The following is a 72,089-nucleotide window of genomic DNA, read 5'->3' as shown; positions in this document are numbered from 1 at the left end:
GAAAAATATTTTCGGGTGTTTCATAACTTATGTTTGCACGGATGTATCAAATACTAAATATATCTCATAATTTATGCTTTGACTTCTGAATTAGAAGACTGTGAGAACTAACTCTATTGTACACAGTATTATCAATCTCACAAATAATCGAAAGTGAGATGAAATTAAATATTTTGATTGAATGATTAAAAAAAAAAGACTTAAAATTAAATGCAAAAGCTTAGAAAATAAAAAATAGATAAAAATAAACATTCAAAGTTGTAATTTGATTTGTGTTGTTTTCGTTGTTGGGTGTTTTCTCGTTGCTGCTCGTTTGATTTTTATAATTCTTCTTGCAGATAATTAGAAGATTCACGTTCTACGATTGAACTACCTTGCAACTGCTGATAACCTTCTTATCTTATCTTAACCAATTATCAAATAACTCTCAAATATTTATCGCAAATCATTAATCAACTTAATAAACTAAAATTAATTGAATTAATTTAAAGAAAATAATTTAATTAATTCTTAGGTCTAAAAATATTAATTAATTAATTAATTTGATGAAAATAATAAATTATTAATAAAAAATATTTTTATATAAATTATTAATTTAAATATATAAAACTAAATGAATTCAAATAATGATAATTAAGTTTTGGATGAGTGTGTATATATATATATATATAATGAATTTTAATAAAATTTAAATATTAAAATTATTAATTAAATTTAATTTTAAAATAATTATTTTTGCAAATATCTTATTTATTAATCATGACTTATTTAGAAGCTTAATTACTCCTTAGGGTTTATTTTTGTTTATCTTATTGACCACTAAACCCATGAAATTATTAAAAAAAATTATAATTAATTATCACCGACACAAAGAGGAACAAATGGATTGATGTTAATATATATTTGACTAATTAAGAAAAGCAAAAGAAGGAAGAAACAATAGGCATAGGTATATAAATTTGGCAAAGCAAAAAGGACCACATTAATTCAAGGCTTTCAAGGCACCTTCCCACCCAATGGTGGACACCATTGCACATCATGATGATTCAATACATGTAACAATTGGAGGGTCTTTATTCCTTGTGTACATTCTCTATATAATTAATGGAGGGTCTAGCTTTTTCCATGATTTCCTTAGTGGAGGAAATTATTATTATTATTATTATTATTATTATTATTATTATTATTCCCCTGCAAAGTAACTCAAAAGAATGTTTGTGGGTCCCTTTCTTTTTTGGGATATTTTTACTTACATCACATTGTTTGTACATACAAATTATCACCATATATTTATATATAAAATTTATTATCTATAAATAAGACTTATTTATGTATAAATTTTAATTAAATATAATTTATTATAAATTTAAAATATAAATATATAAATTTTATACTGTTAAAATAAGTTTTCATTGTATAAAATATTTTGAGATTTACTTAATATATTAGTTATTTTAATTATATATTTATATGAATTTCATAATAAATATTTAATTTATTAATTATTAATTTCATCTCTATATAAAAAAATATTGTATCTAACTATACCCTTTAAATATTGGAAAAGTTAAGTAATAATTAATTATTAATTTCATCTTTATAAAAAAAAATATTGTATCTAACTAGTATTTTTACATGGATTATAGGTACTTTAGTTCAATAATAAATTTTTAAAAGGTTTTTGTTGTTTGAATTGCTATTTAATTAAAAAAAATTATTTTTGATTTTTAGGAATGTCATTAGAGCATTACTTAAGAAATTATTATTTGAATTTATATGTGTCAATTCACTCATCATTATGACATTTAACATAAATTATTCACAATTTCACTCTTTATTATCATAAAATATTATCTTTATCCATTTTTTTATGTATTTTTTAAAATTTATTTTATCTATAATTATTTATCATTTAGAAAAGATTAAGTGCATTAATTATTTTTTTTCTAATTTTATTATTATCTCTATTAAACACAGGTAAAATAAAGGGTAAATTAATTAAATTAAAAAATATTTTATTATAATTTATATAATTTAATTATTTTTTAAATCATCGTACAAAAATTTTAAATGATAAATAAAAATGAACTAAGACAATATTATCACAATGAATAAAACTATATAACAATATAATTAATTAAAGTAATTTACCTTTTAATTAGTGCTTTATTAAAGTCACTTGTTAAAAATTTAAAAATAATAATTTAAAATTATAGGGATGAACATAGCAAAATAGCGATTTCATGAATTTGAATTTAAGAGTATCATATTCAATTCTCCACTCCTCTAAGTATATAATAAAAAAAATTATCAAATTACTTTTTTTCTATTAATATTTGAAAGCATATTGTCAAAAAAGTATTTAATTTTTCTACATTATATTTACATAATTTTTTTTTATATACAGTCAACTCTGACGAGGGCTTTAATTTAAAATTCAATAATATCCATAATAATTTTAATATCATTGAATTAAAGTTATTTTCTATAAGATTATATTTTTAAATTTATACTAAAAAATAAAAATAAAGATATTAAAAAAAAGAAAAAAAAGGTTTTGCAGATGAGCCTCGTCCCTACCCTAAGCAGAAGGTGGAATAGGTTATGGTGAGGATGGAGGGGCATAGGTCATAATAACAAGTCATTCCATTATTTCTCTGATTATTCTCTAAAAGAGATCCCACTTGCTTCATGAAAGATTGCTTTAGTGGGTGGAAGAATCTCGGGACCAAAATGCTTCTGATGAGACCCAACACTTTGCCTGTCGCCAAGAAAAGATAGAAAGAGAAAAGAAAAAAAAAACTCACTTGGAGCTCAAGAAAGCACACACCAATAGAACCCCATATCTCTTAATCAAACTGTTAATTACACGAACATGAACAATAAAATCTCTCTCTCTCAAACTCTGCCTAACAAGATATGCAACTCTTGTTAAGAGGTCTTCACTTCTTCACCTTGCCTTTCTTGAAACTGGCCAACCCAAAATAAAGCTTCAAAAGATACCCACATTGAACAACACAGACTAAAGGAAGACCAAAATAAAAAGAAATTCAAGTTCAAATTGAAAGCAGGAAAGAAACCCACGTGCCCTATCAGTTAGTTTTTTTGATTAACAAGTAATCATCACTCCAGCCCCAAGTGAAAGAAAAAAGAAAAGAAAAGGTGTGGAAACACCAATTAATTTCTTGTTATGTATCTTGGATCATATGTATGATCCATCCTTCATGCAACTAATACATTCCATTCCAAAACCCAGCTGTATGATCACCTTGTCCTTTATTTTGGTCATATTGATCAGTATTGCCTTGAACTGGCTTCAAATCCTCCATGGGAAACAAGAGCCTTGCACCATTTTCTTGCACCCCTTGGATACTCTCATACCCATGACTGCTTTCAAACCCTTCCAAGAAAAAATTATGGGTTGGCTTGAATTCTTGCAAAGAAAACTCAGTTGAGTAAACTGTATTTGAATCAACTACAGGCATCGAGATGAAAGAATCCAATCCCCTTGTACTCATACCAGTCTTGAGAAGCTCCATGGCTGATACATGATGAGATGGTGTTAATGATGAAGAAGAGCTGGGTTTTAGATTGTGGGTTTTGCTTCCACTAGTATAAGGTACCTCAACAAACTTAGAAATATTACCATGATCTTCAGTTGAAGGGGGATAAGCTAGGTTGAGATCTCTGCCTTGATAGATCTTAGGGTTTTGATGAGAAAGTTGTGGGTTGGTGAGATCAGGAAGCAATTTCTTTGATGAAGATGAAGAAGTTGATGACGATGATGATGATCTCTTGTTCTTTCTTGAACCTCCACCTACAGGAACATTTCTTAGAGAACCACCTTCAGTCCAGTACCTTCTACAAGTTTTGCAGAAGTATCTTGGCTGAGAGAGACTATAATTGTTGTAGTAACAGAATTTTGTGTTGGTTGAATTGCACCTTGGGCAATTCAAAGCTTGATCCTTTTGAGGCCTTACCTTTCTCTCTAAAGTAGTAGGCCTTGAACTTTCCATGGCTCTAGCCAATCCAATCCCCTGAAATTAAAAAATAAATAAAGGGTAAGACAAAAAAAAAAAAGACAGAATTCCATGATCAAAAACAAAGATGGAGAGAAAAGAAAGTGAAAAGAAACAAACAAAGCAAAGGAAACAAAAGCGAACTGCTTTTTATTACACTTTTGAGGATTGCAACAGCAATACAAACAAATTATAATCCCTTTTTCTAAGTCCTTTTATCATCAGATGGTGGAGAGATAAAAGAAAGAAAGAAAAGAGAGAAAAAAGTGCAGTACTTTGAAGAACAAGATTTTTCAAAAGACAGAAGCATAAATTTCAAATATTAGTGGGGAGTAGTCTAGCTGAGCAACATCACCTTGAATAAAGGCAAAAAGAAAAGAAAGCAAACTTTGTAACAGGTAATTGAAAAAAAAAACAAAAAAAAAAAACTATTTAGCCTTGAAAATCTCAACCCAGAAAGGAGAAAAAAAAAAGAAATAAATTAAAAAAAAAAAAGAAAAATTATCTTTACCTGTGGGCACTGAGCAGTATCCATGGATTAAGAGGAAGAAAAAGCTATCTACAGTCTTATGCTCGAGGAAAATGACCTACTTGTTTTTTGCAGCAGGCTGGTCTTAAAGCAAAGATGGAACACTTTGGAGATGGTATTTGTTCTATAGGTGGCTCCATCCATTTGAGTTGGCCTACTCACATTGGAGAGGGAAGGAAAGAGACAGATAAGGGCAGTTTTGGGTTTTTACATGAATTTCATTTTCCTAATGTTACTCTAGCTCCATGTATGCCCCTTTCAATTGGGAAATGCGTTTACAGTGTACATTTGCCTATCTTATTTCATATTTCTTTTTTGTTGAATATAGTCAATCTTATTATTCTTTGTGGGTGTCTTTGTGTGCTTCCACTGTAGACTTCAGTGGCTTCTTTCTTTATTTTTTTATAAGCTATAGTTATTTATATATTTAATTAAAATTATAAATTTAAATAAAATTTATTGTAATTTTAATTATTGTATTATTTATTTATTGATCAAAAGATTGAGAAGAGGAAAAAAAATGACAAGGGTAGATAAATAAATTTAATATGATAGTAAATGTATATTTTAATTTAATTAACAATTTAAATAAAGTTTTTTTTAAATAATTTTACTAAAAAAATGATTAACTTGTTTATATTAAAAATATTAAATTAAATTAATAAACAAATATTAAATATTTTACATTTGATTAATACATAATTAATTGCCACCATCAATAAAATGTGCAATGGTTAGACTCGAGTATTCGACTTGTTTATATAGGTTATGTGCAGCAATATAACTATTTTAATATAATTATTTTAATACCTGTTTATTGTTATAATAGTTATTGATTATTAGTAGTAAATATTTAATAAAAATAATTATTAAATTAATAATTAAATATAAAAATAACGCCTTTTTTTATCATTTTCAAATTATTCTTTCGGCCTCTAAAAGTTATAAAGAATAATATTTTATGAATTTCTCAATTTTTAAAGATTAATATAAAAATTATACTAGTGGATAGTGTAAATAAAAGGGATAATGTTTTGATTAATAATCAAAATACTAAATATTATCTTAATAATTGTTGATCAATTTTTAAGAATGCGTTTTGTGTTTTGACCATAATTAAAATATTATCTTTCTTATTTATATTATTCAGCAGCATAATAAATATATTAGCGTTTAAAAATTAAAAAAGTAATTCATGAAAAATTACTTATTTTAGTTTTTAGAGGTTGAAGGGTATTTTGAGGTCAAAAATATAATACCACTATTTTTATATTTAATAACTAATTTTATTTAATATTTCTATTTAAATTATTATATAAATAGCTAACCATCAATAGTTATTATCTAACCGTTCATAACTAGTAAAATAATAAATAATTATTAAAATAACTAATAATTATTAGAATAGATAATATTGCTGAACAGATCTGTTGAAACGAAACCATAATTCAAAATTAATTATTTTAACACATATATATATTCATCCATTGAACAAGTTGCAGCAATTTCATTTCATACACTCGATTAATTAAATTCAATAAGTAACATGGATAAAATAAGGGAAAATTTAATAATTTTTAATAAAATTATTTTATTAGAATTAAAATTTTAAGTGTGGTATAATCAAATTAATTGGTCATTGTATTATCAAATCACAAGTACTATGTTTTTTTAACAAATGGGTGATTACATTATATATATATATATATATATATATATATATATATATATATATATATATATGAGTAGGTATCTTGGTTTCTCTCGAGAAGAATTATTAATTAACTCAACCTACGTACTAGTCTATAATATATAATAACGGAATTTCCATTTTATGATAAGATTTTTCTCCCTTGAATAAGGTTGAATAATATTAGTTATTTTAATATCTTATTTCAGTAATTATTAATTATTTTATTTGTTATTATATATTTATTATTAGTAATTTATTATTTATATAGTGATTTAAAATATAAGTGTTTAATATAAATAATTATTAAATTAGTTATTAAATATAAAAATAGTAATATAATTTTATTGACTCGAATCAAAATGTTCCCTCAATCTCTAAAAATTAGAAGAATAATTTTTTATGAATCACTCTTTTAACTTTTAACACTAATGTTATTTTAATAGTTATTGCTGAATAGGGCCTTAAACTCGATTTATCATATCTAAAAATATGATTCGCTTATTAAATACATGAATATATATATATATATATATATATATATATATATATATATATATATATATATATATATCATCAAAATATATACCATAAAAGGGATAGTCTTTTTATATACAATACATGGAATTATATATTATTATTATTATTATTATTATTATTATTATTATTATTATTATTATTATTATTTTTATTATTATTATATATATATATTTTTTTTTTTTTTTTTTTTTTTCTTTCTCTTCATAAAATGTAGGGTACTTGTAATACAACATCATCATAGTAAAAATAAAACCCATTGGATTAACTATTAATATATAAAAATAATCAAATCAATAAGAATGAGAATCCATTTATTATTAATTAATTAAAATTTAATTTTATAGAAGAGCTTTTCAAAATTATTTAAAACTTTAAATGTATCATATCGATATAAAATATTACACTTTAAGATCGTCCAAATAAGAGATTTAATTTCAATATATGTCAACTGTGTTGTTAAAATTGCATGGAATGAATGATTTAATTTCAGAGCTCTTCACTCTCTATTACTTAATGGTGAAGGTGATATAGTAACACCTTATTTAATTTAATTAAACTAAAATTGTAGATTTAATTTTAAATGGGTTTTTTTTTGTTAAAAATAAAAAAAATGAATGAATTCTAATTAGAGTTTATTTGAAAATGAATTCTTAAATTTAATATGATACAACTTAAAAAATAAAATTAATTGATTTTTATATAATTTATATTTGGTATATATAATTCTATAGTTGACGTTTATATATTATTATTTCCCAAAATACTTGATAAAAAATTTCTTATTTTCTAAGCATTATAAGTTTCATTTGTTTTGTGAAAAATAATTTATATATGAAAAATATTTTTTTATGATTGTTTTCTAAGAAAATGATTTATATGAAAATATTTTTATTATTTGATTGTAATATTAAACTAATAATATTTATTATATTTTGCATATATAAGTATTTTTACATTTTAATAAAATAATCAAAATCTAAAAAAAAGTGATTTTCTTTAAAAATAAGTTAATTTTTCATTTGATTAGAAAAATATTTTTCATAAAGTAAACATAATCTTAATATAGAATTTAAAATTAAATTATTCTTATTTCTAAAATACACACTTTTAATATATAATAATTTTTATAGAATAAATTCATTTTAATTATGCTTAAATTATGCTAAATATTTATTTCCATTTTAATTTAAAAGAGAGAGAAAAGAAAGAGTATGTGAAAGAAAATAATTTTTAATTATTTAATATCTTTCTTTTAAAATAAATTATTATATGCTGTCGATGTACGTGAGTTTCATACTCTTAAATTAAGAAGTAATTATTTTTTATGAATGATCATTGCATTATTTTTTAATACATTAAATATACTATAATTTATAATAAAAAAAACATGATATGACATGAATATTTTAATTTAAAAAAATAATTATTAATTAATTAATTTTTACCAAATTTATTAGAATTTGAATATGTATATATATCCAAAATTGACCATTGATTATCTGCTTCAAAGTGACTCCAAAGCCTCAAAAGAGTCATCAACAGCCCAAAGACAATTGTTGAAACTTGTTTCTTAAGCAGAAGAAAAAAAATATAATAGAGTAAGAAATTCTCCTTTCAACAAATCACTTTTGCTTTTTGGGTCATCAAACACCAAATCAAGACACAATATGAATTGGGCCCCCCACTTGAAATATCTGACCATACATAAGGCAAATAAAATAAGCAATGATGAAAGGCAAAGGTATGACTGAAATACTAGTTGATAAGGGACAAATTATTATTGTGAAAATCTTTCCCAATTTTTTTGACATGACAGTGATGTTTATGGAACATAGTAACCACCCATTCAAGAGATTTTAGGTTTTTTTTTTTTAATTTAATATACTTAATAAATCGAATAATAATCGATAGGCTATGTAGTGAAAGATAATCATTTCCTTTATTTACTATGATCTTGTTCAATAATAACTGTAACGATCGTGCTCTAACCACTAGAGAAATTATCCGTTTTGACCATAAGTCTCACGGTTTTGTCTCATAGGTGAAATAGAGAACTTTCCAGGAGGTCACCCATCCTATGATTTCTCTCAAGCGAGAGCGCTTAACCCTGGAGTTATTCCAACACTCCACGCCATTCCATCAAAAGGCACCTCTAGTTATTAGTTCCTCCATTTTATATATCATTACTTTTTGAACCCAATACCATCTCCGTGCTTTTGCCAATATTGGATTTGCCTAAGGGGAGGACAAACCTCAGTGAGGACGCTGAGTCTCGAAAGGGGGAGAGAAAGGTCCCTTAGGCAAATCCCATATCGACAAAGCACGGAGATGATCTTGAGTTCAAAAAGTAATGATATATAAAATGGGAGAACTAATTACTAGAGGTGCCTTTTGGTGGAATGGCGTGGAGTGTTGGAAGAACTCCAGGGTTAAGTGTGCTCACTTGAGAGAAATCCTATGATAGGTGACCTCCTGGGCTTATGGCCAAAGCGGACAATTTCTCTAGTGGTTAGAGCCCAATCGTTACAATAACTTTTAAAACAGTATATAGTATTTTAACATAATTAAAATATTATCTATCTAATTTATAGTATTCATAAGTATAGTATTTATATTAGTATTTAAAATTTAAAGAGTAATTTATAAAAAAATTACTTTTACCAATTTTTAGAGATTGAATAAATGTTTTGATTATAATCAATAAAATGATATTATTTTTTTATATTTAATAATTAATTTAAGAATTATTTTTTATTAAACAGTTCTACTTTAAAATCATTATATAAAGTATAAACAACTAACTAGCAACAGTTAATATCTAATAACTAATAGCTGATAGCTACTAGAATGGCTAATATTACTTAATAGAGCCTATAAAAGTGAATTATTTCATAATAGATAGATGGTTAAACCGAGACTTTCCAATTTTCTATATCTTAAAAGTGAAGGAATTGATAGGTTTAGTTTCTATTTTATTTGAGTTGTCATTAAAAAAATATATATATTTAAATATATTAATTAAAAAATTTTTAAAATTAGTTTTAACTTAAAATTAATATATTTCAAAACAATTATACTTTTTTATCAGTAAGTTTAAGTCATAATAATAAACAAATTATTATATAGGATTATAAGATGTTATTGCTATAAAATTTTTAATATTTTAATTAAAAATTTAATTTTTATTTAAAATTAAATTTAATATATTTTATTCATTAAAACTTCAAAAATTATTAAATAAGTTTACCAACAACATTTAAAATGATAAATTTTCAAAAAATATTTTTAACCTTTTAACTACAACTTCAAACAAAGTCATGATGTAAATGAATGATAAACTTGGCTACATTTAATTATTAAAATAAAAATTTTATGATAAATGCATAATGTAAAATATTTAAATTTAAATTATAATAATCCTTTCACCCTTAAATATTAAAGACTTTACTTATTCTCATTGACTAAAATAAAATTTGATAAATGGACTAAAAAATTTAACAAAAGTAAATAGGAAGTAAGTTGAATTTCTCTTATTTTTAATTTTTGGTCCAATTTAGTCATTTTATTTTTTATTTAAGTTCAAATTAGCTCAATTGATATACATGTGTCATATTTTAATATTTTATTTTTATATTAAAATGATATTTTTTTTTATTTTTTATAATTAATTAAATTAAATAGTAAAAATATTATTATTTAATATTATTAATTAAAATGAAAGTATAAAAATTTTATTTTTATATTTTCATTAATTAATTAAAAATAAATTAATTAAATTGAAAAATTATAAAAAATATTTTTATTTTCATATAATTAATTAAAACTAAAAATTACTATTATAATTAATTTTCATTATTTAAAATAAAAAATATTATTTTATATTTTCATTTTCCTAATTAAAATTAAAAAATTATAATAAAATAAAATTAAAAATATAAAATATTATTTTTGTTCCATATTATTAATTAACATTACAAATTTAAATATAAAAATTGATTAATTATAATTATTTAATCAACATTAAAAAATATTAACTAAATAATTAACATTAAAAATATTAAAAAAATTAATTCACACGCCTAGTAATGAGTAAGTTACATATTGAGCTATTTGAATTTAAAATAGAAAAAAATTAAATTAAATTAAAAATTAAAAAAATTAAATTATATATTCTTAAAAAATACAGATAACAAATTTAACTTATTTTTAAAATAAATATAAATATTAAATAAGGTAATTTTTAAATGTAAAAATTAAATAATTAATTTTTTTAAAATATAAAAATTAAATAATAATTTTTTATTTTTAATTATATTTTAAAAATTTTAAGCGACTAAATATTGAGAAATTATATAGTGACGGCCGCCCGAAGTCCACGCCATCTAGAGGTTCGAGCCGGATGGAATGGAAAGGACAGCATGGCCATGGAATGGCGAAACGTGTAAACGACGTAAGCAACCGAATCAGAGAGAGGGGTCCAATCAGAGCGTGTGTGGCCCCACTTCTTTTCCAAAACCAACGAATCGGTCACTGCCGTCTGATGAAAGAGTTGTCTTTTTGATCAACCACGCGTCATGTGCATGGGACTGTTTCTGCTGCTAGCTGCTGCATCATACGTCTTAAGGTCCTCTTTATGTACTTCATTAAGCATTTGAGGTTGAGCTTATATTACATAAATTTATTAATTTAATTTTTTTAAATTTCCATGTAAAATATAAAATGTTTATTTAGTTTAACACTTCAATATTAAATTTCACAGTTTTAAATAATATTTGACAATATTAATTATTTTTATAATTATTTTATTAGTAATTAATTAATAAATATTAATTATTACTGATTAATTATTTATATAATAATTTAAAATATAAGTTTTTAGTAAAAATAATTATTAAATTAACTATTAAATATAAAATTAGTAGTATCATTTTATTAACTCTAATTAAAATATTCCTCAAACTCTAAACGTTAGAATAAATATTATGCTACCGAACATTATAAATAAAAGAGATAATATTTTATTATAATAAAAATATTAAATATTATCTTCAAAATATTACAAAACAAGACCTAAAAATAATTTTAATATTACTAAAATAAAATTCATAAGTTTCATTTTGGTGTATTTTATCTACAATTTACATGAATTTTATAAATAAATAATAATTTTAATTTAATTAATATAATATTTTAAAATTAAGTTAATAAAAATAATTTTTTCTGAAAAAAAAAATTAACTTTACAAATTAACTTGAATATAATTTAAATTAATTAAAATCAAAATTGAAATTAAAATTGATTTGATTAGAAGATTTTTCAGCCCTAATTTTTATAGAAATTATATAATGCCTTTATGGCTAGGCCAATGCAATAATTGAGATTTTTTCAATATTTCAAAGCTAATGTTTTTAAATCTGAGTGGATTGATTCCATGTTCATGTCATTTTCAGGTAAACTACAAAGAATTTGAATAAATAGAAGGTGGTGAGTTAGACCCAAAGCAAAAGCATTTACACTATTCTTTCAACAATTTCTGCACAAATCTTTGCATGAAAGAGACCTTGTTGTAGGCTTTGTCACACAAGAGTTGCCCCACCATCTTTGAAGATTTAAACATGTGGACCCACCTTCCATTTTAGATAAATTATATTATGCAATAATTAACACTTTAAATTTTTTTAAAATTTACAATTTAATCCTTAAACTATATCTATATTATATTGTAATCTTAAATTTTAAAAAATCAATTATTTAATCTTTAAATTTCATAATATATTACACTTTTACCACTAAATTTTAAAAAATAAATTATTTATTTCTTTAATTTTAATATATAAAATAATTTAATACTTATAATTTTAATATTTATAATAATTTTATTTATTAATAAAAATATTAAATTATTTCATTTATTGAAATTATAAGAATTAAAATATAATATAATATAAAATTAAATGACTAAATAAATAAATTTTAAAATTTAAATATTAAAATATAATATAATATAAAATTTAAAAACTAAATAATTAATTTTTTAAAATTTAAATATTAAAATATAATACAGTGTAAATCTGAGACCATATTATAAATTTTCCTAAATTTTTATATGTTAAAAATAAATTAAAACGTTTCTCCATTAATTTTTATTAATTTAATCGTTAGTCCATAATTTAAAAGGTTAAGAAGAATAAGCGAAGTGGGGCTCATGAGTGAGAGAACAGAGGACGTTACTTCAAAACGGTGTAGTATTAGAATTGCAGTTCAGTTTTTCTTTGATTTTTAATGAAAATAACAGAATTGAACCAAATAACCAAAATTATTAAAAACTACAAAACGAACCAAACCGATTGCATTGAAAAATTCCAATTAAACTGATTTGATTCGGTTTGAATTTTCAATTTAAACAGAAAACTAGACATCCCTAATTTCAATTTCGCACTTGTTTAGATCAATTGGTGAGTATATAAAGTGGATGAAGGACAAAACAAGAGCTAGAAAGGCTCAAAACTTAAAACAGAATATCAGGTCTTCTATCCCTTTATCTTCTTGCCTCTCACAAAATTCTTTAAAATCAGAGGAACAATTACATTGAACAATAATGCTTGAATCAAGAACTATATGTAGAATAGACGAAGACAATTGCTCATACATATGTTGTACAAAAATACCTTTTTTATCCGCAGAAGCATCGACCGTCAACTTCAACTTTACTCGTTCAATTTGCAGATGTCAATGAACTTCTGAACTGCATTCTGGTATTGGGTTCCCTGCAATATTTGCATGCACATTAGTATTCATGTAACAACAGTTTGCTTCCCATGCATGTGTTTTCTGCCCAAGCACATCCTTAAGGCGCAACAAGATGGATCTGTGTTTCAAAATTACAGGATCTTTCAAAAAAATACGATGATAAAATAAGCACATTTCATCAGTAGCTAAAAATGAGGTAATAAACAGCCAGTGGTTGAACCAAAGAACCAGGAAATGGCCCCAAACTTAGTTTACTTGCATAGCTTACTCATGTTGTTATTGTAAATCAATGCCAAATGGTAAACTCGTCATCAAACCTCCTTTTAGGGGTAGAAGACAAATATTAGATGCATTACTCAACAAGTTTCCTAGATACTTGAAGGAATGTTTACAAGTTTAAAGTTTGATGCATGAAAGTGATTCAATCATCCACTTATCTTAATAACAGAGTAAAAGGGAAAAAAGGCAAAAGATAACCAGGAAAGCATTACCTCCCAGTACAGTTGGTTGCAATCCATGCACTGCCAGAACTCTAAATTTTTGTTGAACAAGCAGTCAGGAATTTTCTGAAAGCCCTTTGCAGCTTCAACAGCCTCTTCGGTTGTTAGTGGCTTTTGAATAAACCTCCCATTGCACTTACTGCACCTTGACATCAGTTGATCCTCAGTAATTTTTAACTGGAAAGTGTCGATTACCTACAAACGTTTATAACCACATTTCATCACTTGTAATTAGCAAGGCACAATCAGCTTTCAAAGGCATATTGGCAGAAACGTAGACCACCAATATCCCATTATTTATAACATGTTAAAAGAAACAATATAAACAGTGGGAACCCATATACAAAAATCATACAAATGGTCCTAGTCCATGAAAGAAATTATTATGAAATTGACCATTATTTGATCATTCAATCACGAATCACCCAACAAAGAACAAGGGGGAAATAGAATGGGGAAAAAGAAAAGGAAGAATACTGCCTACTGACTTGTCTTAATAATCATTAGCAATCGAAAAAGAAAAGACATCTCAACATTGTGCAGTAGTTTCTCAATAATGATCAATCAAAACATGCAAATTGATCGCTTTTCATGGAGTCTGAACTCTGAAAGTATAAATCTCTGTCCTTGTTTGATTGCATACAAGACTGAAATGAACCAACCACTCAACGCCAGTTCGGCTTCTGCTCATTAAAATACTAGTCATTTACTAAGAAAACTAAGTTTGAATGCAAAATTATATTTGATTTCTTTAATGAAACAAGTTTGAAGAGTTCTATGTATAAGATAGGTGACAACCAGCGTAAAAATTTTGTCACACCTCATGATATGGATTCAAATGATATAAACGTTGGGGCGTCCTCTACTTACGACGCACTACATCGGAGTCCGGGTGCAGTGAGAAATATGCAAAGGTGTAGGGTATTTACCGAAAGCGACGCGCCATGCTGGTGCCCGTGTATGGTGTTAATGAGTAAGGGTTCCCACATCATGGATGGATGTAGGTAAAAAAGCTAGTCCATAGGATAGATAGTGGAACAGAACACAAGATAGACATAGAGAATAATAGAAGATATCATAGAAGGAGATCAATTAAGAAGGAACAGGATAGGAGGAGAATCAGGGTTAATACTTGGAATGTTAAATCACTTACAGGAAACTTAATGGAGCTTATGGATACCTTGGAAAGAAGAAGGGTGAATATTGCTTGCATTAAGGAGACAAAATGGATAAGAGAGAAAAGCAAGGAAGTGGGTAATTCAGGATACAAACTGTGATTTACCGAAAGGAGAGGAACAAGAACGGAGTGGGCATAATCATAGACAGGATATTGAAAGATGTTGTAATAGCTATGAAAAGAGTAGGAAATAGAATTATACTAGTAAAGCTAGTACTAGAAGGAGAAACAATAAATGTAGTTAGTGCTTATACCCTACAAATAGGACTAGATAGTGAGAATAAACAAAAGTTTTGGGAAGCTATGAATGATCTAATGCAAAATATACCGAATAAAGAGAATGTTTTCATCGGTGGAGATTTGAATCGACATGTAAGAAGTGATAGGCAAAGTTATGAGAATGTTCAAGGAGGTTTTGGTAGCCGAAATGAGGAGGGAAAAAGCATCCTGGAGCTATGGCATACGATCTAATACTAGCAAATACCTACTTTATAAAAAGAGAGTCACATTTAGTGACTTTCAAAAGTGGACAACATAGAAGCCAAATTGACTTCCTCTTAATCAGGAAGACAAATAGAGCTCTATGCAAAAATTGCAAGGTCATTCCGGGAGAGGTTTTAACAAGTCAACATCGGTTAGTGGTCTTGGATGTTAAGTTTAGAAACAATTCAAGTAAGGTTAGAAGAAATATTGTAGCTCGAACAAAGTGGTGGGAGTTCAAAGGAGTAAAGCAAGTGAAGTTCAAAAATGAACTTCTCGAGTCCGAAGTATAGAAGCTGGATATGGAGGCCAATGGTATGTGGATACAGATGGCATTAAAGATTAGAGAAGTAGCTAGAAAAGTACTTGGAGAGTTTAGAGGACATGGACCACCCTCAAAAGAGAGATGGTGGTGGAATGAGAAAGTACAAAAGGCAGTGAAGAGAAAGAGGGAATGGTATAAGAAATTACCTAAGTGTGATAATAATGAGGTATATGAACAGTACAAGATAGCAAAGAAAGAGGCAAAAAAGACAGTTAGTCAAGAAGAGCGCAGACCTTTGAAAAGTTATATAAGAAACTTTGAACTAAAGAAGGAGAGAAAGATATTTATAGATTAGTAAGGAGGAGAGATAAAGAAGGAGAGAAAGATATTTATAGATTAGTAAGGAGGAGAGAAAAGAAATGTCAAGATCTCAATCAAGTTAGGTGCATCAAGGATAAAGAAGGAAAAATGTTAGTGAAAGATGAGGACATTAAAGAAAGATGGAGAAATTATTTTGATGATCTCTTTAATAAGAGTCAAAGTGGTAATAGCGTGAATATAGATTACAGAGCAATAAAAAAGAAATTGAATTATACTAGAATAATTAGATCTTCAGAAGTAAAGGAAGCACTTAAGAGAATGAAAGTGGGTAAAGCTTATGAACCCGATGGAATACCAATTAAAGTGTGAAAGTGTTTGGGAGATATGGGAGTGACATGGTTAACTAAATTATTTAATAAGATTCTAAACTAAAAAAAAATGCCCAATGAATGGAGGAGGAATATTTTAGTACCTATTTTTAAAAAAAAAGGGAGGCATACAAAGTTGCTCAAACTATAGGGGAATTAAACTCATGAGCCATACTATGAAGTTGTGGGAGAGAGTTGTGGAACATCGACTACGTCATGACACTTTTATCTCTCTCAATCAATTTGGCTTCATGCCCGCTCGTTTAACTATGAAAGTAATCTTTCTTATTAGAAGTTTGATGGAGAAATATAAAGATGTGAAGAAAGATCTACATATGGTTTTTATCGATTTGGAGAAGGCTTATAATAGTGTTCCAAGAGATGTCTTATAGAGAGCATTAGAACAAAAGACGGTATCTATTAGATACATACAAGTGTTGAAAGATATGTATGAAAGAGCAACTACTATTGTGCGTACAATGAGAGGGGATACAAGAGATTTTCCTATCATAATTGGATTACACCAATGTTCAGCTGTAAGCCCTTACCTTTTTACATTAGTTCTAGATGAATTGACGAAACATACACAGGAGAGTATCCCTTGGTGCATGATGTTTGCGGATGATATAGTTCTGATAAATGAGACGCAAGAAGAAGTCAATAGAAAACTAGAGCTTTAGAGAAGTACTTTAGAGTCAAAGGGCTTTAAGTTAAGTAGAATGAAGACAGAATACATGCATTGCAAGTTCATTGAAGGCCGAATTGGTAATAGAGAAGAAGTTAGTTTGGATGGAGTGGTACTGCCTCAAAGTAATCACTTTAAATATTTCGGCTCAATCCTTCAAGTACAAGGGGGATGTGAGGAGAATGTTAGTCATAGAATTAAAGCCGAATGGTTGAAGTGGAGACATGCCACGAGAGTTTTATGTGATCGCAAGATTCCCGATAAGTTGAAAGAAAAATTTTACCGTACAACCATACGACCGGCCATGTTATATGGTAGTGAGTGTTAGGCACTGAAGGAGTCATATGTGTCTAAGATAAGAGTTGCAGAGATGAGAATGTTAAGGTGGATAAGTGATCATCCTAGACTAGATACAGTCTATAATGAGAGTATTAGAGAAAAAGTAGGAGTGGTGCCAATTGAAGATAAATTGAGAGAAGGGAGATTGAGGTGATTTGGTTATGTGAAGCATAGACATACAGATGCTCAAATTAGACAAGTAGAGCACATTGAGTTAGAGAATAGAAAGAAAAGAAGGGGTAGACCTAAACTGACTTGGAGGAGAGTAGTACAACATGACTTAGAAGCATTACATATTTTTTAGTATTTAACCCAAAATCGTTTAGAGTAGAGAAATAAAAACATAAAATTGCTTGTGAATTGATTTCTATCAATGAAATTGTTACTAATATATCTAAAATAAAAAAACTCTCCTGAATCAAACATAATGTTGAAGTTCTATAAATTTAATTAAATAATAAGGCTACTGCTTTTTGAAATTAATGAAACAAACTTGAACAATTTTTTGAACCCAATGTTGATCCAAGCAAGATTTAGAATTAAATGAACCTAGTTTAAACACCATGGTGCTGAATTTGTCTCATCTCAATTGCAGTCCTAATTGCATGCATATACCTCAAGAAGTTGTTCATTTTTAAGAAGACTCTTCACTCTGTATATTTGGTTCTTTATCAAGTATTGGTGTCTGAATAACTTGGCATCTCGTGTCAGAAGCACTCTCTGCTCTTTGTATGCCTGATCTATTAATTCTCTGAATACAATAAATAACAGAAAATAGATAAAGATTCACTTTTCATGGCTCAAAGATATTAATAGACTGGAATAAATTACATGAAAACCACACATGGTCTATGGAATACCTGGATTCTGGCTTTTTCGAATATGGAATTGCAGCATCTATCCCAACACACCGTAAATGTTTTGCCAAGCCTTCAACCTAGTAATTAATACTTTGTTAGCCTAACATTTCCAGTACAAATAAAATTGCACTAAATTACAAATTAACGTTAAAGTATTAAACTGAAGTGGAAACTCAGAGGAATTATTTTTATTAATCCACAGAAAGATAAAAAGGAATATGTTTATTGTGGGCCAATATGTCCTCTTCTTTCATTGATTTTTAAACCTAAGATCCATCTCAATCACCTTTACACAGCAGCTGAAGGCTCAGGAAGTGAAACAATACTTGGGAATTGCAAAACCTGATCCGCCGTGACAACAGGGAACCCGCTCCCACCCCGAACCCAGTGGGGAATCCCCACCCCTGCAATGGTATTGGGGTGGGCCCCACATCATTTTTTATTTAAAATGCACCATTTATTATTTAATTTTATTATTTTTTTCTTAACTACAGTTTTATAGTATATAAGTTTTAATATATATATATATATATATATATATATATATATATATATATATATATATATATATTAATTATTATAGAACTAAATGAAAAACCAGCCCCCGTCCGAGTCATTTTTTACCCCGCCTCCATACCTAGCAGGGCAGGGACTGGAATGGCAAAACTTGAAACTCAACCCACCTTGCCCCATTGCCATTCCTAAACAATACAAACACAAGAAATTAACATGTAATGCAATTTTTTCATAGTACTAGAAGTTTGCCTGGTTTAAAAGCTTGTAATTTTTATGAAAAGAAAATAGAAAGCACAAATGACAAAGTGATCTCACCATAACATCACATAGGAACTTGGGGCATCCATCACCACCTAAGGACAAATCCCAGGGTGGGAGTCCTTGCCAGTCACCTATGTCATCTAATTGTTTTTCCCTGCAAACTGCAACTGAGGATCGTTTCTTCCCTTTCTTTTTGGAGGATTTTGGCTTTCTGTCAGATTCTTTCAACAAGATTTTTTCACCATATTTTCTTACTATATTCAAGAGAAGTTCATCCATAGGCATAGTACTTCTGGTTGATGCCATGGAAATTATTTTCCCCCCCTTGGCTACTCTGTGAGAATCTTCTGAAGTTACAGTAGCTTGGACTATATTCAAAGCCTCAGAAAAGTTGGTCCTAATGACTGCATCACCAATATCATGCTTTTCAAGAATTTCTTTCAGCCCAAGATTAATATTGGAAGAATGCAATTCTGTTACATTGCCATAAGATTTCCCTACAATTAAAATACATGATAATTTACATCAGCTCAAAAGAATAAACTAAAAAGATCAATCTGTCAAGAATCTCCATGGGTTTTCTAATGACACTTGCTCTTTCAACAGAAACATAACATACAGAACAAATGCAAGGGCAAGTAAATAAACAACATTTCATGGCAACTAACCCACAGTCTTTTCTATTAATATCACATATGATAATATAGCAAATTTAGGAAGGAAAATTGCTTTGACCTCCTGTTTTGTTCATTTACTGTTATTTTTCTGATTAATTAAACTGCAATCATCTTTATGTATAAGTAATATACATGTGTGCATACATTATAGTGTGTGTTCATGTGCAGTGCATATTTCCAGACAACTTAGGTTGTTCCTTTAGCAAGTGATGTTCATTATTTGCTACAAATATGAATGGCCAAAGAAGCATCTGTAGCAACAACTAGGTTAATTTTTAACATTATTCTCATTGATTAATTTAAATTATTACTGGTGAATGTAGCTTAACAATCATGGATCACAACAGTATTACTCAATGTGCATTGTATTATATTCATAATATTAAATCGTGAATTTAATTGAATATAACTAAAATCAGGGTGTGACAGGACACATTTTAGAAACAACATATACACTTCTAAAAAGGTTCAAAACTACGATTAGTCTCTGGTAATATCTTGAACATCATGTAAATTATGAGGACAGGTTACAATAGGTCACAACTTGAGCAGTTTTTCTAAGACACAGGAATCAGATTATTATTAAAAACTCATGATGCAGCCACTAACCCTCATATGAATTTGTCAGATGCATACATAAGACAGAATGTCCTTTGAAGCTGTTCTATTAAGTAGAAAAACATTTTAAGAGGCATGTTTCTAAGTACCAATACATGATAATCATATATTTATTAGAACTTGGTACAATGGTAACGTTGCTGTATCATAACCTTGGGTCATGAATTCAAATCATGAAAAACAGACTCCTTGCAACAGAAAGGGAAGACTAATTTGGAAGGGAAGACTAATTTGGCAGTGTGGTTTGATAGCTGTGCACATAATCCAAGAACATAAAGCACAGCTGATGAAGAAAGCCTTATTTCTTAGCTTTTCAAATAAGTAGAGTTTCATCACCTTGGCTTTTATGCAAAGCAGCCAAACCGGATTGCCAAACTCCCACCAAGATTTAAGGGTAAATTACTAACCAACACCACCCTCAACCCCCTCCTCCTCCTCCTGAGTTCTGGCCGAATACATAGCTTCATCCCGACTGATTAAAAAATAGGAGCTTTAGTCCTTATGCTACCATGAGTAACAAGTGTAAGATTTTGAGGAATTAAAGTGTTCTATAATTAGTGATTAGTTTTTAAAATTTTAAGGACTAACATGTGGCCAAATTAATGTCAGCAACTAAAAGCAACAAACAATCCATATTTATAAGTCGAGAAGCAAAAATGTAATTCCATAATTAAATATTTGGGACCAAAGAGACTAATTTGAAACAGCAAGAATGAAAGTGCATATTAGACTAACCTCAATGAGGTTTTAGTAATTACCCTACATTTAACCCTACAAGAGTCCACAATGCAGGATGCATAACTTACTATGACAGTCTTCTACGTATGCTTTCATATTATCCCATATCATGACTTTGAATTACTTTAGCAAATTGTAACCTTACAAGTACAAATTTTTCAAGCACCACAAACCTTCTTTAACAACATTTGCCTGGAAGACCTTGAATATTTCGAGCAAGCAGTGCGCATCAATTGCAGCATATGTTTTTTGCTCTTCTGTAAGAGGACGACATGACCAATCACTACATTGAAGTTCCTATGGAAGACAGATTACATTAACTTACTGTTATAGAATGTAGTAACTGCAATTATCTCATGGGAAATACAAAATCCAACAAAGTCATCCCTGAAAGGTACTAAGTTAACCTTCCAGAATGGCTTAAGAGGTATGGAGGGAAAATAAAATAAAATAAAATTTTGTTAACTTAGCAAGGTAACATAGCGCTGACCCAAAATGAAACTCATATAAAGAGATTCTGTAAACTCATATACCTTTGTATTACATGTTAATTTTCAGGATATACTGCTATACAGTATACACTATCATCCAGTAATATGTGTGATATTTGAAAGCAACAGTCAAACGTAGTAATTGATTAAAAGCTTTCCACTTAATACTTTCACAATTATGAATCTAAGTGTCCACTTTGGATTACACTTCTAATCACTTTCATCAAATTAAAAACAACTTCAAGCAGTTGTACTAAGTGACAAAGTTTCCAAAAAGAAAACATTATACTTGCTACAGTTTTTCTTTTACCGCTGATAAGTAATGAACTATTATCGACAAGATATAAATTGAGACGCTGAGAATTTCATTTCAAACTTTATAAAAGTGGCAATTTATTAGCTCTGGAAAAGGATAAAATCAGTGCCCTAACAAAGGGATTGTACCACAAAAAGCGAAAGGATTTCTATTCGCAACCAATAAAGAACCATTGACAAATCAACAGCTTTTACCAACTTTAGAGGTTGAAAACTCATATCATTCACGTATTCATGCAGATCATTTCTTGTTTTCTAGAATTTAGAGTACCGGCAAACTAAATCTTATATCTTTTAATCACACACAAAGGGCTATCATTTCATCAAGTGCATTTGCAATATTGTCTTAAGACAACTAAATTGATGAAAATAGGGAATACATCAAGAGATAAATATGCTTGATGAAATAAAAAATACTTAATATTCCTATGACATTACAATGAATATATGCCATAATTACTACAAGCCTGAATTCTCAAGTGCAAATATGTTTGGGTTTGAGCAGAAAAACTTAAGCATTCAAGGCCAAACCTTTGAAAGAGAAATCCCCAATACTTCATTGCATATAGATGCCAAACTCTTGGTTTCTTTCGGTGTCTTCCTTTCCCGTTGCTTGTGTTGCAGAAAATGGTTTATGCGGGTTATATCCAAATAGGGTTCCACCTATTCACCAATTGCTTAGCAATTAGAACACAGCAGACAATCACTATCAAAAAAGGAATACAACACTAAATCTAAGCCACCCCATGAAAATTCAACACTAAAATTGAATATTAAGGCTCCAATAGCGCTATGTTTGGTTCTAGTTGGAAATGCAATAGAAATGAATGTTTAGATCCTAAGAATTCTATTCCAAGTTCATTTTTCAAATAACTAGGTAAAATTTAATGGTAATATCCAAAATTATACCTAAAAATATATTCCATTACAATATAAATTAAAGTTATGAAAAAAGTTGCTTAATACGAAAATATCGTATAAAATAATGGATTCCTATTGGACCAAAAAAAAATTATATTCCAGGAATTGCATCCCATTCCCAATTACAAAAAGAGAAACAAGCATCGCCTTATATTATTGTTTTGAGAGGAAATGGAGATGAAAATTGAAACTACGTTTCCTTCTAAGTTCTAACCTTTTTCTTTCTCACATATAACTAATATTGTGGAATGATAAGAATAGAAAACCAATGAAACTGTGTATTTCGTTTCTCGGAATCCAAACAGTTTATGATAGAAAATTCAGCACTTACCTTGTCGAACCCAGGATCACAACCTTGTGAGCAGAAAGTTGAAGACAAGAAAACTAAATCTTGTTTAAATCTAAAGCCCAACTTCAATATATCTGGAGAAACAAAAACCTCTATCAACAATTCCCATATTGAAGGTAGCGGGATTAAGGACAGATCAAGCAGGAAAACCACTGGCTCTTCCGAGCCGGCGCCGAGTTGAGGCCTGAGTTGACAAGCGAGTTGGAGAAGAGAGACTGTGGGGAAAGTGGATTGGCGGGCTCGAATGGGTTTCCACTCAGCGTCGAGTCCGATGACTGAGGATCTAGTCAAAGCCCGATTGAGGAGAGTGAACTCGGGCGAGTTAGTCGATGTGACTAGGTGAATTATTAGAGACTTTTGATAGAAGGAATCCATAGGAAGAATGAGATTTAACATACTTTTGGGCTTGAGCTAAACCAATATAAGCCGATTTTTATAAAATAAACGAGTCTAATAATTTTATATTAAATATTTATATTAACATTTATATATTTATTTAATAAATATATAAATGTTAATATAAATATTTAATTTAAATGTTACTATATTTTATATAAAAATTATTATTTAATTTTTATATTTTAATTAAATTAATTATTTAATTTTAGTTTGAAAAATATATTTATTCCCTTTAATTTTTTAGTTTATTAAATTATTTTAAAAATTAATTTAAATTTCATTTCATAATTTAAAAAGTACAATTATATAATCATTTAACGTTTCAACTTTAAATTTTTAAACCACACTATTTTTTTTACTGTGCGTTGCGTATTATTATATCATAATCTCATAATTTAATTTTTTACAATAATTATACGCAACAACACCAACAGAGATAGGAAAATGCTCCATCAAAACCTCGATTAAACTAAATCACTCCAAAATTGATCAACATTCACAATTGTAACAACTGGATTTTTTATATATACATAGAAAATATTTAAAAATTAGACTATTAATTTATTACTATTTTGTTCATGGTATTTAAATTAGTATTTTCATGATAATGATAGTTTTACTTTATAAATATTATTTTTTTATGTATTATTATTATTATTATTTTAATTTAATTTTTATAATATTGTCATTATCAAAAATCAATTAAAGTTATTTAAGATTAAATTAAAATAACAACAACAATTAAGGGTGAACACTTTTCGATTTAAACAAAAAAATCGAACCTCCTTAATTCGGTGTTTCAGTTTGATTTTTTTATATAATTCAGTTCAGTTCGGTTTTATATTTTAAAAATTTTGGTCATTTCAGTTCAATTAGGTTTTTGAGAAAAAAAATCGGTTTGAACTGAACTGAACAATATTTTTTATTTTTGAATTAATTTATTTTTATGAAAAGTTTATGAATTATATGTAATTTTATATATATAAATTGCTTAATTTCATTGATTAATGGTTATTATATTCAAACTAAAGTTAAAATCAAACCAAATAACTTGAAAATCAATTCTAAATTTAAAAATAAGCAAAATTCGGAACCGATCGATTTGAATCGAATCAAACTAAAATAGAACGATTTGGTTCGATTCGATTTTTCATTTATTTCGATTCGGTTCGATTCTAAAACATAGTAATTCGATTTTGATAATTTAATTCGGTTCAATTCGGTTTGAACCGAATGCTCACCCTTAACAACAACAACAACAACAACAACAACAACAATAATAATAATAATAATAATTAAATGTCTTTAGATTATTATTATCATTATTATTATTAAAGTTTTTTTAAAATTAAATATAATAAAAGAATTTTGGACCTAATTGTACATATCTAAAAAGTTTAGGGACCAATAAGATTATTAAAAGTTAAAAAAAAAAATTCAAAAACTACACAGAACCCCCCTCCCTCCTTTTCTCTCTCCTTGATTTCACTCTCTCCCTTGCTTTCCCTCTCTCTCGTTTCCCTTCTAGCCGAGCAGTAGCAACGTCGGCAAGGCACCAGCGAATCCCTCCACGCCAGGTCGACCATCAAACGGCGGTGGCACACAGCAGTAGGCGGCACAAAGAGAGAGAGAGAGAGAGAAATTCTTCATCCAAAACTTGATCGTTCCAGCTAGTAGCTAACAACCCCACCAATCCTAATCAACTCTCCTCCACCTAGGGAAGCTTTTTCGACCAGCCTCACCACCAGCAGCTACCAGATTCATGCAAAACGAGGAGAGAGAAAAATATGATTTTCACCACTTTTCGACTATTTTTTTGGCAATCCGACTGTTGGATCAGGAATCCGAAACTACCATTGAACTCTGAGTGACGAAATCTTCGAGATGGGATTAGCCCGCTCCAATTGGATATCGTTTGAAAAAGGCGATCATCAAACAGTTTAAATCGCTTGGTGAGATTTTCAACCCTTTTCTATTCTTGTAAATTTAAAATAATTATATGATAATTATTAACAATTTTTTAGCTTCGTTTAGGTGTAATAAGATCGATGATAGCTCACCAACACTTGGGACTAAGTTTTTGACCCGGTCTGGGTTTTCGTCAGGCTATCTCATAAAGGGGTCGTGTTTCCAGTTGTTCTTAGCATTTTCAGGCGTTTCGGACGTGTTTCAGGTAGCAGAATTTACAAATGTAGTCTCGAACTTAAGTTGTGTAAATTTTTATCTTAGCTAAGCTAGCTAATAAATCTGTAAAATATTTCTGATTTAGTAAAATTAAGTAAAATAGTTTTAATTAATATAAGGATGATGTAGAGGACCTCCATAAATATTTTCATAATTTTTAAAGTGTTAAAAATAAATATTTTGACTATAGAAGAGTTAGGGACCCAAGCTAAAGTTTGGAAGATTGAACCTAAATTAAAATTCTTGTAAGCCCCGGATGAGCATCATAATTGTTGTTGTGGGCCTGACCCCTATGTGTTGTTCTTGCTTCATTTTTCTTACAGGGGGATTAGGTCTAATTATATGAGAGACTTTATCAAAATTTTGGCAAAACCTTTTGATTTATTTTAATTATATAGTTGAATTAATTGTTTCATTTTGTCAGTTTTTTTATAGAAGTCAGTGTGTATATTTAGGTGATCCGTACCGGCCGTCTTCTCCTTCCAGCCAACCCAGCTGCAGTCCAATAGACCAGTTTGTGAGTTAAATATTTATTATTTTTGTAATTTCAATATTAATTATATATCTAACATGCTCATGCATTCTATAAATATTTAATTATGCACATGTATAGTTAATATATTAGAGGTATTTTAGTTGCTGTATATATAATTATTATTATTTATTTATGATTACCACCTTGAGGATAATTTAGAGTTGTGTGGGTGTGTTAGCGTGAGTATAGTGTGGATATAGATATGGGTCGGATGGGTAATCGCGGCTGGAGCTTGACTCGTTGGGACCCAATCCTTTTATATGGATAAATCAGGATGAGTACAATTTTGAGTTAATCTCACTGACCCCCACACTTGGATTATTAAGCGAAAGTCCAGCTTTAGTTGACATCGCTTGCAGGTATTGGATTAAGAGAGTTTTATAAGGGATGGGCTCCTATATATATAATGATGTGATACACTGAGTGTGTGAGTAGGTTCAAATTAACTTCTCATGCGAATATTGGGTGAATTATTTGTTTTATATGTTGAATGTGCATTTCATGGTAGGATTGCACTAATCTTAGATAGTTATAGAAATTGATTCTATAATCAATATATAAACTTTCTGAGTTGAATGCTCATTTCTGTTCAAATATTTTTTTCCCCAGGTTACGGGAGGAGCGAGTTTATTTCTTTGAGTTTAACCTGCATTTTTCCTCCTCAGGTTGTGCTTCTTAGTTTTACAGTTTCTTGTATTTATTTATTTATTTGTTTGTTTAGTAACTAGAACTCCGCTGTGACATTGGATTATATATATATGGTATTAATAAATGAAAATTTTTTATGATATTAAATAGTTTATATATGATGATATCAAGGTTGAGTTGAGCTCCCCTAGCTTAGTTTATGATGGTTATTGGGTTAGGTTAGTCAAAATAAAAATATAATATTTTATTTTATTTGCATGTTGGGCCTTTGAAGGAGTGGAAGCTTGATTGTTGGACATTAGAACCTTGAATTTCAAAATTATTTCTAAGGTTACATGCACCATACCAAGTTTCTTATGAATCTAATCAATTTTTAATGCCCAATTTCATACCAAAACATATTTTAGCATGCATTAAAATTTCATTTGCCATTAAAGATTATGAATTAACATTTAATTCAATTAAACCCTAACTAAAAGAGGGATTTTTAGATACTAACTTATTGATGCACAATTGATGCAATCTTAGGATGCTCTTATGTAACACCCTCCCTGTAGCAACTCCGTACATTCTACTGTTCCGGTGACCAGTGTCGGTCCGGACAGCTAGAACGTCCAGAAAAATATTTAAACTAAAGTGAGGAACCATAATTAACTCAAATATTAATAAGAAAAATTTAGGAAAAATTTTAGAAATAAAATACAATCAAGTTAAATGAGCCGGTGCCCTAGCGATGGGTAACCTAGTGAGAATTTGCGGTTCTCGCAACTAGGAGCCCTAGACCCGGGTAAAAAATTATAAAATAATTTTTGGGACTCCAGAGAAGGGTCATTGAGGTTCCTATGGCATTAGAATGCCAAGGAAATATTTAGAAAAAATTTTTAATCGGTACAGACAATTTTGGCCCGTTAAGCCAAACAGAGGGCATTTTGGTCATTTCGCCTTCAGAGGTGATTTTTGGCCGACTTGTCCAGTTAAGTAAATAATTATTATGACATAAAATATGAATAAATATTACTAAAAATTGAATTGAAAATGAGTTAAAAATAAAAGAAAAAAAATGAATTAAATGGGAATTTATGACATCACATGATGTCATTAGTGTGCCTTCACCCAACCCAATGTTGACACATGGCATAACTTTGTTTAAAATAGATTTAATGGGCTGGAAATGAAAGAAAAACCAGAATTCCCTTTCTTCTTCATTTCCTTGCCGTAAACCATTCTTCCCTAATCTCCATGGACAAGCTTTTTCAAGCTTGATTTTCCCTAGCTTCCACACCATAAAAGCCCTAGTTATCTTCACAAAAAATTCACCCCACACCTTGAGGAAGTTGTGGGCAGCAAAATTTTGAAGAAAAATTTAAGTTTTGGTTGGCTTGGATTTGAGCTAAAAGAGGTTAGTGACTTAAACTTATGTTTCTTTTCAAATTTATGTTGAGTAAGTATAAATGAGTGTAAATTATAAAGAAAAATTGTTGAATACCAATTATATGTAAACCCTAAATTTTTGGCAACCATGGTTAGGGTTTGTTTGTGATGATTTTAATGAAGTTAAAAGGTTATTATGGCTGCCCTTAATGTGCATTTTGTAAGTGGATTGAAGAAATGCAATGAAAATGCATGAATGGTAATATTTGAGTTAGGGTTTGGGGTGGAGAAATGGGACTTTGACCATGTGATGATGAAATGGGTATTAATGGTCAATTAGTGACCATTTAGTTCTGTTTAAACCAAAAATGAAGTGTGTTGAGTGATGGGATTTAGGTTTAGTGTGGCTGCCCTAGGTGACCTGCAGAATTGGACATGAGTCCAGCAGGTTTGGACAGCCATAACTTGAATTGTAGATGTTCAATTGGTGTTTGGCCAATTGGACATGAAACTAGACACATAATGACACAACTTTGGTGAAGAAGCCATACCCATAAAACCAAACCAAGTGGACCAAAAGCTTACCCTAATCCGGGTGAATTGTAATCTGTTTTTGCAGAATGACCAAATGAACAGTGATTATTCATTTGGCCATAACTCAGTGTATAATGGTCCAATTGACCTGAAATTTTACCAGTAACAAGATAAGATATAGACCAACAACTTTCATGAAGAAACCTACCCCAAATTATGACCAGAACCTATCCAAAAAGGGAGTTGCAGTCACTGTTCACTACACTGTAGATATGGTCAGTCCAGAAAAATTCTAATCTGGCCAGTTGTGGTTTTTGGACCATAACTTGAGTTAAAAAACTCCAAATGGAGTGATTCAAAAAAGAAAATTCAACTAGACAAAATAAGAAACAACTTTTATGTTGATCATTTTGCTAAATTACCACTGCAAGAGTGACCAATGGAACAGTAAAAATAAGGTATGAAAACTGAAATTTCTACTCAATTAACTTTAAGCTTAGAGATGGTATTGGCAACCAATACTAACAAGTTTAAAATGCAAAATGTGGTATGTTGATGATATTTAAACTAATTTACCTATTGTCAATGCAAAAGTCAACATTTTGGTTGATCAATGAATAGTAATCATAAAAATTCAATTTTAAAGAATTACATAAATGAAAAGTGTTAAATGCCCTAGTAGGCCTAATGTGATTGGTTTGGATAGGTTGGCATGCCAATAGGGTTCTGTTAGCAGTACTGCATATGACTTCATGCCATTCTGTATTTCATGGCTTTCCATGCCATTCTGTGACATAATAGCCTTTGGCTATGATATTGAGTTGTTATACTTTGGTTTAATCCCCGATAATTATTACAGCTTATTACCTATTCTGTTGCACACCGGGAGATACATATGTGACCGATGGTGTGACGGCCCGAGGTACTTGATACCCAGTACTAGTTTACTCGTTTATCCAGTCCAATCAACTAGTATAGGTTACTCGGGCAATATTAATAAATCTTACCAAACTTTAATTGAATAATATTGCAATAAATATTTAAAATTAAGTCTACCAAAAATGTAAACATATATTCTGCATACATGTTATTATTTTATTTTATTTTATTTTATATTGTCATCACTAAGCAGAATTACTTAGCGTGTCGCTTTTGCCACGCGCAGGTACTGGAGACATAGCTGGGGAGTCCAGCAGACCTCATACATCGTGAGTTTTCAGATCTGCACTCAGAGTTCAAAGTCACCTCACAAATTGCAGTGCATTGATAGGATATTGGGCTACCTAAGTCTTTTGTATTTGTAAACTTTTGTTATGTATATTATAAACTCATGTAATCATATTTTTGCTGTAATTGCCTATGAGCTATGTTCAGAAATAAATATGAGTATTTCTCATTGAATTGGGTGTGATATGAGATGAATGTGAATTTTGAGATACTGAATTGATTTGAGAAATTGTTGAAAAATGTTGGTGGTTGACTGAGATTGAGATTATAATTATATTGGAAGTGTTTTTAAACAGGTTCAGAAGAATTGTTTTCCAATTTATAGCCGGCACTCTGCCGGATTTTCTGTGAAATTTGCGAAAAAATTTAGATTTATCAAAAATTATAAATAAATGAATAAAAAGGGATTAATTGAAATTGAAACATGAATTGGTGTTCCGACACACTGAGTGGCATAACTTGCTCGGCTACACTGTAGACGGGTAAGGAGTGTCACATCTTAGGACCCCAAATGTTATCCCTCTAGCTTGTCCACCACAAGCACATCAAGAAGCAACTATGGCAGCCCCAAATTTTGCCTCTCAAGCTTTGCTAACCACTTGAAGATGGGGTTTAGTGCTTTAGTGAAGGTTAATAGATATTTATGACACTATAAACTTTTTCTAGGAATTTTAATTCAAAGAAAATAAGGGATTTTTCTTTGAATCAAGTGAGAAAATAAGAGAGGAGATGGACTCACCAAGGCGCCGTCCACTTTGAAGAGAGGAAGAATAATTGATTTTGTTTATTCTTTCTTTTCCTTTTATACTTAGGTTAAAATCTCATTAACTCTCTTGTCACATGTCACTACTATATTTAATCTTACTTTTGTTAACTTAATCTCATCAAGCCAAGTGTCAAAGGTAGATTGAATCTTGACTTTTATCATCTTGCATAATTGGAAGACAAATGACAATCTCATTTGGTGCCATGTGTCATAATCTCATTGTGCCATATGTCATCGTGTGAAATAACCAGTTTGCCCTTACTTTTTAATTTGAGTTTTCAACCCAAAATTATAATTTCTCATCTTTAAATTAATTTATATCAAATATAAATTAATTAATTAATTAATCTCCATTAATTAATTTATCATAATTAAATTCATATTTAATCAAATTAAATATAAATTTAATTTATACTATACATCAAATAACTTATATTTGGTTTCAAGTCATGTTAGGGACTTTGCAATCTTATTGCAAACCAAACATCTTTAATTAATTAATTAAACTATTTAATTAATCAATTAAACCATATTTTAAATGGTGATTAGCTTGTGTAGATGGGTAACTTACAAGGCTCATTACTTATTGGCAATGAGAAATGATATTAACTCTTAATATCATTATAACTCTTTCTTACCATAAATGATTTCTATAAATCATTTCAGGCATCTCATAGACTATGGTTGACACCTAGCATAGTATGTCATGGCCACCCAATCAGTAATAAGGAATACCTTAAATGAACTTTTAATCATATGTTACCATGAACTAGAATCTCTCTGTTACAAAACCCCAATTCGAGCTGGAGTCATAGTTAATGTCAAACCCCATTTGCTATAAATATTATATTCTCTTTTAATTCCAGTTATTGATTAATTAGATTTTTCTTATCATAAACTCTTTTCTGACTAAACTTGTCTGTCCTGACCAGGAAATTGAAACATCAAGAATAATTAAATGAATATAAGATTTTATTCCTATTTACTTAGGATAACGGATTCTATCTTAATCAACACGTATCTCCATATATAACTAGTAGGAGCCAACACATGCCCATATACCCATACACAGCACAAGTATGAAAACAATATCAAACTCAAACTACCTATATATAAGATAACTGTGTTATCTCAGGTCTAAAGATTATATGCACTGATATGATATATGACAATACATTGACAAGAGTAAACTCTATGTGCTTGTCAAAAGCGTCACTGGTTCGGCCTACTTATCATGTATAATTGCCTATCATGTTTGTTATGTGGTATGAGACTCACCATTCCATCTTATTTATATCTTATATAGATACCTTGGGAACAAACATGATTATAGTTTTTTTGGATAAGTCATGTCCTTTGTGAAGTATCCTCGATTGTGAACCAATTTATGATACTTTGTGCTAGAAATACTGTCATTCATATTCTTAACAACTTAAAAATATAATTTATAGCAAAATATCAATGGACGTTTTCTATTGCACATAAATATATTATGTAAACAGAAAAGTGAAATTGCCTTTTATTAATAAAATATGTACAAGATACATACAAAATGATATGCTCTAGGGCATACTACTAATAGCCTTAATTTTGGCCCTGGTTATGGGTTTGAAAATAGTGAAGCTTACTACGAATCTCGGGGGCTTTATGCTGGTCTAGATCCTAGTGCCTGTTCGGCCCGTAGAATCGGGTCTTAACAATTTTTTTTTTGTTGAATGGATTTTTTTTTAGTAGATAAATTTCATTCAAAAGCATTAAAACATTTAAGCCTTAAACTCTTAAAAAAAAAAGCAATAGGTCCAGCAAGTAATTAAAACCTAAGTCCCTAGTGCAACAACAAACTCAAAAATAAAGAGACCTAAAATAATGAAACCCTAACTACTACTGAACAAGAAGAAAAAAAAAAAACCTATCACTGCCTTGGAGTGCCATCAATAGACCTTTGAGGGTGCTGAAGCATTGGTGAGAGAATGCAACAAACTAAAGGCCAAAGTATCAAGATGGCAACTTGCATGTCTTTCGGAAGTGAAGTAAGAGAAGAACTTGTCTAACTAACCATCAATGGGCTTAGGATTCAAAAAACATAGATGAAAAAGTGTTTTTTCACTAGGGGATGATCAGTAGAGCTCACTGGTTTTCTATTTAGCCTTAAGGGCTAGCCACTATTGGTTAAGGGCCTTGCAGATACTATTATTGATGACATTTGAGAAACTCTGAATAAATCAGAAGCTACAAATGTGGCTATGTCTCTGCTTATATAATTCAACAACTCAAAGTGAAAAGCTTAGCACTCACTCCATTAACACAAACCTGCAAAAACCAAAGAACCAATGCTTTCAAAAGCTATTTACACCCCCGCTTAGAGGTAGGGAGGGTGAATCCACAGTCCAGGGTGGAAGATGAGAGTCTCCTTACTTGAAAAGTGCAAGAGAGACCTACAAGAGGCCCTAACCCTTGACTAGAATTGAGAAAAACTAAGAAGCAGGGGAGAGGAAATTCTCTCTCCAAAGGGAGAGAGAGAATTTTCAAATATTACTACCACCAACATCCATGAGTTTTGGCAGTTGTTTATCCTTGTCACTAAACTTTGTGTGCGTGTATTCTCTCATTTAAGGCAAAAAAAAAAAAATCCACGAGTTGAACAACTCTCAATTTTGAGCCCATATAACGTTTAAATTTCATGTTTTTCCATGCATTACTTACATATTTTTTTATGTATTTTTATTGCAATTTTTTATAAATTAATTGTATTTTTTATTTATTAATTTTTATTTTAATTAATTATTTTTATAAAATTTTATATTTAATTGAAGTTAAGTGTAAATAGATTAAAAATTTTGAATTTATAAAAATATTAAAATTAATTTAAATAATAAAAATATAATTATAATTGATTTAAAAAATAAATGCCATTTTTAACAAAATTAATGTTTGTCTCTCTTGTGGCTTTTATATATGGTATAGATAAGTAATAATAATTTTTCTCATTTAAATATATTGATTAATAAAAAAATTTAATTTAAAAAATAATTAAAAATATAAAAATGGATGGATGTGTTTTTTAAAATAGAAAAACTAAACAATTAACTTGTTAAAACGGATGTGCTAAACAGTAATTTCCCCTAAAATGAAAGAGCTCCAGCCTCCGAATGAAAACAATGGCGCGAAGGAGCGCTTCCCGCGAAACCAAAATAACGCGCCAAAAGGATCCTCTTTGCCTCCATCTCCATTGGTCGTACTTAAAACTAACGCTTACCCTTCGCTTCCCTCTTCATCTGCACACCAATCCAATGTCTTCTTCAGCAAAAACCAAAACCACAACGGTAATGGCACTTAGGCGCAGAACTCAAGCTCCAAACCCTCTCTCTCGCTCTCTATATGCAGATCATGCCACCGAATACGACGACGTTTGCTGCATGGAATGTGGTTCCGGCCATTCTCCGGCTGAACTGCTTCTTTGTGACAAATGTGACAGAGGGTATCATCTCTTTTGCTTAAGACCCATACTCGTTTCCGTGCCCAAAGGGTCTTGGTTTTGTCCTTCTTGCTCCGACTGCAAAAAACCCAAGTGTATGTTCAAGCCTTTCCATTCCCTCTCAGATTTCTCCGATTTTCTTGTTTTCAATCATTTGGTTACTAATTTGATTACATGTTGATATTCGATTTATGGGCTTTTAGGGATTTGAGATGGGGTAGTCATTATCGGTTGTTCTTATCAAACCCTTACGTTTTTGCCAATCTAAATGAAATTTTCTGTTAATTTGTATTATGTTGGGTCTCAATTTCCAAATTAATAATTGGGTATCTTTGGTGATATGCAGCCTTCCCTCTCGTTCAAACCAAAATCATTGATTTCTTTCGCATTCAAAGGTCCCCAGAATCGACTGGGAAGCTAAGTCATGGTATCATCCACTTCCATCTTAGAAATGATTCCAGCTTCAGAATTTCAATCTATTAGTTTGGTTAATTAGTTGATATTAATTGTAAAATTTTTTTCTTATGTTTTTAGATAGCCTGAAGAAAAGAAAGCGGTCTAGCAGCTTAGTCATGTCGAAAAAGAAAAGAAAGTTATTGCCTTTCAATCCAAGTGAAGATCCTGAAAGGAGATTAGAGCAAATGAGATCACTTGCAACAGCATTGACAGCTTCAGGAACAGAATTTAGCAATGAACTCACTTATCAGCCGGGCATGGCACCCAGGTCTGCCAATCGTCCAGATCTTGAGAAGGGGGGAATGCAGGTAAACTGAGTAGCTATATTCAATAACTAGTCAAGTGAATTTAGCGATACTAGGAAATACAATTGTTGAGTTTCCGGCTAGATCATCTTGTATGCATCTGGATTGAACACTTGGAAAACCTGTTATGAAATTAATGGGAATGATCTGCTTGTTGATATATCTAGACCTTTACAGCAATTGGGTCAAATGTGGCATTACTTGCATCTATTTACCTGTTGGTTTGGCTGACCTGAATTCTGTGTTTCCATGGTGCATAAACACATGCTATAGAGTTCTTAATAGTAATTTTTTATATTGCTATTTATTTGTTTTTGTGAAGCTTAGACTGAATTGAATGGTATGCATATGTTTTTTTGTTCTTAGAATTTAATCGTAGTTATGGTTAGGTTGTCATTGGGTGATTTGTCTTGGATTCTGTTAATTTTAGTATTATTGCATTGTAGGTCTTGACAAAAGAAGACATTGAAACCTTAAATTTGTGCAAAAGCATGATGGATAGAGGAGAGTGTCCACCGCTCATGGTAGTTTTTGATCCACAGGAAGGGTATGTGCTTATGGTGTCTGTTTTTAAGATTGTCCTTTTCCCCTGATGGTGATTTATAAATTTGGATCACTTGCTTAGTATATCTGTCATTGTAACAGGTTCACTGTAGCGGCAGATAAGTTTATTAAAGATTTAACAATCATCACAGAGTATGTTGGAGATGTTGATTACTTGAAAAGCCGGGAAAATGATGATGGGGATAGCATGATGACATTGCTTTGTGCTGCTAATCCTGCACAAAGCCTTGTCATATGTCCAGATAAACATGGAAACATAGCTCGCTTTATCAATGGAATCAACAATCATTCACCGTGAGTACATCCTCAACATTAAATTTTTATTTTTACCTTCAAAAAATTACTTCATGCCAAAGAAATCCAATGGTTTGGAAAAATGCGGATTAGCTGTTGAAATTGGATGGTTAAGCAGCAAAATATCTATATAGGTTCATTATGTGAATTGACTAATGTTTAATGCCCAGTATGGTTAAAGCATTACATCAGTCTGTTGTGCTTACCATTGATTTTATATATATACATATATTTATGAGTGAATGGTCATCACATCGATGAGTATGAAAACAAATTATGATTACCCACCTCATTTTCGCAATCAATGCACTTTCCTTTTCATGGAAAAACTGTTGAGTAAAGCAAATAACAATTGATTTAAATTCGTGAACAAAAAGGTTTTGTTATATGCTTGTATAGTTTTGTATAGGACATCCTAATGCTAGAGGCATTTCTTCTATGGACAATTAAAGTCCTGCATTTCCCTTTTTAACTTCATAAACTGTATAGAAAAATGGTTTTTTTACTTTGGTCTGATCTTATATGAACTCCTTTTGATGCAGGGATGGAAAAAAGAAACAGAACCTTAAATGTGTGAGATTCAATGTTAATGGAGGTTGTCGAGTTTTGTTGATTGCAAATAGAGATATAAAGAAGGGAGAGCGATTATATTATGACTACAACGGATATGAGCATGAATACCCAACGGAGCACTTTGTTTGAGTTTCTTATTTTTGATTCAGAGAAAAGATTAATAGGATTGAGCAGCAACTAACAAGCTAATCATACAGTGTTGTAGTTCATTCAACTCTTATGTACACATGAAGAACCAAAAAAAGAAATCATGGAAGAAAGAAATTCTTAAGAGATGACAAATTGAAAAGGTGAAAATGTCTTTTGTACATCACCTTGAACATAATTGTGTTTTTTAATTGAACATTTTTACTAGCACAGACGTTTCTTCCACTGGCAAGTTTTTCCCAGATTTGGTGTCAAGCTTAGGCGATGGAAATGCCTGCTGCTAATAGCATCAGACAATTTAAGCTTGTCTTATAATTGTTGAAAACCTTCTGGATCCAAGTCGATAAACTGATCCTACCAGTTTGATAGACCTTAGAGCGCTTCAATTCAAGCCAACCCGGGAGACGATCAGAAATTGGAGACCGCTGCAAGTTCTGATTTCCCCAAGCAATGATGATTCTCTTGTGTGCAAATACTCAAAATGCTTTCCTGAAATTCTCTCTTCCCCAGTTTACACGGAAATTGGTGACCAAACTACCAAAACTACCAACCCAGCCATTCACTAGCAGGCAGGTGAACCACCTTATCAAACACCTTTATTCTGCTCAACCTCCAGCCAACCATCAGAAACTCTTTGCTCTTCATATATTTGAAGCCAACAGCATTTCTCTTCATCATCCAAGAATTAAAAAAAACAAAGTATCAGGATTACTTCAAAATGTCAGGTAGCAAGTCAATTGAAAATGAGCGTGCAGGGGCAGAAATTGTTTATGGGGCTGAAGAGTGCCATCGCCACTCCATAGAACTTCTTGAAGAGCTAGGATTTCCCAAGGGCGTTCTTCCCCTGCAAGATCTTGAAGAATGTGGGAGAGTTAGAGAAACTGGATTTGTGTGGATGAAGCAAAAGGCACCCAGTGAGCATTTCTTTGTTGGAACCAATACTAAGGTAAGCTATGCCATTGAGGTGACTGCCTATGTAGAGAAGTTCAAGATGAAGAAAATGACTGGTATTAAGAGCAAGCAGATGTTTTTATGGGTGCCAATAATTGAAATGAGTATTGAAGACCCAGCAAGCAAGAAAATACACTTCAAGACTCCAATGGGGATTGGAAAGTCTTTCCCAATCACAGCTTTCATGACAGATGAGGAGAAGCAGCAGAAGCAACTGGAGCAATCCATTGAATGAAGGCTTGCTGATTGCATTTGGACTTCATTTGGCCATTCTCTTGATGATTGCTGCTGTCTTCCCTTATGTTTTTTCCAAATAATTTCACCATTGCACTTGGTGTCTAAATTTCATCTAAATATACATTTATGAATGTCCCTGTTTGTTCTTCTTATTTTAATTTTAATTTCAGCTTCAGTTTAATATTTTTAACTTATTATTATTGAACTAGAACTATTCTACCCACATTATTTCAGCTAACTATATTGAGTTTCAAGTTAATTCAGCCCAATTGCCAATCTTAATTGGCAAAAGTTCTCCAATTTCCAGTTCACCCTAATTTGAAAACACACATTTTTGCACAATTCTTTTTACAGTTAACCAGAAGGACTCCCGGTCCATTTTTTAACTTTTAATTTTTAATCAAGATGGGCCTTTTGGCCATTCTTGACTGTGAACTTTTGAGGCCATTTTTCCATCAGAGTCCTAAGGTGGAGGGTACTGGGCAGGGCTGAACAGAGCATCAGTTTCCTCCAAACCAAACCAAGTAAATTCCCACTAAAAAACCTTCCAAATGGACAAGAAAAGTGTAGTGACCAATCACCAAATTTCCTTGCCAAATTGATGATGGACAGCGAAGTTCATGTAATGCCCAGTACTAAGAAAGTTGTACAGAAGCAAGCAGCTGCTAGCTAAGAAAGAGTTAAGGACTGTCAGTGCAGAAAACACACACACAAAACTTCCCTATAAGCTTATGATTTTTGATAAATCTAGGACCACCCTATGCTCATTGTGAAATATATCAAACCTAGTGTGGTCCAAAATTAGGGTCTGCAATAATCATATAGTAGTTGGCATATAGTAGAGAGAAAAAGAGGGGTGAGCCCTTGGATTTAAATCAGATGCACCCCACAAAAGTGGTCCCACAGTAACACTTTTCCTTGAAAATATACGTGACTGTCATCAGATCATGGATCAGATGCACCCCCACTATTACTATTGTGGTCCTCATTTGAAGCTTAAAACAAAAAAATAAAAAAAAAAGGGCTATGAGCTGAAAATTATGTACTTTCTTTTGGGTGCTGGCTGCTCAGGTCCCTCCAAGCAAAATATATCTGTTACCAGAGATTTTCATCAGAACTCAGATCCCTAGGGAAAGTCATATAGGTGTTATTGTCCCAACAGAAATGGTAGAAGTCATTCAATTGTTTCGTGGATTCATAAATCCCAACAAAACACAAATTTCAAAAATATCGTATCAGTTTCTCAGAGATTCAAACACTATTTTTCGTTGTCCTTTGCTACAACTACTTCAAGTTCAAAGCATTGTCTAGTTGGTATATGCTCAAGCTCATCACCTTACTATTTTCTTGAATTTATAAATGCTATGTTTACTTACATTTCAACCTTCTTTCTTTCTTGAATTATAGATGAAGCTCATGGACTCTTGTCCTGTATTAAGTTGATATACTCCTATCACTGCAAACATTAATGGGTTGCCTTACAAAATATAAAGAAAGGAGGGGTGGGGAAGAAAGAAAAGTGAAGTTGAAAGGCAGTGGCTAATGTGCCTAAATACAAAGGGAAGTGGGTAGTGGGAAGTGGGTACCCATACTAATAAACACTATTCAGAGAAATGTAGCCATCAGAGACCCACCCTTTCTCCAGCTTGTTTGGTGGAAAATTGTCTACATAGCCATAGCCTGTTACCTTCATATTTGAAGTTATAAGCATCTAGCCTTAGTACTGTGTATATATGTAAGGATGATGATGAGGACCATCAGCACAAATATCAATATCATGAATATTAACATCTACTTTTCCATCCATATTTGTCCACTTCAACCCTCCTGAATATTTCCACTTTCATATGTTCAGGACTACACGATTATCGTAAGGTTATGTTTGATAGAGCGTAATATAATATAATATAATTAGTTATGTAATACAATTAAAATTATAACGTAAGATAATATAATTGTTATTATATTTTTTTGTTTAGTTACAAAATAAAAATATAGGTAGTGCAATATAAATTATTTTAATATTTAATTTATTTGTAATGTTAATAGTAAATGTTAATAATTGCAATGATTGGTAGTCGAGTGGTAGTGATGACTAAATGATTGTGTTAGTGGTGGCGACAATGGTAGTTAGATGGTGATGGCGGTGGTAAAGTGAGATAGTGGTGGTGGTAGTGGTCAAGTGTTGGTAGAGGTGACAATAACTAAGTGGTGATAAGGATGATTAAGTGATAGTGATAGTGATAGCGATATTGATAATGGGATGGTGGTGACAGAGTAGATTAATTGTGGTTGTAGCAGTGGTAGTCGAGTAATAATGGTGGTAATAATATTAATAATGAATAAAAAAATTATAACAATATTACATTTATTGTTATATATAATGACCATTATATTATTTTAAATATAATTAATTTTGATACAAAATTTTCATTTTATTATGTCAAATTTTTTTTATATTACCAAATAACGTAATCAAATACGTAATTTAATCGTGATTATATTGTAACTTTGATCATGCCATACCAAATATGACTTAAAGTTCATTTTCATATTAGAGCAAACTCAACAGTTCTTAAATTAAATATTTATTATGAGATAGTGCACAAATGTAGTAAATATTCAATGTTTTAAATATCTCTTTTATTTGTTTACTTTTATTTGTGTTATTATAAATAATTTCTCTCCTATGAGGAGAATTCTTTTGAAAGATAGATATGAATAGATTTATTAAATTATAATAAATTAAAAAATATAAAAATATAAAAAATAATTAACGAGATTGATCAAACTGAGACATCAATTCCTCACTCTATTTAGCAAAATTCAAGCTCTCTACCATAAATAATTTATATTTGATAATTATTAAAAATGGTTAACTAAAAAAAATCCCTCATGAGATTTGTCTCAAGGTCTTATATTGTTTCAAAATTAATATTTTTAGTTCATATATTAACATTAGTATTAAAAAAAAGTTATTAAAGAATTTTGTAATATAAATAAATCAAAGTTCAAAACTTCAAATTCAATTGAAATTTTAAAGACTAAAATGTTTAAATGTATATGATTTAAAACTTTAGAAACCATAATATACTTAAAATATTTCAAATAATTTTTATATATAATAAAAAATTAAATTATAATTAGATTCATGAACAAATTTCACAAATAAAATTTTTATTTCTAAAATAAAAAATATATAAATATTTATTTATATCATTTTTAATACTATAAAAATTAATTATAATTGATATATATATATATATATATATATATATATATATATATATATATATATATATATATATGTGTGTGGAAGCATTTAATCTCTAAGATTGGGGTTAGTGAAAGAAGGTGGGTTTTTAATAAAATTCATCATTGGCTTCTATATATAATGAGGGAAACAATATTTAAATTTAAGAGGCTAATATTAGACATAATAATTAAATTTAAATTTTTTTTGATTTAGTTTAAAAGTTAATTTAAGTTGATAAATATTTAAAATTTTAAATAATTACGTATTTAATTAAAATAATTATAAATGCTTAATAAGTATGGTACATTTTATGAAATGTTGCTTATAAGCATATTTATTATTTAGAATTATTAAAAAGAATATTAAATAAAATAAATAGTGAAATTTTAAAAATTAAATGAGAATAATATGATAAAATATTTGATTAAAATAATTTATAAGTACTAAAATAAAAAATTAATCCTTAACTTAATTTTTTTTTAGTTTATAAGCCTAAAAAATATTATAAATAAGATGATAAACTTATTTTTAAAGTTTATAACCAGCTTATAAGTTAAGATAAATATTTTCTAAATAGTTTATTTTTTAATGTGATTCATTCATAATTTTAAATTTATTTTTAATAATTAAAAAAATTAAAAATATTGATCACTAATTTTTATTTTAATTGAGTTAATAAAAATAAATTTTTAAATTTGTAGGATATGGGTTATTTAATTTTTTTATTTAATTAAATTAATAAATAAATATAATTATTTTAAATTTTTGCTAGAAAAATTTTTTAGTGAACCAAATATGAGAGTTTATTAAAAATTAAAATCTTAGGAGAATAGTGGTCCTTGCCAGCCTCCCTTGGGTCTGTCGTTGACTATATAAGCCCTAATTATAATAAATATGTTTCTCAATTTAAGTAAAATTTTAAATTTAATTATTCATTTTTCTTTTTTATAAAAAAGGAGGACTTAAAGCTCAAAACAAACAGCTAAGAACGAGCTGGGAACTCCATAAACATCATGATGAAGCCATGAAAGAATGCCTGTGGGGAGGAGCTTGAAATCAAGAGACTTCATTTTTCTTCTAAAATTAAGAAAAAACAATTTTCTCATTTTTTTTTTAAAGTTTATGAACTAGTTTGCATATTATTGAAAAAGAAATTTAAAAATATTATTAAATATTTAAACATTTTCATAAATAAAATATATTAAAATTATTTTTAAATAATTAATTAACATATTTAATGTAGTGAATCTTCATTATTATTATAATTTTCTTTTTATAACTAAGCTAAATATTTTTATTTAATTGATTCCTTGCTTGTATTTTTTTTTTTTTTTGCTTATTTTTAAGCTTTATGAAAATGGTATTAAGAAAATATTTCAATTTTGATAATTTAAATCAAATTAATTAAAAAATAAATATTTTATATATTAAAATTTTTCTTTTTATGTTTTTTTTTCTCTCTTTTCACGCTTTTATTTTCAATCAATTTTCTGTTTTTTATTCATTAAAATCAAATTTTAGAATTTTCTAATGAAAAACAATATTTTCTAATTTCAATTTTGAATAATTTAATGAGTTGGATAAAATTGTAACTAATTTGAGAAATTGAGGCCTTTGAATTGAATTATAAATTTGCATAAAAATGTAATTTTTAAATATAATTAGGTCAACTAAGAATGATATGAAATTACATTTTTCTTTCTTTTTTTTTCTTTGAGATATCTTTTTTATGCTATTATCACCAATGAATTTTTTTATGGATGGCTATCCTAAAATTAGTTTTTTTTTTAATCTATTCGGAATAGATCTGAATTTATTTTCTTAAATTTGTGTTCATAAAAAATGGATTCAAAATTCTCTTCCTAATATTGGGATCCTGCTATTCTTTTCTCGGTTGAATTTTATTTTATTTTATTTATTATAATGTTTAATGGACTTTTTGACAGTTTAAAATATAATATAAATAATAAACTTTCTTTTGTAAAAGATTTTGAATTTTCAAATACATTAATAATTTTCAATCAATAAAATTTGATATTCCATTAAAATTTAGTAGTTTAAATTTTTTTCGAGCTAAAAGGGTATTTTTATAAAGCTTTCTTTTGTTTTCCAAAATGAAAAAAGATCAGTTATTATTTAAAAAATTATTTCATTCTGTCTAAATATTTTTAAATAGAAGTTTCAATTATTTTTTTTTATGAAAAAATTATGTTGTACTTAAATTATAATAAATTATTTGATTCAAAGTTTTTTTAATGTTTAAAAATTTTAAATTTATATTGAAAGAATATGTATTTTTTAAAATAAAATTTTATAAAAACTTCCAAAAATCTTATTTTACTCACCAAACAATAAAAAATCTTATCTTAAAAAACTTTATTTTGAAAAACTTAGTTGACTCTACTTTCTAAACACAGAGTATTACTATATAATTTGTCCTTTTATTTTACATTAAACTTTAATATTGATATAATTATTAATTAATTTATTCTACCATTAACCCCTTTAAAATATAATAAGATGAAAAGTTAAAAGGCCTAAAACAGAAAGTAAATTGTTTTAAATGTTATCTCCTTTTTAAATCCCTAGAAAATTGCCAGATTTGGGGATTTGCCAATCTGGTTTTTTCTGAATATTTTATCATTCCATCATTATAATATATTTTTATTAATTGATATTCAAATTTACAACTTCATAATTCTATAAAAATTTCATTATTAAAAAAAAAATTCTACTTAATTAGTTGATTCAATAATTAAATTTCTATCTTATAATATAATAAAGCAAAAATATATATTATAAACACATTAAAAATTTATTATATAATAAAAAAAATTTAACAATTTTCACACCTTATTTTATATTCCTTCTCTGTAATTTATGTAAATATTGAGATAATTATTACATGTAATCACTCAATTTTATAAATATTTTTATTAAAATTAATAAATTTTAATTTTTTTAATAAAACTCATTAAATTTTAGTTTAATTTCATAAAAGTTATCGTGATTAAATTAAAAATTTTCAAATTAATCTATTAATTTATTAATTATTTTATACATAAAAATACTTAAGTAATGGTTACTGGTGGACAAAAAATAGGAAAAGGGGAAGGATTTAACAGCGAAGAATGTAACCGAATACTTTTTATACATCATATTTAAAAAGAAAAAACTAATAAAATAAAATAATTTAATTTATAAAATAATTGACAAATCAGCAAGTTAATTTAAAAGTTTTTAATTTTATATGACAGTGATCTTTATAAAATTAAATTAATGTTTAATAAATTTTATAAAAAAAATAAAATTTAATAATTTTTATAAAAATACTTATAAAATTTGGCCCATAAATATTATATATATAAATATGAAAAAATATGAATTCAACTCATTTAAATTCATAAACAAATAAATAAAAATTTTATTTAAAATTAAAATGATTAGATTCTTCCATGCATGCATATAATTAATCTATAGTATCAGAAGATTTAGTAGAGAAATTCATGAATTGTCGGCCAGAACTCATCATCATCATCATCATCAAGAGAACTTATAGTGATTGAAATTTAACATAATTAATTTCCAACATACTCACCTTAATCATATTTAATCATGTGGCCCCATAAACTATGCATAATTTTTTTTTAAATATATATAAAGTACACAAAAGGAGAGGTGCATCCTCTATCTCTATCTTTTCCATTGCACCAACCAACAATTTCTTTTCACTTTTATTTTACCCCTTCTCTCCCAAAATTTCTCCATGATTCAAGAACCAAGGTGGTTTTACTTATAGTTTAGTATATTATAATTAAATTAAGATAACCCTTTAGTTCAACCTTTTACTTTTCACTTTTAAAATTTAAAAATTACATTTATTATAAAATAAAAATAAAAATAAAAATTTAATTTTTTAACCTTTTATAATATTAATCTATTTATTGTAAAGTTAAATACTCTATTCGAAAATAATTTTTAAGATAGTGTTTAATGTCTTAATTCGAATTAAAATATTATCACTCTTATTTATATTGTTTGATGGTAGAGTATTTATACTAATATTTAGAGATTGAGAAAATAATTTATAAAAAATTATTCCTCATAAATTTTAGAAATTGAGAAAGCTTTTAACTAAGGTTAATAAGATAAAACCATTATCTTTACATTTAATAGCTAATATGGTAGCTACTTTTATTGAAATTAACTCTATAAACAACTAACTATTAACAACTAATGCATAATAAAATTGCTGATAACTATTAAAATAATTAATAATTATTAAAGTAATTAATATTACCGAATAAAGTTAAAATAATAATAGTAATAATGATAACAATAAAAAAAACTTGTTTAAAATAATAATAGTAATAATGATAACAATAAAAAAAAAATTATTGCAGCTAAGAATGATGATGATAATTATTATTTCTTATAAAATGTTTATTTTGCAAAAAATGTATTTTTATTTTTAAGAAAATTTTGTTTTTAGTATGCAAACAAGTGATATTTTTATTTTTATTTAAAAAAATAAAAAAAATCTCTTAAGCAATAAACAAAGCACTTCCTAAGTAATTGAATGAGAAAAGTTATTGTAATCAAATATTTAGATAAGTTTCTCCAAAATTAACCATATTATTGATTCCCACTCAATTTAAAGTGATATGAAATTTTTATATAATGATTCAACAAATAATTAAAATAAAACTTATAAAACTAAAAAATAATATGATTTCAAAATAAATTTAAAATGATTCAAACTCAAATTCATTTGACTCATTTATTTATACTATAACAGTTTCAACTCTAAATTATATGGATAATCAAGTAACTTTAAATATTAGGTAATTATTGCATACGTTCAAAGTATTAAAAAATAATAATTTTTACGTACATATAGATTAGTTATGAAAATAGACCACCATTAAAATCGTAATAATTTTAACAGGGTTCTTATTTATATATAATTCATACTCCATATATTCTATAACCAATGTAAAATTTTGAAAAATAAGCCCACAATTAGCTTTCTGACAGATAAGTCTGTCCCTATTTTTTTTCATTACAGGCTCATCAAAATAGTTTTATTTGAGTTTCTTAAGAAATAAGTGAGCGCACACACACAAATATATATATATATATATATATATATTATGGGGGGCCACAATCTCAAAACTTGTGAGAATCCAGTGTGATGAAAATATATAAATGGTAAGAGAACTATAGTCAATGGTGATGCATGAAGAGAATGAGAATCTGGTGCTGTTTCTAAAAATTATATTATAAGAATGGCAAAGCAAATGCAAAACCATCAAACTCTTGAGAAATTATGAAGGCTAGAATCTTGGGTATGAGTTGTGTGTTTTTTCCATAGAATGATTTCTTGCTTCAGAAGTAGGCAACCACACCACATGAATCTTACCAAAAAACCACAAGACATTGATAAAATTATTTCTCTTTTTTTTTTTTTCCAATTTACAACTCATAGAAGGATCATATGATTTTTTTTCCAAAATATATAATTAATAATTCATGCATAATTATAATATATAAGTTTTTGTCATTTGCCAAATTAAAAAATAATAATAATAATCCCATCTTCTTACAGAAATAGAATATAATATTATGTTTCTATGTTGTACTCACTCTGACTTAATTCAGTAATCATAGACATATTACTCACCTGATAGATCTACGTTAGAGTCTCCACTTCTGAAATTCCCACTAAAAAAATTATATTTATATGTTACTAATAATAATAATAATAATAATAATAATAATAATAATAATAATGCTTTGGGAAGTGACAACTAAAATTATATGGCAACTTTATTTTTCAAATTTAAAATTAAATTAAATAAATTTTAATTTGATTACTTTTTCCATACCCTTCAAGCCATTGCCATATATGGAGAAGTACACTTTTAAAATTGTCTGAAAAGAAAATACTCTCAACAAGTAAAAGTTAACCAAAAAATACCTCTGATGGTAAGTACTAAAAGGATAAAATAATAGTTACTAAATTTGAATTGAATCGTTGATTAAATTAATAATTTGATCCTTAAATTAGTTTGAATTTATAATTAAATTAGATAAAAAAGTAACTCGGTGTGATTTGATTCACTTGACGATTGAACTAGTTGACTCAGCCAAATCAATTATTTAATAAAATCTTTTTTTTTAAATATTGGCATGAAGAATTAAATTCAAAATCTCATAAAAAAATTTTACGATCAAAATTAATAGAGCTAGGTTGGTAGTTATATATTTTTTTAATTTCAATGTATTTATTTTTCTAGCACATACTTCTTATTTCATAAATATTTAAAAGAGAATTATACATTTATAAAAAAAATTTTATGCATTAATATTTTTATATAAAATTTAAAATACTATTAAAATTTATTAAATATAATTTAATAAATAATAAAGTTTATTTTAAATAATTAAAATCATTAATTAATTATATTTATTTATTTATATTAATAAATGTTATATTTAATTAATTTTTAATGATCCATTAATTGAATTATTAACTTATTAAATGGATCAGTGATCCATTTACCTATTTCATCCATTGAGTCAACTTTTGAACTGAATTTAATAACATTGAGTAAATCCTAATTTATTATATATAGAAGTTTATTATGAAATTTGCGTTTGAAATCATAATTAAAGTCAAACAAATAAAAAATTAAAAAACAAGTTGATAAATTTCAAATTTATAAAGGAGGGTGTATTATTATTAGCTTACTACTCATGCCCTAAATTTGAGATTTGGTACACCAACTTATATATATATATATATATATATATATATATAGCACAACATGTATAGGCCACATGGCAATCATGTGAATTAATTCCACGGAAACCAAATCACTACTTTTAATGCAAATATTCTTATTGTTATTGCTATATTAACACTTACATAAAACCATGGAAAAGCTGTTTTCGTTTTCTTTAAAATTTTCAATGTTTAGAGCCATTCTTTCTTGACATTGAAGCAACTTTGCTCATGCATGACGATCGATATTTAGATTGCTAATTTGACATGTTATTAGTATGATATAGTTTAACATTATTTAATATATATATATATATATATATATATATATATATATATATATATATATATATATTTAATAATGTTATATATATTCATCTTGTCTACTAATGAGTTAGAAGCCTTATGTACTTACTTTCGCAAAAAGGGTTGGCAAAGAAAAGATGGGTGTAGAAATAGCCGCAAACATGAATGTATTATTAGTGTCTACTTGTCTTTGAATAGGGTTAACATATTTAATTAGCAACAACAAAGCTAATCAACTAATCTTTCCTTTCTCCTTTCTTTTCCACCTTTTTCCTTTCTTTTTCTTTTTTTAATTAATCAATATCAAGAAATGAAAAAATTCGAACTAAAATTTTTTATTTTTTCATATTATTAAATGATATATATATATATATATATATATATATATGTATACTTAAGCTAACATGATATAATTTGATATTGATCTTTCTTTATTTTTAAGGTGTAGAAAATGAGGAAGTTTCGAGTTTGATAATTTTCAGATTATTCACCTTAATGACGAGAAAGGGAGAGCGCATCATCAATTGTACTGGCTCATTGTGTTTTCGTTGATTTTAAAAAATTATATATAATTAATGAATTTCAACGACAATCCAAATCCATTAAAACAAATAAAAGATGACCTAATACCTTTAATTATAATATATTATGCAAATCATATTTACCCATTTCACCTAAGTTAATAAAACCATCTTTTAAGAAGACAATGATCTAATGCTTTCAAAGTTGTAATAATTTGGTCGGTTGATTTATTGCCAATGCTAGTTAAAAGATAATCATAACATTCATATTAATCATGATAATTGTAGATACTTTTGCATAACATTATAATTATGATGATTCTAAATTGTTAAGCAAATAGGAAGCAAGGCCTACTTTCTACTTTTGGACCTTTTTAGGGTTTGTATGGCTCTAATGAAGACATAAACCTAATAAAAGTTGACCTAATTACTAGCAATTACTAGCATCTTAACCTAACGTGTAATTTTGAGCCTACAATGACACTAGCTATAATATTATTATTATTGCCATAAAGTAATATGCAAGTAATGTGCATGAATAGCCTAACAATTTAGTGTTGATGTCCTAATATAAGAAGCACATATAATAAAATTTTAATTTTTTTTAACATTTTATATATAAAAGAAGAAAACATATAACATATATTTGTTATCCGATTTGTTACGGTGTCGTTTTTTTTTTCATTTAATAGAGTTATTATGTGTTTTTATTACTAATATATTTTATTTTTTCTAAGAAAAGAAAATCTAAATTTGGAGATTATCTTATAAAACTTGTGAAAAAAATTATAAAGTTGAATAATTGAGTGCGCAACCTGTTTATTGATTAATATACATACTTTGTTAATTAATATTATTATATTTTTTAAATTCTTTATATTATTTTTTGTATGAGTAGTTTGTTTTATTTATATAAAAATATAATATGTTGATTTGTATTTTATTTCTAATTAATGAATTTTTTTTTCATTTTTATCAAATTATTAATTGATCAAATATGAAACACTTATTGGTTAAATTTGAGAATTGCTAACATAACAATATTATATTGATTAATTAGATATTAATATTATATGTGATTATTGGAATAAATATTTCCAAAGTAATGGTATTGTGTAATCCTAACCAATTAATCATGAAATCAACCTCTAATTATTGATACTATTAATTATAATAATGTATATCACTATTGCTTTGACAAGAAAGAAGAATTTCTTGATCACAAATCTTAGGAATATAATCCCTTATTAAGAAGAGTTCATGTTACATTAGGGTCCCATTAATCATCAACATAAAAAAAATATCCCAATAATAATAATTGAATGATAGAAAATTCATGGGCACATTCACAACCTAACTCATACCCTGTTAGAATTCTATAATTTAAAATTTTTTAAATAATATTTTAAATACTAATTGATACTGTTTTACCCAAGTCAATACATTCGATATTCTCTCTTGTTTTGCAGGTCTAGACCCACAAGAAAAATCTACGAACACCATCACTAATAAAAAAAAAATCTTTTAGTTATTTTAAGATTTTTATGAATAAAATGTGTTAAATTTAAACTTAAAACTAAATTTTAATAATTTTTAATTAATATACACAATATGATATATTTGGTATATTGGAGTTATTATTAAGTATAATATTTCAATAAATGTGTTAATTAGAAAGTATTAAAAATTAATTTATATTTTTATAATAAGAATTTTAAAATATATCTTAGAGGGTGATGTTGGATATAAAGAGAAAAGCATAGGGTTAGAGTTGGAAATATGAAAGAAAATAGGTTTATGCATGGGATGGGTGATGGGTTGCCAAAAGAGAAAGAAGCAAGAAGGTGACAATGTGACATTGATTTTGATTAGTCTTTAGAACACTAAATTATTAGACAATGAAAACAACATAAGGGTCATAGAGAAAGACCATTTACCTCAATTTAGTGGTCTGGTCTGCCCTCAACTGTTGACCACTTCCTCATCACTCTTCACCCTATTGCTTACCTATGCAATTAATATAATGTCTTTTTAATATGTATAAATATATTTTATTTTTTTTTAATTTAAATATAAATTTTTTTAGAAATATTATTTTTTAAAAATATTTTTAATAATGTTAAATTAATTTCCTAAAAAAATAAAAAATATATTTTTAATAAAAGAATAAGTCTCATAACAATAAAAAAATCACATATTTGAAAAAAAATATTTCTATTATTATTCTCATTTGGAAAAAATAATAATTCAAAACAATTTTTTAAAATATAAAATAAAAATGGGCATTTAGATAATAAATTCAAAGCTAATGTTTAGAATTCAAATTTCATAGATTTTAAAATATATAGTTTTCTTTCAAACACGTGGCTTTTACCACGCCCGAGTTGAAAGTCACTGCAACAAATTGATGTTATTTATTACTTTAATATTATGCATAAGATAATGTTAAAAAAGTATTATTAAAATTAATATTTCTTATAATAAATAATATTTAGATCAAAATTTTTATATAATAATATTAAAATATATTTTTAATATTAATAAAAATATTATTTTTTTTATATTTATTATATTAATTTTTTTATTAGGACAAGTTTAGTTTGGGGGACTTTCCCGTTCATGGTCAGAGTAGGGGTGAGTATTCGGTTCGAATCGAATTAAATTATAAAAATTAAATTTTAAATTTTAGAAATCGAATCTAATCAAAATGGATAAAAAATCGAATTGAACCAAATCACTCTATTTCGATTTAATTCGATTTAAATCTATCGATTTTGATTATTGATTGATTTTTTTAATTTAGACTTGATTTTTAAGTTATTTGGTCTAATTTTGACTTTGGTTTGAACCTAATAACCATTAATCAATGAAATTAAACAATTAATATATATAAAATTAAATATAATTCATAAAAATAAATCAATTCAAAAATCGATTTAGTTCGATTTGGTTCGATTTGAATATATAAATTACTATTCGGTTCGGTTCTGTTTAATCGATTTTTTCTCTTTAAAACCGAATCGAATCGAAATTACCAAAATTTTTATAATATAAAACCGAACTGAACCGATTGAATTTTAAAATCAAACTGATTAAACCGAATTGATTCGATTTGATTTAATTTTTTAATTTGAACTGAATTTTGCTCAGCTATAGGTTAGAGCATACTATTTTAGTAAAATTTAAAAATATGTTCAGAATTTTAAAAGTGATAGAGATAGTGAGAATTTTAATTCTGAATTTATATATTCCAAGATAAATATCAATTGTTGATTTTTTTTATATTAAATTATTATTATTAATTTGATGCCATCTTATAGAAATTATTTATGATAAATATCTATAAAGTATATAGATTTTTTAAAAATTAGGACTAATAAAATAATGAGATGGCAGGAGATATATTAAATTTATATAAAAAAAAATTGGATAAAAAAACATTTTTCAATAGAAAAATATTAATGATTTTTTCATTGCTTTTCATGACAAAATTGGAATACTCAAATACATATAATATGGGGATATTTGGTCTTTATATTTTTTATTTTATAAAATATATTAAGTTTTTTTAATAATTAATTTGATTTAAATTCGATATTTTATGACTCTGAAAATTTCTTTAACATTATTAAAATATATTAAAAAAATATTTAACTTAATTTATAAAAATTGATTTATAAATTTATAAAATAATTTAAATTTATAAATATTTAAAATTTTAAATAATTATGAGTTTGATAAAAAGTATTTATAAATAATTAATAAAAATTAATTAAAAGTATATTAGTGCATATATAGTTGGCAAATGGCTTTATCTGAGAGGAAAATAGTTGTGAATGGTGACAGTAACAAAAATATTCAAGCTGGCCCTCGGCTAGTGCAATTTTGCCTATTGTGGTGGTCGCCGGCGGAGCATTGCAAGACGAGGATATATACACATTTTTTTTCCAATTATATATATATATATACACTGTTAAAATTATTAATTGAGAAAAATAATTTTTAAAATATATTAGGTAAAAAATATTAAAAATTAATTTTAAATTAAATTTAATAAATATTAATTATAAAAATATTAAAATAATAAAATAAAATTTTTAAACTGATTTTTTAAATAGAATTTGAAATATTTTTAAAAAAATAGTGTTAATTCTTTAATCTCAATGCTAAATGAACACTTAATTATTATAAACTTAATCTTTTATGAAAATAAGTTTAATAATCTTTAAATTAAATATTTATATTTAAATTTATGCATTCATTATATATATTTTTTAATTAATTTTATATAATTATATAAAATTAAATCTCACATAAGATGCATCTAATTTAATTATTGAAACTTCCCAATTAATGGTTTGATAAAATTACATATTTAAGTTTTCTATATTCATCTATATTTACAAATAATAATAGAAATAATTTAATTACTCTCTCCATCTCATTGTGAGAGATGATTTAAAATTGTTTTACCCAATTTTATTTGCTATTTAAAAAATTAAGAAAGTTTTAATTATTTTTTCTAATTTTAATTTTTTCTATTATTATTTTCAATATATTTATCTATTTTAATATTTTTTTTTCTATAAAAAAATGATACTATAAAGATATTTTAATTAATTATTAATATTTCTTTTATAAAAATGATACTATCCAATGCTAAAGATGGCTTAGAAAGAAATTTTTATTCATTTTTATTTATTATTTTATAAAATTAAGAAAATATTAATTATTTTTTAACTTTATTCTTATCTATTATTATTTTCAATGCATTTATCTTTTCTATATTTTTTTACATTTGAATGATACTATAAAAATATTTTAGCCAATAAAAATATTTTAATAAATAAATAATTTTTTATAAATATAATGTTATCTAATTATTTTTTTAATTTATTAAAATGGGATGGAGGGAATATTGAAATGGGATGAAGAGCAACAAATAAAACAATTTAAGGAAATAGTAATTTTCCTTTAAAAAAAATTAGTAAATAAAACAATTTAATTAACAAATATTTACATGAGCAATGACGTGGGAAATGTAATAGCACCTAATAGGTAAAAATTGAAAAAAATAAAAAAGGAAGGGGGCAATTTGAAAATTTTACTCTTTAACCGAGGAAATTAACTGTAAGAACCGTATAAAAGATTGGTTTCCATTTGGGGTTAGGGAAGCAAATCCAACTCTCCAAATCTCGTTTCTCGGGCCATCAGTTCACGAAAATCAAGGAAATTATTCCTCTTCCTGTTTTACCCTTCTTTCTCTTTCTTCTTCTTCTAATTATTTTAATTTTTTATGATTTTTTTTAATATTATAGTATTATTATATCTGGTTATTGTTGGTGCGTTTCTTGCTTTCTCTTTCTCTGTGTGTGGGAGGGAGAGGAGGAGACAGTCACAGAGAGAGAGAGAGAGAGAGAGAGAGGGGGAGGGTCCAAAACGCCACGAATTTTTATGGGTGCTTCGATCTATGCCATCTTCAGTCGCAAAGATAATATTATCTCCTAGAAGCAAGCCCATGTAAGCAATTTTTATTTTTTTTTAAGTGTTTTAATAATCTCATTTGTGAGAAGGGGTAAAAGAGAAATGATTTACGTATTTATAATTCATAATTTTGATTCACTTCTTCAAATGCAATCAAATGATCTTCAATTTCTGGTGAATGGGTTTCTGTTTCCGTGTACTGGTTTTGTTTTTAACCCCTTTATTTGCTGCAAAATTTTGGGGTGTTCATTTTTCATTATTTAAAAAGTTGTGTAATTTTTTGTTTTTTAAATTTTGGGTTGGGATTTTTTTATTAGTAAATGATGGAATTTTTGTTAATTGGAGGACCAGGTTCAATGGGTTAAGATTGGGATCCATGTTGGATCTCTTGGTTTTTGTTTTATCGTTATTGTTATCATTGCTGTTTGATTTAATATACGCATTTCTGTTTTACTGATCTTGGATTTTGTGTGTTGTGTTTTTTCTTTTCATTTTTTTTAGTTCATTGGGATTGCTTGTGTTGAAGGAATTTAGATTTTAGCACGTTGCCTTGGGCTTAAAAAGTTGGTTCCTTGAGGTGGAATTTCATGGGTTGAACTCAAAGAATAATGGGTAGCTTGAGTGAAGAAGAATATCGGTTTTTTGATGCACACGAGGAGACTGCATCAATTTCTGATGGAAAGTCCGATATTATTGAGACATTTGATTCCCATTCTAGTGCTGATAATTCAATTCCAAATAGTCCTCATTATGAAGTATGGATGAGGAGCCCCATAAGTGTTGAGGAGAGGCGGAGTAAGTTCTTCAGTTGGATGGGGGTGGGATTAGATCAATGTTCAAATGAGAGTTCGGTTACAGTGCATAATATGGAAGGGGAGATTGATAGAATCAGAGAGATCAGTGGGGCTGTGTTGAGAAAATCAGTTTTTGAAGATGAGTTTTGTTCAACTCGGTCTACAATGTCATGTTGGTCTAATGATAACTCCAATTTGCTAGAGGAGTTGGGTTCAAAGGTGGATTTCATATGTAGGGAGGGGACTTCTGGTGGGGGAATGGTGTGCAACGATGAAGTGAGCTTGGAACACTCTGTAACAGCTGAGGAATCTGGGAACACTTCTGGATCATCTGCCTCTTTCAAACAACTTGTACAGCAGGAAATTGAGGAACCAAGTACTTTTATGGGTACCCCAAAAAGTGTGAAGAAGCGTTGGTTGAGTAGACTGCGTTCCATAGCATGTGTTGTGGATAAGCAACGAGCAGCTGAAAAATTGAGGCATGATGGCGATGACTCGCTGCTAGAATACAGGGTACAGAGAGTTAAGGTTCGCCAACATGGGAAGCGGACAAAGGAACTTTCAGCTCTTTATAAGGGGCAAGATATCCAGGCCCATGAGGGTTCAATTCGGACAATGAAATTTAGTCTTGATGGGCGATACCTTGCAAGTGCTGGAGAAGACAGAATTGTGAGAGTGTGGCAAGTCCTGGAAGATGAGAGATCAAATGAACTTGACATCCCAGAAATAGATCCATCCTGCATATATTTCACCGTCAATCAACTGTCGGAGTTGAAGCCCCTCTTTACTGATAAAGAGAAAACAGCTAAAGTGAGGAACCTGAGGAAAACATCAGATTCTGCTTGTGTCATTTTCCCTCCAAAAATTTTCCGGATACTGGAGAAACCGTTGCATGAATTCCATGGACACAGCAGAGAGATCTTGGATCTCTCCTGGTCAAAGGATCATGTAAGTAGCTTTTCAAAAGCTTTTTTTCTCTGAACTACCTAAAAAAATGTAATGTCAATGCCAAATTTAATTTCTAATTTGTGTGTTGTTGATGCAGCATTTGCTGTCAGCTTCGGAGGATAAGTCAGTTCGTCTATGGCAAGTAGGAAATGACCATTGCCTTCGAGTCTTTTCACATAATAATTATGGTGAGTTTCTAGCTGGATTGTGTATTTCTAAATATATAATTCAGTAGTTGATTTATTAGCCAAGGTTTTAGTTATTTTCGGGCATTTTTTTGACTCATCTATTGTTTTATATGGAATTATCTTTTCCTGATTTTTCCTTTTCTTTTTCTCTCTAATTATAATGCAGTAACCTGCGTTCAGTTTAACCCTGTGGACGATAATTATTTCATGAGTGGCTCCATAGATGGAAAAGTTCGCATTTGGGCAATTCCCAGTTGCCAAGTTGTTGATTGGACTGATATAAAAGAAATGGTTACTGCAGTGTGTTATCATCCAAATGGACAGGTTTAGTGATTTCTTGTTCTTTCATCTTGTTGCCATAAGGGTTTATTCTGGTTAAGTAGACTGATAGAAAAAATTACTGTTTTCTTTGTGCAGGGAGGGATTGTAGGCTCCATGGGAGGCAATTGTCGCTTTTATGATATGTCAGGTATGCTTATTCAGATAAATAGCATATAGCAGTCTTTAGGGCGTTAAATTGTTCCTTTTTCCTTATAAAGTAAATCTTTTGACTGTATATATATTATATCCTTGTTGAAATACAGCTTGCATGACCAGTCTCTTAAATTCTAATTTTATGAGTATAAGGGGTGGTGCTTTATTTGGTTACAAATGTATGATTTCTAATTACTTAATCCAACCAATGATGTGCTAGCCTAGTGGTTAGCACTGACTTACTGGGCTGGAGACATCCCAGGTTCGAGCCTGGGTGGATGTCAACTGTACTGTTTGACCTATAGACTGACATCTTGCTATCTGCTTCTTGGGGTTTCCTGACCACTTCAAGGGGCCAGTGGGTGATTATTCCTGCCCAGCTGGGATACACCTCCTGCAGAAAAAAAAAGGCTTAGTCCTAGTAGTTTTCATTGATTTTGTGAGGAATTCTCGACATTGCAAGTTTCATGGGTTTATGTATGGTTTACTGTTTAGAAGGAGATTTAGCTTTATGCAAGTGGAGAGTAGCATGTCTGTTTCTTGAAGGAACTACAGATGGATAAGATTCTATGATAAATAAAAGAGGGATAAAATCATCTAGTAGGCAGTCTATGAGTTGGATGTACCTTAAATCTGACTGTGTAGACCATCATATGAAAATCATACAGATTGCATAAAGTTCAGATCTAGTATGTTGTCATTTACCTTAAAATAAGATAAATGATTTAAAGAAGAATGTCCACATTAAACTGCAAGTTTTTTGTTTTCTTGTTTCAGACAGTCACTTGGAACTGGATGCTCGGATATGTTTGCACAATAAAAAGAAGTCACCTTGCAAAAGGATAACTGGCTTCCAGGTAATTATCTTCTCTCCAGCCCTATTTCATGTTTCTTTCTCTGTTCTGTGTACATTTTGTTTTCTCGGACAAAAAAAAAAAAAGAAAAAATTGTTTTCAGTTTAATCTCATCGAATTTCTTTGATCCCAGTTCTTCCCACGAGACTCAACCAAAGTAATGGTGACCTGTGCTGATTCACAAGTTAGAATTCTTCAAGGTCTTAATGTGATTGGCAAATACACAGGTATGTGTCCATTTATTATTCTTAACTTTTCATGAATTAGTGTTTTTGTTTCAGACAACTCAGATGCTTAAGTAGCAAGATTGATTGCTTATGATAATACACATATTTTTGAAATTCTTATTGTCAAAGCTCAGTGGACCATTTCAATTTGCAATGTTTTGGATTTATGCTTTATTCACTACGTTTCTAAATTTCTTCAGTTTTCTCTTTAGGTCTAAAAGATGCAGCAAGCCAGATATCTGCATGTTTTACTTCAGATGGAAAGCATATTATCTCAGCTTGTGAGGATTCCAATATATATGTGTGGAATTGCGTTGATCAGAAAGAACATAGTCCTGTGCAAGCAAAAAAGATAAGGTCTTGTGAGCGTTTCTCTACAAATGCATCTGTTGCAATACCTTGGTGTGGCTTTCAAAATGGGAACTCAGAAAATGGAGGAGGATTTTATGTCTCAAATGATGATTCACTAGAAGCTATGCCATTTTCTTCACCGGCTGGTTTTTCTTTGGGTCAAGAATATTTCTTAGAACCCTTTCCCAAGGGTTCTGCAACTTGGCCAGAGGAAACGCTGCCTTCGTCAAGCCCGTTGTCCACATCATCAGCAATGCACAAATCCCAGTACAAGTTTTTGAAAGCTTCATGTCAGAGTACAGCCACTTCTCATGCATGGGGCCTAGTCATTGTGACTGCAGGATGGGATGGACGAATTAGATCATTCCACAATTATGGGTTACCGGTAAATGTCTGAGATTTTAGTGGGTTGACAGTGCTTCAGAGAATCAGAAATAGTCCCTTTGGTTGGGATCTATAGTGCCCCTTCCATGGGTATGCTGCAAATCAGGTGTTGCATGGTCTAGCAAGTAGTGTTGAGACATGGCAGCATGAACAGTAGCAGCAAGTCCAGATTTGAGTGATTTGTGCAGTATTTCAGTGTAGGTGGATTTTGAGAGTATGGCCTGGGCCCTTCTTAGATATCAGGGGTATATGGGAATGGAAGTTTACAATGACAAGTGGCAGCAGTTCTGTGGTTGCCACGTTATCCAGCTTGGGATGACCAAGTGGCTGAGGTTAGCTTATCTGGATACCCAGTTTAATCTTACAATTTGTTCATTTGTTACTTTTAAAAATTTTGTTTGCCAGTCCAGAAAAAGAATTGCAAGTTGTGTTAGGAGAGATCAATTAGAGATATTACCTCTTTATAATGGAGGCGATCATGGGACCATTGTCAAATTTCTTTTGCTTGCTAAAATGGGAGGACAGAATCCAGAGCAAGTGGTTTGAGTTAATTTGGGGAAAAAATGGTGGGGAACTTTGCCGTTATAACACGTTGGCTGATCTCAATGATTGAATTGTTTGCCGGCCATTTTAGACCTCATGGTAGGGTCATATTCAAACACTGTTCCTCTGAATTGCTTGTTTAGTTAACCTATTACTCAAACATCTGCAAGCCATCCCCATTTTTGTTTGGTGAACACATGTCCATTGTAAAGCTTGTGGCTTTTGCTCATGGATGCTGGCTGGCAGTTAACTAACCATCGGTTATCATCTGAGAGTGCTGATAACTTCCTTTTTGTCTTGCTAACAGAATTTTATACATGTACTCTTTAAAATTTATTCTAACATCACCTGGATTAGTTTTGAGTGGCTAGGCTTTTATCTTTCATTTTGTTTTTGGCCTTTGGAAAATTTTAGAGGAAAATTCCTTCTGGGTCTAGCATACACCAATTGTAGTTATGTAAATAAGACTTTTCAGGGGTTATTTTTCCCTGTATACTCTTCTGGCAATGGCTTGGAAAATACCAAAGATAATTGATAAGCATTTGTGCAGCTTGTATCCCAGACAATGAAGTCTGTCAATATCTTGGATTCATGTGGCTTGGCATGTGTGGATTTTCAGTATTATTTGATGAGAACTGTGATGAACTGTTGCTACTTTACTCAAATTATAATGCTTCCTAAAGTAAAGGTTGCTGTTGACAATTTCTTTTTCAGGTCCCTTGGGGTGGACAGTCTCATATTTGTGACATTAGAATTAACATCTTTTGTCCGTTATTGATATTTATGGCCATTGTTTATATCAATCCATGACTCATTTGCTGGAGGATTAATGCTCAAGCGTTTGTTCTCTAGTGTGACTAATTAGGGTTTTCAAGTCTCATCTCTCCCTTTCATTCCTTGACCAAATTAAAAAAAAAAAAATGAGGATTTGGAATTTAAAATTTTGATAATAATAATAATTATAGAGTTACAATTTAAAATAGATTAAATTATTTTAATTTATTTATAATTAAATAAGGAAGGTAGATTTTAATATCCATTCTTAAAAATATTCTTGTCTTTGTCACCAAATCAAGATACTTAGAACAAAGGTGTCTCTGTGGTAATTATTGATGAAAAACAATGACACTTAAGGTTGACAAATCAAAAGAAACTATTATGAAAAAGAATAGCAAATAAAAAAAAAAAAGATTAGGAAGGTGTGATGGTGATTCAAGACTTTGGCATCTAGTTATGATAAATGATTAACCAAAGAATAAGCTTAATTAGTGCTTTTTATACTAATTTTTGTGGTGTATAAACAAAGCATATATGCCCATTATTCCATTGGGGAGCCTTGGATTTTTTTAAACAGGTAATATATTGCTGCTGTATTTTGATGCTAAATCAAATCCACAAACAAGAATTTATGTATGTATTGATGTGGACAAAAACATCAAATAATTCCTTGACTTTTAATTGAAGTTCAAATAATTTCAAAATTAAGTTTTGAGTTAAATAAAAATTAAATTTTTTAACAAAAGCTTAAATATTTTTAAGAAAAAATTTTTCATCAAAATATTTTATATTATTTAATGATAATATTAAATTATATATATATATATATATATATAAATATTTTTACATTTCAATAAGATTATCAAAGTTTAAAAAATAAAAAATAACTTAATTTTTCATTTGATTAAAAAAATATTTCTCGTTAACTCATTTTTCTAAATATTTCAAATACTAAAAAATATAGAAAATATTTTTCATGAAATAAACAGAGTTATAAGTTCTCGCTTAATAAAATATTAATTTTCTAATTATAAAATATTATGTTTCAAATTTTAAATATTAAATATTATTTATTATTTTAATTAAAATAAAATTAAAAAAGCAATTGAAATAAATAATAATTATTATTAAAATATAAAATATAAAATATAAAATTAATATTTTATTATTAAAAATAAAAAATAATATATATATTTTTTAAAATGATATATTAATTAAAAAATTTGATTTTTATTTAATTTAAGATGATTTTCAACTTATTTCACTCACAACTAAAAATTTGATCTTTTCCTCCTTAACCACCATAGCCATAGGCTGGGATTTTGTAGAAAATAGGGGACAAAGCAAAGCCACCACCTTTATGTGGATTTGATAGGATTAAAGCATGTAGTGGGGCATACCAAACACTTAATGGCAAATAATTAACATTTGTAACTTTGTAATTGTTTGGAGATTCCACAATTAGGAGACAAAACCCATTATTATTATTATTATTATTATTATTGATTAGTTTTTGAGGGACAAACCTATGTATCATTGAACTTGGCTCTAAATCTAACCCAACACTCAAATGGGATTTTTCTTTCAATTGTTTATTCTTATTTATTTAACAACAAATAAACAACCTTACTATTCATATCACATAGATTTTATACTTTCTTTATATAATCATGATTTTTTTTATAGCTGAATTAAATGTTCATGGATGAAGTATTAATTAAAAATTAATACATTATATTACAAAATAAGAATTCTATTATTTTTTTTAAATAAAAAATTAAAAGAGTGATAACTCGTGCACGACTTTATTAAATGAGTGATGTCAGATTAAGTAATACAATTAATATATTATATTACAAAATAAGAATTCTATTATTTTTTTTAAATAAAAAATTAAGAGAGTGATAACTCGTGCACGACTTTATTAAATGAGTGATGTCAGATTAAGTAATACAAATTTTATGTTTAAATGAATAATTTAATAATTTTTAAATGATTTCTTATTTTATTTAAAAAAAATACTTTATATGATCTAATGTTTATTATCGTGTCAACAACTTAGATCTTATTTGGCAATATTAGCTGTTAGCTATTTATATAGCTATTAAAGTAGAAGTGTTCAGTAAAATTAGCCGTTGAATTAGCTGTTAAATGTAAAAATCGTGATGAAATTTTATTGACCCTAATCAAAACGTTTCTTTAACCTCTAAAAGTTACAAGAGATAGTTTTTCATATACTATTTCCTCAATCTTTAAACACTAATATAAATACTATATCACCAAACAATATAAATAAGAGAAGTAGTATTTTAACTCTAGTGAAAACATTAAATATTACCTTAAAAACTATTGCTGAACAGGACCTTAGATTATTAGCAGAAATATAACTTCAACTTATAGTAATCTAGATATCATAGACTGAAGGGATATTAATAGGATGTTGCCCAATACACTTTAACAATTAAAAATTAATATTTTATTTGAGAGAGTTGAAGAATAGGTACATCCTCCTAGTGTTTTTGAGCTGGATTTATTGCTATTAGTCCAGGTCCTGAGGAAGCAACAGTGGTTGCAAATGGACCGGTTAGGGGCCGGTTTAGAAGTGGAACCATATGGGAATTACAATGAAACCGATCAAACTTGAATTTGATTTAAATTGTAAATAAATCGGAATGGAATTGAATCGAGATCAAGTCAAATTAGATATTTTTTTAAGTTAAAAAATTTTTTTAAAAAATATGGTGTTCCAAATATAGCCTAAGTTGATTAGTTATCCCATCTACCTGTGGACAAAGAAAACAATCAAGATCAGGAAAGAGATCAATGATGATGAAGATGATGAACCCAACAAGAAAGAGGCATAAGATATTGAGGATGTTGATGGGGACGAGACTAAATCCAAGAAGAAGAAGGTCACGGGTGCTGGTAATTGCACGTTTAATAGCGGTGGCATTGTTGGGGATGTGGCTTATGACTGGATTTGTGGGGTTGGTGGATTTAGAAAGTATCACGCTCCATTGTCTCCCTCTTTTGGCCTTCCTATGTCACTGTTAACGCTGCATTATTATTGTAAGGAGAAGGCAGAGATTGTGGTTCTATTTCAGGTTTAAGGGCATAAACTACCACTATTATCGATATCTTACACGACGACTCATTGGCCGTTGCTGGTGTAATGGGTTCGAGTATGAATTCGCAGTGCAGATACTGAAATTGAACTTTGGGGTTTTCTCTTTCCATCTTCAATTTTTATTCGATTGTTTTATATATTTTCAATAGGTGAACATTTGTTATTTTCATTGATAAACTGATCCTCGACAGATGGCTAAATATAGGTGTGAAGATGGCTTGAATTAGGCTTCAAGGAAGAGAGGCAAGGTAGAGAGTATAACTGCCATTAAAAAATTCTCTCTTCCATGAGCAAGAGAGCGAGAACACTTTAGGGAAGACGGCTTGCATTGAGCTTCAAGGAAGGAAGACAGAGAGACAGTATAACTTTTCCATAATTAAAATTAAATAATTATTTAAGAAAACATATATTTACAATAATAAAAAATTAATTATATTATTATAAAATAAATAATAACACATTTAAAAAATTATAAGTAAAATAAAATTTTAAATTAAATATATTTTATAATAATCTATTTTTTAATTGGGAAAATATGAATAATTTTTTATTTTTTGAATTAGAGAAATATTTTCTCACATTTTTATATTTTTTTTTCTTATTTTTTATTAAAAAAATGAAGCTTTTTTTTTTATTAAAAAAATGCCCTAGTTCTTTTAAATAAATGTATTTTTTGTTTTCTTAAATGATAGAGTTGCATAACAGAAATACCCTACTCTATGTCTCCCATATCAAAATTCTTGCCCATTAGACTAGTGGTCCATTTGATAAATCTTGTATAATATTGATTTTCTTCTTTAATATTTTTCTTTTACAATATATAGCAAATAAAAATATAAAACTCCATTTCAATTGATATAGATTTCAACTGATTATGAATTTATTTCATGTTTCAAGTAAAAAATTATAAAATTTTAAATTTAAATGTCTCATTGTTTCAATACCTATCTAAAAAGAGCCCAAGTGAATTTTACTTGCTTCTTATTAAGGGCTTAAGGTTCAACAGGAATCAAACCAGGCTACAAAACATAAGTGCAGAAATTCAATAACCAGAAATTGACTTCAAAATACCCAGAAATATAAATGCAAAAATTCAATACAAAAGTGCAAAATTTAAAATTATAAGTACAGAAAATCAGCACAAAAAGAGTAGACTTTAAAACTAAAACTGCAGATTTTATAGTGCAGAAACTTGATATAAAAAGTGCAGAAATTCAATACTGAAAGTGAGGTTTTAAATTAGAAGTGCAAAAATTTAATACAAACAGTGCAGGATTTAAATCTAAAAGTGCAGAAATTTCATACAAAAATTGCAGAAAGTCAACACAAAATGTGCAGAATCATAATTCAATGCAGAAAATGTAGGACTAGAAATTCATTAGCTGAAAGTGCAGAATTAGAAAAGTAGTGCAGAGCAACAAATTTTGTGCAGAAAGTACATAATAACAAATTTAGCGCAAAAGTATAGAAAATGCAGAATTGAAGATTAAGAGCGGAAAGTGCAGAAAAGAACATGCAAAACCTCAAGATGATACCTCACCAAAAAGGATCCTTACAAAAAAGGAAAATCTAACAAGAACTAATAGTGTAAATATTTAAAACAACCCAATATATTATTTTTATGTGCTAAAAAGTCAGCTATATATAAATGATTTCAAAAGCCTAGCTAAATTTTTTTCATGAGTATAACAACAACAACAACAATGTTAGCAATCCTCAGCAACCTAAACAGGTCTACAAGCGTTTCACTCATGGTCAAAAGAAAAGGATGCTGATTGACCAATTCCAAGCATGATCTGACAGTTGATGCAAGTTGTTTAGTGGTGCCATATTCTGAGTGGTTATCATGTCCTTGGTGCCTAGTGGAGCATTTTCACTTATGTTCCTTAGTTGTAGGAGGGTGTTTCTCCAAAGTCTGTTTTGATCATACGTTCAGTTGTATTTAAATTCTAGCAAAGTTAATAAAATCATATCAGAAAATTCCCAAAGTTATTGAGTACTTAATTCAAGAGATTTTTAAATTCTCTCTAATGAGCTTGAGCCATCACCACCACAGGTCGCGAAAAGAAACTTTCTCTTTGTTAAGATATGTACCATAAATAGCTAGGATATGTGTATATGTAGTGATTGTGTGAATATATTTAGGTGTTAGAATCGTGGCTATAATTACGTATTTAATTAGGATTGTATTTCCTATTTAGTTGTCTTATACAGATTTTAAATTGACACCATTGGCTTGAGAGAATAATCAAGCTTTTCAATCATTTTCAATATTCTTCTTCTGTTCTATTTTCTCACATGGTATCAGAGCCCTCGATGGGTCTGATTTGAAATCTGAAACAAAGTCCTCATAGGGAGGAACTTTCCCTCTTTTTCCGGTCACTTTCTGGGAGTCCGTGGCTATTACAGCCTGGCCTAGTGGATTACCTAGCCCAGGATCAGCCTCAACCACGCTGGTCCCGTCACCTGTTTCTCACTTTTTTGTCACTATCTCTTCATATGGTAGGCTTTTTTGACGTATTTCTGAGCAACATTTCAGTGTGCTTCTCTTGCCAACATGTCTGAGATTGAGGAGTCCTCCAATACAGCCTCCAACACAGGTTCTGAGATTCTCACACCCATATCCAACACAGGTTCTGAGATTCTCAAACCCATATTTTCTTCCATTGGTAATTCACCAGCTATTACTACTGTTAAATTAGTAGGAAGTTAAAATTATGTCTTGGGCTGCATCAGTGGAATTATGGTTTATGGGGCAGGGGTATGATGACCACTTGGTTAAAAATGCCATAGATATAGCTTTAACAAATAGAGCTAATTGGACTAAGATTGATGCTCAATTATGTAGTCTCTTGTGGCATTCTCTAGACCCAAAATTACTTAATATTTTTCAGTCTTGTAAAACCTGTTGCAAAGTCTGGACTAAGGCGAAAACCTTATATACAAATGATGTGCAGCGTATTTATAAGGTAGTATCAGATATGGTTCATCTGCAGCAAAATCAACAAGATATGTCTAGTTATTTGGGACAGGTAGAATCACTGAAAGATGAATTTAATTCTATCATGCCATGTACTGATAATATTTCTGAGCAACAGCGGGACAGGTTCTTCATGGTTTTGGCATTGATTGGGCTAAGACCTGACCTTGATTCTATTAGAGACCAGATATTAACTAGTCCGGTTATTCCCACTCTAGAGGATGTGTCTGCCAGGCTTCTACGCATCTCACTCAATAAGAATAATTTCTCCGGAATTGAATCTTCAGTTTTAGCTGCACAAAGTGGAAACCAACCGAGACAGGGTACTTATCAGAGAGGCAAGGGTAAAAGGCTCCATTGCAATTATTGTGATAAGAGTAATCACACGCGAAACATTTGTTGGGCCCTTCATGGTCAACCACCATGCCCCATTCAGTCAAATAATGTGGGCCGATCAACTGCTCATATGGCTCAATTCGGTGAAAATGATATTCTTCCATTACCTGATGGAAATGATCAGGTATCGGATTCTATGCTATTAACTGGAGCTGATTACAAGGAGTATTTGCAATATCAAACAGCCAAACAACAATCTTCTAGCAGTGCTCATTCTGGTAATTCCTTTGCATGTCTAACACAGTCTTCGCTCACTGGTCCATGGATCCTAGACTCTGGTGCTTCTGATCATATATCTAGTAACAAAAGTCTTTTCTCATCTCTAGTTTCTCCTCCAGTTTTGTCTAAAGTTACTTTGGCTAATGGTTCACAAACTTTAGTTAAGGGCATAGGAGAAGTAAAAATCTCTCCATCTATTCTTTTAACCACAATTTTGTTCACTTCAAATTGTCCATATAATTTAATCTCCATTAGTAAATTGACTAAAAATCTCAATTGTTCCGTCACTTTTACAGCTGACTCTGTTGTTGTGCAGGACCGGAGTACGAGAAAAATGATTGGAGTAGGATGTGAGTCACAAGGGTTATACCATCTTTCTACTTCAAATTCTCCAGTTGCTCTTACCTCTACCACTTCCGCTGATCTTCTTCAAAATCGTCTGGGTCATCCGAGTCTTGCCAAATTGCAAAAAATTAGTTCCTAGTCTTTCTAGTTTATCTTCTTTTGAATGTGAGTCCTATCAACTTGGGAAACAAAGTCGTGTTTCCTTTCCCAAGCAAGTCAATAATAGGGCTAAGTCCATGTTTGAAATTGTCCATTCAGACATTTGGGATCCAAGTCGTGTCAGTACAACTTTGGGATTTCATTATTTTGTTACTTTTGTTGATGATTATTCTCGTTGCACTTGGTTATTTTTAATAAAGACTCGTTCTTAATTATTCTCTATATTTAAAAAATTCTCTACTGAAATACGTAATCAATTTGGCGTTTCTATTAAAATACTTCGTAGTGACAATGCAAAAGAATATTTATCTACTCCCTTTACTCATTTCTTATCTTCTCAGGGTATTACTCACCAAACTTCATATGCGTATACCCTTCAACAAAATGGGGTTGCCTAACGAAAGAATCGTCATCCAGTTGAGACTGCCCGCACTTTACTCAATCACCATAATGTTCCTATTTGTTTTTTGGGAGATGCTATTCTTACTGTTTGTTATTTAATTAACCAAATGCCTTCTTCTGTTTTGCAGAATCAGAGTCCTCATTCCATTTTGTTTCCCGACTAAGATGCCCATCAGTTGTCCCTGCGTATATTTGGTTGTATTTGTTTTGTTCATGATCACACTCCTGACAAAGACAAACTTCAGCGTAAATCAATAAAATGTGTATTTTTGGGATATTCTAGACTTCAAAAAGGTTACAAATGCTACAATCCACTTACAAATAAATTCTTTGTGTCAGCTGATGTAACCTTCTTTGAAACATCTCCCTATTTTTCCTCCAACACCGCATCCAAGGTTTTTATTCCCATCGCCTTACCAGTTCCTACTCTTCCTCCACCACCAATCAGTCCACTACCTCTACACGTCTACTCACGTCGTCCTCATCCTCCCACTAACACCATTGATGCTCCTTTGCTTGATACAGGTACAACACTGGTTCCTGGTGACTCTTGCCCTCCTTCATCTTCACCTATTCCGGTCTCGCCTTCAACAGACGATGCTACTCCTCCCATTGCCATCAGAAAAGGTATTCGTTCGTCTCGAAATCCTCATCCTATTTATAATTTTGTGAGTTATTATCGTTTATCTGCTTCCCACAATGCTTTTGTCACCACTTTGTTTAATGTATCTGTACCTAAGACTGTTAGGGAAGCTTTGGAACATCCAGGATGGTGTAATGCAATGGTTGAAGAGATGACTGCTCTCCATAATAATGGCACTTGGGATTTGGTGCCACTACCGAAGGACAAATCTACTGTTGGCTGTCGATGGTTTTATACAGTCAAGGTGGGGCCTAATGGCCAGATTGATAGACTTAAAGCTTGCCTTGTTGCAACGGGCTATACTCAGATCTTTGGCCTCGATTACAGTGATACCTTCTCTCCTGTGTTTAAGATTGCCTCGGTTCGCCTTCTTATTTCCTTAGCTGCCATCCATCACTGGCCACTTCATCAACTAGATATCAAAAATGCCTTTTTACATGGCAAACTAGCTGAGGAAGTTTATATGGAGCAACCACTAGGGTTTGTTGCTCAGGGGGAGTCTAGTTTAGTGTGTTACCTACGACATTCTTTATATGGCTTGAAACAATCTCCGAGAGTATGGTTTGGACGGTTCAGTACTGTAGTCCAACAATTTGGAATGTCTCGCAGTGAAGCTGACCATTCAGTATTTTTTCACCATAATGGCCATGATAAGTGCATTTATCTCGTTGTTTATGTTTATGACATTGTTATTATAGGAAATGATCATGTTGGGATCTAAAAACTTAAACAACACTTGTCCAGTCATTTTCAGACTAAAGATCTTGGGAAGCTAAAGTATTTCTTAAGGATTGAAGTGGCACAATCCAAGACAAGTATCGCCATTTCTCAAAGGAAATATGCTATGGATATACTGACAGAGACGGGCATGTTAGACTGTAGACACGCAGATACTCCTATGGATCCAAATGTCAAACTTGTTCCTGAACAGGGGGAGCCATTGGAGGATCATGGTAGATACCGGAGATAGGTTGGAAAACTCAATTATCTTATAATCACACGCCCAGACATCTCATTTGCTGTAAGTGTGGTCAGTTAGTTCCTTCAAGCACCATGTAGTAGTCATTGGGATGCAGTTATTCGGATACTCAGATATATTAAAGGAGCTCCAGGACAAGGCCTATTACATGAAGACAGGGGTCATTCACAGATTATTGGTTACTCAGATGCAGATTGGGCAGGTTTTCCTTCAGACAGACGGTCTACTTCAAGATATTGCATTATGATTAGAGGTAATTTGATTTCTTGGAGGTAATTTGATTTCTTGGAAAAGTAAGAAGCAAGATGTGGTTGCTAGGTCAAGTGCAGAAGCAAAATATCGAGCTATGTCTTTGGCAACTTGTGAACTTATATGGTTGAAACATCTTCTCCAAGAGTTGAAGTATGGGGAACTTAAACAAATGCAGCTAATCTGTGACAATCAAGCTACACTTCACATTGCCTCTAATCCAATGTTTCATGAGAGAACGAAACATATAGAGGTGGATTGTCATTTCATCAGACAAAAGATTGAATCTGGGTGTATTGTCACTAGCTTTGTTAACTCAAATGACCAATTAGCAGATATCCTGACAAAATCTCTCAGAGGCTCTCGGATTGAATATATTTGTAATAAGCTTGGAGCATATAATTTGTACGCTCCAGCTTGAGGGGGAGTGTTAAGATATGTACCATAAATAGTTAGGATATGTGTATCTGTAGTGATTGTGTGAATATATTTATGTGCTAGAATCGTGGCTATAATTACGTATTCAATTAGGAATGTATTTCCTATTTAGTTGTCCTGTACAGATTATAAATTGACACCATTGGCTTGAGGGAATAATCAAGCTCTTCAATCATTCTCAATATTCTTCTTTTGTTCTATTTTCTCACATGGTATCAGAGTCCTCGATGGGTCTGATTTGAAATCTGAAACAAAGTCTTCTTCTGTTCTAATTTATCACACTCTTCAACCCTCACTTCCCTGTACAGAAAATTCCATCCATAGACCCATAAACAAATCCATTTCAAGGGACCCTAACAAACAACTAAGCCTTAATCCCAAACTAGTTGGGGTCAGCTTTTTCATAAGTATAACAAAATAATAAATTACTTTTAATGCACATGTTATATTCAATAATTTTTCCCAAATAGATATTGTCAATACTGTAATTTGTTTTTACACGATGAAAGGTTGGAATGGCTACTAAAAGACAATGCTTTGCCCCCCATGCAAGTCAATAAAAGGCATTTAGATAATCTCTACAATAGCGTAAAAATAAGTAGTCAATTTAGATAATAAAATATTAAAATTGATAAGAATAGTATTCAAAACTAAAAGAGTGTCAATATTGACACTCTATATTAAATATAAATATAAATCAAACTAAAAAAAAGTTGAATCTTAATCAGAAATATTTTTTAGGTAAGCCCAAGTCTGAGCTTGACTTGAATAATTTTAAGACATTAGCCTAAATTCAGGCTAAAATTCACAAGTTTTTGGTTAAGTTCTGGTTAATCCATCTACTTAACTTTTTTTGTTCTTCTTCTTTTTTTGTTTATACAATAATCTCTTAATTATTCTTTATGCGTTAACCCTAAATTGTGAACTTACTCCCTAACATATGATGCCATAAAATGCATCAACTTAACTATTTAAAACAAATTTGCTTACTAATATAAAAAAAAATTATAAAAAATTTGGAAACATAAACACCAAGTACTGCAAATTACTGTTGGGTCGATCTGAACTTATTTGTTTTGAAAATCTAAAGGTGTCTTACCCCTCATGTGGTAATAATCTGGATATTAGATTATTAATTTCAATAATAACAAATTCTAGATGACTATATGTGAAATAAGAGGTCAAGGGTTTAAATATAAGAACTTTAAATTATAATTTGACTTGAATTATTGAAGAGTTCTCACAACTAGAAAAGAAATTGTGTTAAAGAAATCTCTTAATTTGCAGAATGTCAGCTTAAATTTGTGACTTGATGAGATTTGATTGGGCTGGGATTTTTCTGGGAATTTTACATTCATTCATAAGGAAATTTGTGATAGTTTTTACAATCTAGATCATAATTACATCAAAAAGAAAAATACAAAGAAAAAGAAAAGAAATGAAAGTTGTTTTGAAATCATACAACAAAATTGAAACCCAAACAGAGACACAATCTCACAAATCTAACAAAATCCAAAAGGAAATCCTCCCAAATACCAAATTCATACAACAAAACAAACACATGGAGAATTATTCAAAATCCCAATTAAAATTTTCCCATCCAAACATCAAATCAATCAACATTTTGGGTTTCATATCTTCTTACGAGGAGAAGGAGACGACCCCGTTTGGATTGGTGTTGTGACCCATGGAAGAAGCAGAGGAAACAGAGGAATTGGAGATTGAATTGCAGAACATGAGAGGCCGATCGTGAGCCTCCTCCGCATCCTCAGCGTCATCAGAGGTAGAGAGATTAATGCAAGAACAACGTTCCAAGGAGGCGAAGAACGCCATCGCTACGCTCGTCCCCACCCACTTCAGCTTCTCGACCGACCAGCAATTGTTCACGTTATCATCCATAGCTTCTCAATCGATTTTCTTTCAATTTTGAAGAAGAAATCAAGAGCGGAGAGGATTTTGGTTTCTGGGTTCTCAAGAAATGGGAATATGATTTGTCATCGCAAAATCAGGTATCACCTGCGAAGCTTTTATTCTTAAATTAGTTAATTATATTAAAATATATTTAAATAAATAATTGAAATTATTATTATTATTATTATTATTATTATTATTATTCATGGATAAATTAATTTATTTTTAAAAATATAATAATTAATTTTTATAATCTGACTATATCAACAAAA

General features: G+C 29.1%; 5 protein-coding genes across 9 annotated transcripts; 3 read left to right on the top strand and 2 right to left on the bottom strand.

Annotated features, from left to right (window-relative positions):
• Positions 1 to 2,822: 2,822 nt before the first annotated feature.
• LOC110653084 (dof zinc finger protein DOF3.7) lies at positions 2,823 to 4,683 on the bottom strand. 5 transcript variants are annotated; one of them, XM_058154057.1, is made up of 3 exons: positions 4,531 to 4,683; positions 3,647 to 4,037; positions 2,823 to 3,541 (listed from the first exon to the last, which is right to left on the bottom strand). In XM_058154057.1, exons 1-3 carry the CDS (start codon positions 4,552 to 4,554, stop codon positions 3,231 to 3,233), a joined length of 726 nt encoding a protein of 241 aa, XP_058010040.1. In that variant the 5' UTR covers positions 4,555 to 4,683; the 3' UTR covers positions 2,823 to 3,230. The 5 variants fall into 5 exon arrangements, with proteins under 5 accessions (XP_058010040.1, XP_058010036.1, XP_058010037.1 ...); XM_058154053.1 differs by having other exon boundaries at positions 2,823 to 4,037; XM_058154054.1 differs by lacking the exon at positions 4,531 to 4,683 and adding an exon at positions 4,375 to 4,508 and having other exon boundaries at positions 2,823 to 4,037.
• An 8,576-nt stretch (positions 4,684 to 13,259) lies between these two features.
• On the bottom strand, positions 13,260 to 23,825 carry LOC110650984 (uncharacterized). The gene is made up of 8 exons (XM_021806153.2): positions 23,392 to 23,825; positions 22,671 to 22,802; positions 21,507 to 21,630; positions 19,355 to 19,797; positions 18,524 to 18,600; positions 18,279 to 18,414; positions 14,020 to 14,223; positions 13,260 to 13,545 (listed from the first exon to the last, which is right to left on the bottom strand). The coding sequence occupies exons 1-8, from the start codon at positions 23,803 to 23,805 to the stop codon at positions 13,486 to 13,488; spliced, it is 1,590 nt and encodes a 529-aa protein (XP_021661845.2). The 5' UTR covers positions 23,806 to 23,825; the 3' UTR covers positions 13,260 to 13,485.
• A 10,363-nt stretch (positions 23,826 to 34,188) lies between these two features.
• On the top strand, positions 34,189 to 37,101 carry LOC110650981 (histone-lysine N-methyltransferase ATXR6). Its single transcript, XM_021806151.2, has 6 exons — positions 34,189 to 34,643; positions 34,895 to 34,975; positions 35,083 to 35,312; positions 35,756 to 35,856; positions 35,955 to 36,167; positions 36,710 to 37,101. The coding sequence occupies exons 1-6, from the start codon at positions 34,223 to 34,225 to the stop codon at positions 36,867 to 36,869; spliced, it is 1,206 nt and encodes a 401-aa protein (XP_021661843.2). The 5' UTR covers positions 34,189 to 34,222; the 3' UTR covers positions 36,870 to 37,101.
• A 150-nt stretch (positions 37,102 to 37,251) lies between these two features.
• LOC110650982 (uncharacterized) lies at positions 37,252 to 38,256 on the top strand. Its single transcript, XM_021806152.2, has one exon. The coding sequence runs from the start codon at positions 37,606 to 37,608 to the stop codon at positions 38,071 to 38,073; it is 468 nt and encodes a 155-aa protein (XP_021661844.1). The 5' UTR covers positions 37,252 to 37,605; the 3' UTR covers positions 38,074 to 38,256.
• Positions 38,257 to 54,119: 15,863 nt separating this feature from the next.
• On the top strand, positions 54,120 to 59,741 carry LOC110651359 (uncharacterized). The gene is made up of 8 exons (XM_021806666.2): positions 54,120 to 54,465; positions 54,931 to 56,171; positions 56,269 to 56,359; positions 56,526 to 56,683; positions 56,777 to 56,828; positions 57,611 to 57,690; positions 57,821 to 57,914; positions 58,127 to 59,741. Exons 2-8 carry the CDS (start codon positions 55,038 to 55,040, stop codon positions 58,660 to 58,662), a joined length of 2,145 nt encoding a protein of 714 aa, XP_021662358.2. The 5' UTR covers positions 54,120 to 54,465; positions 54,931 to 55,037; the 3' UTR covers positions 58,663 to 59,741.
• Positions 59,742 to 72,089: the final 12,348 nt, after the last annotated feature.

The sequence above is a fragment of the Hevea brasiliensis genome, chromosome 9, assembly GCF_030052815.1.
Source record: "Hevea brasiliensis isolate MT/VB/25A 57/8 chromosome 9, ASM3005281v1, whole genome shotgun sequence".
Classification (NCBI taxonomy): Eukaryota; Viridiplantae; Streptophyta; class Magnoliopsida; order Malpighiales; family Euphorbiaceae; genus Hevea; species Hevea brasiliensis.
The sequence above is the reverse complement of the archived record's forward strand: the minus strand, read 5'-3'. Positions and strand labels throughout refer to the sequence as shown.

Excerpts from the sequence above, each read along its gene's own strand:
- LOC110650982 (XM_021806152.2), top strand. The coding sequence starts at position 37,606 with ATGTCAGGTAGCAAGTCAATTGAAAATGAGCGTGCAGGGGCAGAAATT.
- LOC110650984 (XM_021806153.2), bottom strand. The coding sequence starts at position 23,805 with ATGTTAAATCTCATTCTTCCTATGGATTCCTTCTATCAAAAGTCTCTA. Across the intron at positions 18,601-19,354 it reads AGTTCCTATGTGATGTTATG|GTTGAAGGCTTGGCAAAACA; the intron begins GTGAGATCACTT and ends ATTAATTACTAG. Across the intron at positions 18,415-18,523 it reads TCGAAAAAGCCAGAATCCAG|AGAATTAATAGATCAGGCAT; the intron begins GTATTCCATAGA and ends TATTGTATTCAG.
- LOC110650981 (XM_021806151.2), top strand. The coding sequence starts at position 34,223 with ATGAAAACAATGGCGCGAAGGAGCGCTTCCCGCGAAACCAAAATAACG. Across the intron at positions 35,313-35,755 it reads TTGAGAAGGGGGGAATGCAG|GTCTTGACAAAAGAAGACAT; the intron begins GTAAACTGAGTA and ends ATTGCATTGTAG. Across the intron at positions 35,857-35,954 it reads GTTTTTGATCCACAGGAAGG|GTTCACTGTAGCGGCAGATA; the intron begins GTATGTGCTTAT and ends TCATTGTAACAG.
- LOC110653084 (XM_058154053.1), bottom strand. The coding sequence starts at position 4,554 with ATGGATACTGCTCAGTGCCCACAG. Across the intron at positions 4,038-4,530 it reads ATACTGCTCAGTGCCCACAG|GGGATTGGATTGGCTAGAGC; the intron begins GTAAAGATAATT and ends TTTTAATTTCAG.
- LOC110651359 (XM_021806666.2), top strand. The coding sequence starts at position 55,038 with ATGGGTAGCTTGAGTGAAGAAGAATATCGGTTTTTTGATGCACACGAG. Across the intron at positions 56,360-56,525 it reads CTTTTCACATAATAATTATG|TAACCTGCGTTCAGTTTAAC; the intron begins GTGAGTTTCTAG and ends ATTATAATGCAG. Across the intron at positions 57,691-57,820 it reads AAAGGATAACTGGCTTCCAG|TTCTTCCCACGAGACTCAAC; the intron begins GTAATTATCTTC and ends CTTTGATCCCAG.